Here is a 72,089-nt window from a genome sequence, read left to right on the forward strand (position 1 = left end):
ACAACTTACATTTGCAATCATAACAAATTGTTTCCTAGGTTTTAGACGAAGTTGACCGAAAATTATACCTCAAAAAGGGAAAAATTGTAATATATTGAGACTACTTGATATATTTTAAAATATTTTAACCATAAAGATTTATTTATTCTAATTGCTTTATATAATATATAGATATATGCATAGTTAACATTGAAATAGTTTATTTAATATAGATATATTTTTTATTTTTATTTTTATTTTTTATATGTATGAAACTATCCATATTAAAATATTTTTCTATTATAATTATATTTTAAAATACATTTCAACATTACTTAAAATTGAACATTGAAATACTTATAATGAAAATATGCTCTGTCTCTATGTGTATATATATAGAGTTTAACATAGACATCAAAATATTTTATTTATGATATTGAAAGTAAAAGTAAAATATTTTTACTACATTTTCTTCATATTAAATTGTAATATTAAAAACAAACTAAGAAAACACAATAAAAATGAGATTATTGATTTTTTATAATATTTTTAGTTAAAACCAACCAAACATATATATTCATTTATTTATATTATAAACACATTTTTGTTGGTTTATAATATAGTTGAACAAAACCTAAATGGCATAGAATACTCCTGCTAAACTAAAGAATGCAATACTCAATAAAATTATATATATAATTTTATTCATAAAAAGTAACAAATTTTTTATTATATCAAATTATTATTTATTACTCAGTAAGAATTTATATACCATTTTACATTACACGTAATTTCGTAAATAAATAAAATAATATTTTCATTACTTAACCTGACGTCTTCGCGGAGAGAACATGTGAAATTCAAAACTTACCTGTAATCATACTTTGATAATTTCATTGTATCATTTGAGCTCGAATGAAAATGTTATAATTTATTAATTCAATAGACTCTATTTAATTGGATACCTATTTTTATTAGAGTTAAAAATTAAAGAAACAGTTCACCATATGGATAAATTAATGTGACCATAAATGTTGAAAGATTTATTGAAGTTGAATGGGGTGAGCCATGCCACCATATGTATCTATCAACTTGACGTTGAAAGATTTGATGAGATGGAGTGGAAGGGTGCGGAATCGGATAAAATCAATTGCTTTCATTCTGCTTTTTTTGCATTTACTATTTTGGGCTGAATGATAACAACCATTTGGAAGGTGCGGATAACATCAAATGCTTTTCAGTTCGCTTTCATTCTGCTCTTTTTGCATTTACTATTTTGGGCTGAATGAAAACAATCATTTCAATCCAAGGGCTGATTTTGAATTGAATTGCATGTTGCTGGATAATGTTGGATTGTGGGAAAAAGCAAACTTGAGTTATGCACATTGTGGAAAAAGCAAACGTAACGGCTTAAGATGATGGGAAAAGCGGTCCACTGGTATTTTGCATTACTTATATATAATATATGTCGGAGTGAGGCTCTCCACCTCTTGGTTTTTCTCTGTGCCCTCTGCGTGCTTCTTGTATCTCTTTCTCGGGTAGTAGTGTTCTGTACTGGGCATTGTCGTGTTTGTCTCTGTATTATGTTTGTACTTTTGTTGTTCTGTGATGGATGTGTTAAGTCGTTTGTCTCTGTATGGAAGTTTGTATTTTTGTCGTTCTGTGATATGTGTTGTCTGTGTATGTGAGCCCTAAGAGAGGGAAAAAAACCCTAGCAGCAGAGCGCGGCCATTGAGATATATGAATGTCTATAGCCATGGGCGAGGATGGAGACTCTTTCCATGAGCAAACATTATAGGAATATATCCGAAGGTGTGTATTGGGGTTTCTCTAATCGTAATTTTTGCTCTTGAATTTAACTTTCAATTTCTGAATTCCTGAAGTTAAATTTTAATCACAGCAGTCACCGAGTGGAATCTACCAAATGATGATCCAACAAACCCTGGGATGCGAATGGAACAATGCAAGGTACACATTTAGTTTCTTATTTGATAAAGTACTAATGATTTTAGGAGAAGAAATGAACGAATGGATGAAGATATGTGTATAAACTTTTATTACAGTTTCTTATTTGATAAAGTAATAATGAAATTAGGAAAAGAAATGAACCAATGAATGACGATATGTTTATAAACTTTTATTGCAATTTCTTATTAGATAAAGTACTAATGAAAGTAGGAGAAGAAATTAACGAATAAATGGATATATATGTGTATAAAATTTTATTACAGTCGGTTGTAAATATATGTTTTATTATGCCTCTGCCCAGCTCTCAAGTGGCACCTCGACAATAATCCTTTTCTATCATCTTGACCCTCACAGCCTACAGCTTAAAGCACTTGCAGCTAGGAGTGATTAAACCGTGTTAAGCATTTGATGATATCACTGATTAAATTTGCCGAATGATTGAACCCACATCTCTCCCTGCAATTCTTGTAACATTAATATGCCAATAGTTGGAGTTGCAAGGTAATTGTGGAGGGGTCATCTACTTTCTGTCAGGACTCCCGATAAACAAAATCTCGAGTTAGGGTAAACGAAATCTTGAGCTTGTAGTTAGGGTAAATGAAATCTACGTTAGCTACTAGGACTGCGCTCCAATAAAACGGTAGGAAGATAGGTAACCTGGGGGGTTGTCCTGTGCCGCAGCTAGTGGCTACCTAGCGGGTAAGCTGTCCGGACCATCCCTCTTGCTAGCTACCCTAGATTTCGTTTCCCCTAACTACAAGCCCAATATTTCGTTTACCATAACTCTAGATTTTATTTATCGGGACTCCTCACAGAAAGCAGATGGCACCTCCACGATTACCTTGCAACTCCAACTATCTACATATTAATGTTACAAGAATTGCAGGGAGAGATGCGAGTTCAATCATTCGGCAGGTTTAATCAGTGAAATCATCAAATGCTTAACACAATTTAATCAGTTCTAGCTGCAAGTGCTTTAAGCTGTAGGCCGTGAGGGTCAAGATGGTAGAAAAGGATCGTTGTCCGGGTGCCGCATGAGAGAACTGGGCAGAGACATAATAAAAGATATATATACACATAAAAGTTTATAAACATAGTGTCATTCATTGGTTCATTTCTTCCCCTAATTTCAGAAGTACTTTATCAAATAAGAAATTGTAATAAATAGTTTATACACATATCTTCATCCATTCATTCATTTCTTCTCCTAAAATCATGAGTACTTTATCAAATAAGAAACTATGCAGTAAAATGTATAATGTTTACCTTGCATTGTTTGAAGCATAAAATACAATGTTTAGCGCGCAGACCAGTGCAAAATACATAACAGCTAGTTGTTCCATCGCCTCCCAGGGTTTTGCTGGGTCATCATTTCGTAGATTCCACTCGGTGACTCCCTGCGATTAAAATTTAACTTCAGGAATTCAGAAATTGAAAGTTAAATTCAAGAGGAAAAAATTATGATTAGAGAAACCCCAATACACACCGTCGGATACGTTACTATAACGTTTGCTCATGGAAGGCCACTCCATACTCGCCCATGGCTATAGGCATTCACACATCTTCGATGGCCAGGCTCCGCTGCTAGGGTTTTTTTCCACTCTCGGGGCTCACATACACATACATAACACATATCACAGAACGACAAAAATACAAACATCCATACAGAGACAAACGAATTAACACATCCATGACAGAACAACAAAAATATAAACACAATACAGAGACAAACACAACAATGAACGATTCTGCCCGAGAAAGAGATACAAGAAGCACACAGAGGGCAGAGAGAAAAAACAAGAGGTGAAGAGCCTCACTCCGACATATATTATATATAAGTAATGCAAAATACCATTGGATCCGCTTTTCCCATCATCTTTAAGCCGTTACGTTTGCTTTTTTGACGATGTGCATAAAAGATTGCTTTTTCCCACGATTTGATGAAGCATCCAACATTATCCAGCAACATGGAATTCAATTCAAAATCAGCCCTTGGATTGAAATGGTTGTTATCTTTCAGCTAAAAATAATAAATGAAAAAAAGCAGAATGAAAGCCCACTGGAAAGCAATTGATGTTATTGGCATCATTCCATTCCATTCCATGTCATTATACATACATATGGTGGCATCGCTCACCCCATTCAATTTCAATAAATCTTTCAACATTTATGGTCACATTAATTTATCCATATCATGAATTGTTTCTTTAATTTTTAACTCTAACTTTAATAAAAAGAGGTATTCAATTAAATAGACTATTGAATTAAATATGTTGTTTTTCACTGGAGCTCAAATGATATAATTAATTTTACCAAAGTATGATTATAAGTTTTGAGTTTCACCGATTCTCCCCGCGAAGACATCATGTTAATTAATGAAAATATTATTTTATTTATTTACGAAATTACGTCTAATCTAATAATGGTATATAATTTTTTTAGTGAAGTAAATAATAATATGATATAATAAAAATTTTGTTATTTTTCATTAAAAAAATTATATATATATATATATATATTATTTTAATTTTATTGAGTGTTGAATTTGATTTCTTGGTATGACAGTGATATGTGATTTTGTTTAGATTTGAGTTGGCAGTGTCTTTTAAAAAATAAAATATACTATAAACAAAAAATGTAGTTTATAATATAAACAAATGAATATACATATTTGGTTATTTTTAATTAAAACATCATAAAAAAATCAATAACCTTACTTTCATTGTGCTCTTTTGGTTTGTTTTTAATATTATAACCTAATATGTACAAAATGTAGTAAAAATATTTCACTTTTACTCTCAATGCCATAAATAAAATATTTGGATGTCTATGTTAAGCTATATATACACACACATAGATACATGATATTTTCATTATAAATATTTCAATATTCAACATTACTTAATATTGACATGTACTCAAAAATATAAAAATAATAGAAAAACATTCTACATTTTAATATGGATAGTGAGGTAATAAAAAATGTCTATATTAAGTAAACTATTTCAATGTCAACTATGCATATATCTATATATTATATAAAGCAATATCTATATATTTCAGAGGTATAATTTTCAGTCAAGTTTGTCTAAAACCTAGGCAACAATTCGTTATAATTGCAAATGTAAGTTGTATACAATCCAAAAGCCCAACCAAACTTTCAATCCCTTGTATCATTTATGCATTCAAAAATGTAATTTACACAATTATATATATGTATATATATAATTTATAGAGGTGCAAACCTTCTTTCAAGTTAAATAGGGCTAAGGGGGATCTTCATAGATGCGTAGCTTAGATGGATGTATATTGCTTTTAATAAATTATTTTTTTTAAATATTAGTAATAATTTTGTTCATTGGAGCAGTTCAATTGATGATTGGGGTGATATGAAATCATGTAAACTAAGAGATTTAAGGTTCAATCCCTAGAAGAAAACATCTCTACATTTTAAAAAAATATTAGTAATAAATTTGTTCATTGGAGCAGTTCAATTGATGATTGGGGTGATATGAAATCATGTAAATTAAGAGATTTAAGGTTCAATCCCCAAAAGAAAACATCTCTACAGAGAGGAGAAGAAAACATCGATCACATATGATGTAGATACAAAATAGACCCAATTATAGATTCATCATATATATATTTATTTTTAAATAAAATATTTTATTTTATTTTTCCAAGGAAAAATCGTAATCTTCCATTAATTTGAAAAATTACATATAGTCGATGCCAGTGGCATATGCATAACTGCCGGCGAAGGCCAATTCAAGTATCTGTCAAAAAATAATAAGTTTTGGCCAAAGCCATACCAAGAAAGAGTTGTACATATTCACCTCACAGGGTGTTCATCGTGACTAGCATACACATAATTTTAAAAACATAAATATATAGATATAATGATATTGTGTATCAACAGTAGGAAAACCCATCCAAAATTAGGTCCTGCCTGCTTGAGGATATGCTCTGTCTATGTATGGCCAATGGTAACACTGATATTGATTTGCTCCGAGTTGTTCCTGAATCATTCACAAGCCTCTGGGGTGTGTCGAGGCCTCCTTGGATAATTTGTCAGCTGCCTTGTTATGTTCCTTATAAATGTGTTGACAGGTGATAGAGTTAAATTGTGCCTTGAAAACCATAAACTCATCCAAAATGTTCCCAAGTCTATGAACATGACAGTGATTTATATTGTTGAACCAGCTTATGATGATTTTGGAGTCTCCAAAAATCTGTAGATTAATGCATACACATAATTTTAAAAACATAAATATATACATATGATGATACTGTGTATCAACAGTAGAAAAAACCATCCAAAATTAGGCCTTGTCCGCCTGAGGATATGCTCTGTCTATGTATGGCCGATGGTAACACTGATATTGATCTGCTCCGAGTTGTTCCTGAATCATCCACAAGCCTCTGGGGTGTGCCGAGGCCTCCTTGGATAATTTGTCAGCTGCCTCGTTATGTTCCTTATAAATGTGTTGACAAGTGATAGAGTTAAATTGTGCCTTGAAAACCATAAACTCATCCAAAATGTTCCTAAGTGTATGAACAGGACAGTTATTTATATTTTTGAACCAGTTTATGATGATTTTGGAGTCTCCAAAAATCTGTAGATTAATGCATGAGTGTGTCGGTGCAAAATGCAGTAGATGCCTGAGAGTAATCAATTTTGCAACGCTGTTTGTTGCCTCCCCCAATCCGAGCTGTATTCGGAAATGGTGTTGTTCAGTTAGGTATAGTAGGATACCCCCCCCCCCCCCCACATCCTTGAGATTGGGCTACTCCATCGAAGTATGCCCACAGGATGGATCGATCTATAGTCTCAAAGGTATGAGACCATATTGTAGTAGGTTGGGACTCCTCGAGGATTTCATTGTAGGCGGCAATGATCTTAGTTGTTATGAGTGGCCATCATGTTGGTGTTCCTTAAAAAATGATACCATTCCTTGTCAGCTAGATCGTCCAACATATGAGAAGAGGTAAGCACCAAGTCTTGTTGTCCTGTTGCTCATCAATCCAGTTGTTCCATGCTTCAGGGATCAAGAGGTCGTACCATCTTCCCTGCTTGGAGAGGATATGTAAAACTTGTTGCCATAGTTGTACATTCATTGGGCAGAATAAAAATAGGTGTTCATTAGACTCCTCCGCCTGAGTACAGAGGACGCATCAATGCGGCCCATAGTGATATCTACGCATAAGATTTTTTTCGGTAGGTGTCTTGTTGTTGAGCACATTCCACATAAAGAGTCTAGCTCATGGAGGCGCTTTGAGCTTCTAGATCTTTTGCCACCAGTCTAGAAGAACAGGTGGTTTGCGGTCTGAGAGGAGGTTTGGGTAACCTGCTTTGGGTGAGTATCTCCTGTGTTCTGTCAGGGTCCGTATGAGCTCGTCAGGGCTCTCCTTAATTAGTACATAAGCTTCATTAAGGGAATTAATATATCCTTCCCATCTCTGATGCCAGTGATCGGGAATGCCCAGGTGTCGAGCAGATAACCATGCTTGTTCAAAAATGGAGTTGTTCTCCATGTCTGCTATCTGGCCGATCACCTTAATGTGCCTCTGGTTCAAGAAGTGTATGAGCCTTGGAGGTAGCTGATGGATGTTGCCCCCACCGGTCCACAGATCCAGGCCTATTCAAGCCATATTGCCTTCATTGATTTTCCAAGCAAGACCCGCTCTGATGTTGGGCATAGAATGAAGTATAGCTTTCCAAACAATAGAAATCCCTGTGCGAGGCCAGGTTGGAATCCAGTCCATGAGATGTTGTGGCCAGATATATTTGTGATATGTGACTTCAGTCCAGAGATTCTATGAAATGAGCAAGGACCATCCCATCTTGGCTGTTAATGCATGAGAAAAAACAAAGAGGTCTTTTAAACCCCAACCACCCCATTTCTTAGGTAGAGCGATAAGCTTCCATCCTACCCATGCATAAGGCTTGCCCTCTTTATATCCATTCCAAAGGAATCTGCAACAAATCTTCTGTATGCAATCAAGAATTCTTTTAGGGATCCAAGCCAATGTCATCCAGTATACAGGGGTGGCTTTCAAGACAAATTCTATGAGGACAAGGCGACCTGATCTTGAGAGGAAACGACGATTCCAGTTTTTCAACCTCTTCTCAATTTCAATTACAAGTCAAATCCAATCCGCAATTCGATAGCAATGGAGATTGAGCCAGAACCCCAGGTATTTGAGGCCATCCTCCATGTGATGCTATTGGAACGAAAAAATTGATGAGCAATTCTGGCTTCATGGGGGGAAGTATAGGAGAGGGTGATGGTGAATTTGGAGTGATTTGCTTCCATGCCGGTGGCCATAGCAAAGAGACTGAGGATGTCATGGAAAGTAGATGAGTCCTGCTGGCTGCCATCTAGGAAAATGAGGACATCATCAACAAAAAGTAGATGGGTGAGGTAGCAGAGATCATTCATTTTCAGCCCATGTAATCATCCATCCCTCTTTGCTATTGCAATGAGTCTGCTGAGGCCCTCCATTACAATCAAGAAGAGTAGAGGGGAAAGAGGGCATCCTTGCCGAAGGCCTCTCTCAGCATGAAAAAAATGTGAAGCAGAGCCATTAATGAGGACACTGAAGGATGTCGAGTTGATGCAGCACATGATCCAGTTGATGAAGGGAGGGGGAAAGCCCAGATGGGTGAGAATCATTTTGATATAAAGCCAGCTGACCCTATCAAAAGCTTTGGAAAGATCAATTTTGAGAATGGCTCCTTTAATCTTTTTGTGCATGATAGAATGGAGGGCTTCTTGAGCGGTTCCAACAGCTTCATGAATTTGTCTGTTCTGAAGGAAAGCAAATTGTTCAGAGGAGATGTGGCGAGACATAATGGGTCGGAGCCGATTTGCAATAATCTTGGCTATGATTTTGTACAAGCAGTTACAGAGGGAGATAGGGCGAAAATCATTGAAGGATGCGGGGAGTCGGATTTAGGGATCAAGGCAATGAATGTGGAGTTAATGGCCTCATACATACACCCAGAAGTTATGCATTCTTCCACCACCTTAAGCAGATCAAGTCCAATGAGTTCATAGAAGGCAAGGAAGAATTCGATAGTCCATCCATCTGAACCTGGACTCTTGTCTTTCTTGAACCATTTCAACATTCCTTCTAGCTCCGCCTATGTGACTGGGGAAATGAGATCCTCGGTCGAATCCAAATCCACAAATCTGGGGAAGTGTCCTACAATTTGGACAATTTCCACAATGGTTGCCTCTCGGGGGGCCATCAAGAGGTGTCTTAAGTGTGTATTCCCCAAGTGAGGGAGTTTTTTGAAGGTAGTTTCCATGCTTCCATCTTCCATGGGCATATTCCAAATAGTATTGGAGATTTTCCTTCCTTTCACATTATTTTGGAAGAACTTTGTGTTCTCATCCCCAGCTTGTAACCAGATTGCATGGCTTCGGAGTCGCCAGGTTTCTTCCTGATCCTTCAGTATTTTGGCTTTCTGATTTTCCAGTTTGATTAGATGGGTCGTGGCATCAGCAGATGCGAAACCTCTGTTCTGGTCGTCCAGAAGACATACCAGAGATTGCTCAACTTCAGCGAGGGTATTGTCACCCCTCTTGGTTTTCTTCTTGGCCCATTTAACAAAGAGCTTTTTGAGCACTAAGAGGTTGGAGCAAAATACTTTTGCCCAAGTTCTGCCTCTGGATGGCAGATGAAGTCGCCAAAAATCATTAACCATTTGGATGTAGGATGGGTCCTTTAACCAGGTGGAATTGAATTTGAATGGTGCCCCTGGTTTTTTTTGGGGACCCGAGATCTCCATAAATATGGGGGAGTGGTCTGAAATACCGCCAGATCCCACCCATTGTCTGTAAAGGGATAGCTTTTGAATCAGAGAGTCCTTGATCAGGAATCTGTCCAGTCTCCTAGCCAATGCAGCTGCACCCACTCTCTGATTTCTCCAAGTAGGAAGAGGTTTGATCATAGGAATGTCCGTCAGATGATGTTGATCCAACAACATCTCCATAGTTTCAGTGAGCATGTCCACTTGTGCATTGGTCCCCCAGGATTCTCCGTATCCAATGGAGAAATTTAGGTCACCTCCGATGATGAGATTTTCTGAGGATGTGATCGATAGATTGAGAAATTGATTCCAAAAGGCCTCTCTATTGTGACATGGTCCATATACATTGATAATGTGGAGGTCCATCCCCAACTCAGATGAGAAAATATCCATACCAATGAAACCCCCCCCCCGCAGGAGGCCCTTAGGTTTATGGTGTGGGGGTTATAACCCAAGGACAATTCGCCTGATCGCCCTATTACATCTAGGGATTGAAAGATCCAGCCAAGCTTCAGAGAGTCGAGAGTGCGGGGGGTAAGGTCAGCGTCTCCCAAGGTTTCTTGTAAGAAAATGATCTCAATAGACTCGGATTCAAAGAGTCTTATGAGGGCTAGTTTTTTGGGCGAGCTAGCCATGCCCCTATAGTTGAAAGAGAGCCACTTCATGGGGGTAGTTGTGCATGGGTGTTCAAAGCTCTAAGTACCCGGTCAAGAGAGGATTGTTTGCCAGAGGCAACTTCCACCCCAACAATCAGAATAGCTTTAGATAGATGTGATTTTCTGCCATGATTGGATTTGTGGGGGGGAGGAGACGAGATCAGGCCCAGTCTAGAGGGGGATTTTCCATCCTCATTTGACGATAGACGAAACCTAAGGTTGTAGGGATGGGGTGGATCAGAGGGGAGAGATAGGGTGCAAGAGGGGTCGGGATGGAGGTCGGGGTGGGGGGTGGGGGGGAGGATGGGGGGTTGGTGGATAAAACTGGTAAGTGAGGGATAAGGGGATAGGGGATGGTGGAGAGGGTGCCATCCGAGGGAGATTTAGAATGCACATGCGATGCAGAATATGCAGGTGAAGAATTAAAAGCAAAGATCGGAGAAGGAGGAGTACCCGAGGAGCGAGCAGCCTCTGCAGCAGCCCGTGATCTGGTCATCAGCAAGGAGGGAGGGCATGGACCGCTGGATGCAGCCTGATTGGTTGGTGGTTCCATTCCAATCGTTGTCGCAACAGCTGATGGAGTCGAGCTCGCGATGGGTGCAGTGGTATTCTTTGTGGCGCCTTCTGTTCCCATAGGAGGGTCCGTGGCCTTACGCACCAGAGGGCATTCCTTGAATAAGTGTCCCACTTTGTGGCACCTTTGACATTTGAAAGGGATGCCTTCGTAATCCAGGATTTTTATTCTGGTGAAATGCCGCCATTGAAGAGTGATTTTCTCCTCCAGTCCTTCTCTCGTGTCCAGGTGCACCAGGATGCGGGCTAATGTTCTATTCCTGGATTGAATGTAGGACTTGTCATAATCCAAATATGTGTCCAAGGAGTTCCCAATGTGGACGAAGATGTCTTCATACCAATATTTCAGGGGGAGGCCAGGTAATCTGACCCATAGCGACTTGGCCCCAATCTGTTCTCGCTTAGGGTCGAAGAGTAGGCTCCAACGTTTCAACAAGGCTCAGGACATTCGATATGCCAATATCGAGAGAGTGCCAAGGTGGTGTATTCCTCCAAAGAGAAGTGTAGCACAAACCAGCCACGGGGTAGCGTTTGTACTTCGAGGAGGTCCTTGAAAGTATTGCCCGAGATTTCTTTAACCCAACAGTTGAGGCATTCCGTAGTGTAGGCTCGGCCTCTATCCCTACCCACCAGAACTTTTCCGGCCATGTTAACCACCTCGCCCATATTGAGGCCTTCTCCGAATTTGAGGGTGAAGTCCTTCCTGGAGGCCTTCACACACTTTGTCTTCCTTTTTCCGGATCTAGGCATTGTTGGGTGGTCCAGTAGAGGGTTAGATGTACCCTGGGTCTCTTGCTAAGGGCACTGTGCATTGTGACAAACCTTAGTGACCGAGGTTTCGAAGCACAAGAAGGTAAAGCCGAGGATGCTACCACCTCTGTGGTGGATGGGATACCAGGTTCTGGGGGTTGCTACACGAGCACATCTGGAGGGACAGTCCCAGATGGGGAGGAGAGGTGAGATGCGTGGAAGTAATCACTAGGAGGCGAGGGTTCGAAAGGCAGAGAGGAGGGCGAGCACATAGCGAGCAGGTGGAGGGTCGCAGGTGAGAGCGGCGGGCAATCTAGTTCCGAAGAATCGATGGAGAGGTTAGCAAAATGGAGGCTGGAGGCGGAAGTTCCCGGTAAGGTAACCATAGGGGGCGAGTCGGTGCGATAAGAGGCGGATAGGTTACGGTGAATGGTTAGGGCCGGCGTAGGGTTAGGTCGCCGAAAGATTTGTTGGTCAGGGTTAGGGTCAACAGAGTAGTCGACCGCATCGTGTTCCATATCCTCCATGCTGCAGCGAGATTGGGGCGACCGTAACCGACGGGGTTAGTAGCGGGCGTGAAACGGAGGCAACAGCTAGCAGAGAGTGACAACAAACCCTAGGAACGGTACCAACAGTAACAGAGGGTAAAAAAACACAGTTGCCCGTAGTCGGGGCTCAAAACGGTCTCCGTCTCCTCCATCGTGTCGTCAAGATCCAAATAAAATATTTTATTATATCTTAATAATATATATATATATATATATATATATATATATTTTAATATTTTTTTTCATTATATCTATTTTTAGATAAAATTATATATATATATATATATATATATATATATATATATATATATATATATATCCAAAAAAAATTAAGCATGTTATATGACAATTTAATAGGATATATACAACATTTAATTATATATTTATATTAAAATGTGTTTTTAAATAAATAAATAAAAAGGTGTATAACTTTTGTTATCATTCATTTAAAAAAAATTAATAACAAATAAATATTTCAAAATTGATTATTAATAAAATATTATAATAAAGAAAAGTTAATATTTTTTATGCGAGGCACATATAATTATAATATCAATAATATTTTATTTAATAATTTTGTTTTTATCTCTATTTTTATTTATTTTTAATAATTTTGTCTTAATCTCTATTTTTATATAAAAATATGCAAAAAAAAATTAAGCATATTATATACACAATTTAACTTGATATATATAAAATTTAGCTTAGATATATTTTATATGTTTATGTTAAAATGTGTTTTTAAATATAAAGATGTAACATTCATCGAAACCAAAAAAAATAAAAATTACTACCTTTGCTTGCTAAGGTCATATACATACATATTTACTATACCTCGCAACAATATAATTATTTACCCTAATTAACATCTACCATTCACATTTGTTCGAAGGAAACATAATTAAACTTTGATATGTTAGTCATACTTACTGTCAAGGTTATATATATATATATATATGCTCAATCTCTACATATGGATTGTTGGTCAGTTGACCTCTTAACATGAGTATGAGTATGGTATGTAAGGCATGTTATAACCTTTATGATTGAAAAATTAATCGAATTCTCATGACATCGTTCGATCATATTCCATTTGGCTATGTGACAACGTTGGAAAGAGTGTGTTTAGATCTACGATCCTTGATGGTTAGGGTTTTCATTGATAGTTGAATGGAAAGGAGGTAGTTACAGGATAACCACCCTCTCACTCTTGCGCCTTCGTCAACTCATTCGATCCTTGCCTGAGAATGGCTTTGGGTGGTGACACAACTTTGGCTAGATTCCAGACCATTCTTTCTGACGATGTTCACTTGTAAATAATTCTTTCTGCAGTGATTTTTGTTTCAACATTTTGTTTTCTTGTTCCTCAAACAAATTAATTATGGCCTTCTCTATTTGTGAAGATTTCAAGCTAAATGCGAGGGTTCTTAAGGTAGTGGTGCCATGGCTATTTTTCCAAAACTCCTCTCAAAGATTCCAGAGATTGATTATGTCAGACCCATCTTAAGGATTTACTTTTGCAACAGGTGTTTACACTTGTCTATTGATTTCATTATTTTTAGGTTTTAATCTTTAATATTTAGGGAAAACACTAATAGTTTAGAGTGGTAAGTATGCCATTGCTAATAGGAAAGAAGTTACAACTTCAAGTAAAACCATCTCTTATTATGAGTTAAATTCTTTTCAATTCAATGGGTTATATGTCATCCTTAACTTTCTCTTTGCTTGCTCGCTTCAGGTGAGGCTCGTCCATCCACGACCTTCAGCGGTTCGTTAGGGTTTTTAAAGTTTTAACCATGTTCCTCTCTAACAATCTTACCCTCATTTTCTACAAGTGTCAAGGACCAGGGTTTCGTAGCTTTTCTATTATCAAGGGTTTACTTTTATGTTTTTAGTTTTATGGGGTTACAAGGTTTTAAGTTTATGTATATATTTTCTTGTGTTCAATTTGTAAGGCCCGTGGCACATACTTCTTTTGGAAGTTATATGCAGTATCTAATTTGTCGTAAATATTTACTATAATGTTTAAAATTATTATTGGTTGATTATGAATGAACTCTGGAATGGTTAATTGTTTGTCAAGGATTTCCTAACGAAAAGGGTCTTTGTTTATTACAGTAATTCTCGATGTCCATGATCAATCTTGTCTACATAATGGTATCATTTATTCTAATTGGGTGTGATTTGATTCGTCATAGTTATGAGTTTGCTTGTATAACTTATTCATACATACAGATGTACAGGCAAAAGGAATGATATGTGTAGAGTACTTCATAAGTAATAAATTCAGAGTTCTTGTCTTTCATTTTCTGAGGACCCGTATATATATATATATTATTAGAAGTTTTTTGTGCTTCATTACCAATCTTTATATGGGTATAGACATATATGGGATTTGATGTTGAACTAGTATATTTCAACCTGGCCAAGGAACTAATCCTAACCTCTCCACAACACTCATGATGTTTCTATAGTCTTACTTTTAGCAAAAGGCTTCACCACACCAAGTTACTTTCATAGTACACACAGACGGCATGAGATAGGGACTGTTCCTGGGCTTTTGACTCCATCAACTTGGCCCGAGTACTAACCCAAAACTCTTCAAGGTTATGCCATATGCCTCTAGTATTAATTTTCCCTCTTTTTTTTCACGTATGGCCTTATCAATGATTTCTAGAGTTGTTGATGAGAAAAGATATATGTTTTGTCCCCAAATTTGTCCCACATGGAACTTCAATCAGTTTATGCCCCTTGACAAATGCTTGCACACAACTTGTAAGTCAAATATTGTCTATTGACCCCCCCTCCAGTACAACATCAGGCTCACCATGTTCCCACATATTATCCATGTGCCTCAACATTTTGTTTGAAGTTTAACCTACGACACAAAAAGAAAATTTAAAAATAAAATAAAAGTTATCCATCTCATGAAAAAATTAAAAAGTGTTCATTAAAAATTAAAAAAGACCATATGCATGCATGTTGCCATGCTAAAACACACTGATAGATTCATGGAATGCATGGTTTGAAGGGTTGAATTAGTTGATTCATTTAACAACTGAAGGAAAATGCCCCATATTAAAACCATCATAGTTAAGGTTTTTGATTGACATTAAAACACCAAGCATTAAAACCTTCACAGGAAAATGCACAACACTTTGGGTTTTAATATATTGAATGTTAATGGTTTGCAACTTTTTGTGGGTTGGACACAAATAAATCTAATCCAACACTCATTTGAAACCTTGATCCGCCAATAAACGTGGCCACTTGAGGCAATTTTATTAATGAAAAAGGAAGTATTTTACATAAGAGAGTTCTCATGATCTATCACCCACTATGACCCTCCATACCCTTCAAATAGAGATTATGAACCAATAGAATGGTAAGCCACATATCAATAGTCATTATTATCAAGGAGAATATGAGCCATTGGATCACGATATGTGTAAAACACATCGTTTCCATCAGATTACAAAGAAACTAATGCATAGTAAAGAAACACAGTTTTACCTAATAGATGCATTAGACAAAGCTGAATTTAACTAACTTCTAAGTATATAAATATCCTAACAAGGAGGAACTGCAAGAGCTACTTAATGCAAATTTCATATATCCTATCTTTGATGGTATGTTAGTTTCACCTCTAGTTATTGTGCCAATGAAGAACAATAAATGACAGGTATGTCTTGGTTAATGGAAACTAAATAAATCCGCCCTCAAGGATTATTTTCCTATACCCTTCATTGACCAAGTACTTGATACCCTGAAGAAAAAATAAATAAATAAATAAAAATAAAAAATAAAAAAATATTTTCATTTGTTGATGGGTTCAATGGGTATAACCAAATTCACGTTGCCACTGAATACCAAGAAAAGACCACCTTTATATGCCCTTGGGGAACATATTCATATCGAGTGCTCCCCTTGGATGGTGCAATTCTTTTGCCACTTTCCAAAGGGTTGTGTTAGGAATATTCTCCGACCTAAGCAACAATTGTGTCAAAATCAATAGTGGATGAATTTATAGTGTACAGGGATAACTTAGATAATTTGAAAAAGGTACTTGTTAGCTGTCAAGGGACAAACCTTTCCCTCAGTCACAAGAAATGTAAAATTTTGTTAACTAAAGGGATCATCCTAAGTCATCATATATCACCTAGAAGGATTGGGTTGGATCTTGCCAAAACCGAAGTTATTTGAAATCTTCTAATTCCAACAACTAAGAAATTTGTTCATAACTTTTTGGGATATGATGGATATAGAGATTTACTCATAATTTTGCTAAAATGGCATCACATTTATTCCAGTTACTAAAAACTTCAACCAAATTTCATTGTATCAACAAATTTTAGATCACGTTTGAAAAATTAGAAGAAAAATTATCAAATGCTCATGTCATAAGAAGCACAAATTGGTCTCTACCTTTTCACATATCTTTGAATTACTTTGATACAACAAATGGGACTATATTAGGTAGAACAAGGAACAAAAGTTTTATCTTGTATATTTAGTTAGTAAGAATATCATTCCTATAGAGAAAAATTGCCTAGTCACTAATAAAGAATTCCTTGTTGTAGTCCATTCTATTAATAGATCCCACTATTGCATTACAATATTGATTGTTTTATTTAGGCTCTAAACAAAGGGACTATTATTCCATAGATTTTGGCTTAGGATTTACTAGACAATGGGCAAAATGAATGCAAAGAGTTTCCTAGATCATCTAGCAATTAACCTCTTACATGGAATGGAAATTGTTGAAAATAGCAACAAGAAATGTTAAAAATAGAAGTGCTAAAGATAGCATTGCTATAAATAGCAGTTTGGGTACCAGTGCTAGATTGGGCAACAGGGAATGAAAAATGGAAGTGCTAAAAATAGAATTGCTATTTTTAGCATTTCAAGATGGATTCCTATTTTAGTCAGTCTCTAGACTAAAAATAGGAAGTAAAATTCGAATTTGAACTTAACAGCGATTTGAAAATAAATAAATTAATTCATCTTGAGTTAATTAGTTGTGAAAAATCAAACATGAAGTCTATGTGAGGACATGCAACAGTTTCTCTATTAATTGAGGAATTTATCCATCAGTTAAAGAGATAAGGATGAGTTCTAATTTGAGTAGTAATTAGTTGGCTCAGTTCACTGAGTCAAGTCCAGTTATATTTGATTTAAACAAGTTGTTTAAATTAATGTGAGTTCAGATAGTTAATTCTTGCATACAACTGCTGCACTTCAGATAACTAAATATTCTCTCATAAATAACTCATGCATGTCAGTTCAGAGAAAGACCCAGTTGAGATGAGAGGAGGGACAATGTACTATCAGTTGGATGGATTTTTCCTATAAAGGAAAATCATCCAAGAAGAAGGATTAAGGTTCCTTGAGGATTGTGCAGTTTTACAGGGTGTGAGATCAGTGTGAGAGATAAGTGTTACACTTGGTAACAGGAGGATCACCCAGGAAAAACTGCGCAAGGAAATAGGAGTCTTGGAGGGTAGAGGAGAAGGCTTAGGAGAAGTCTTGATTCCCTATGAGCATCCAGGAGGATTGCACTAAACGCTGGCTACTTGTGAGAGCTAAGGTTTTGCGTAATCTTGATATATTTCTACCTTCATCTGTGAGGATTGTACTGAGAGCTGGCTAGCTGTGTGAGGGCTAAGGCTTTGTATAAATCCTATGTATGATAATACAGAGAATGGGGTTTTAGGCTGAGGCTTTCCTTGGGTAGATTCTTCTGTGTTATGTGTGATTGATTTCTCCATATCAGTTATATGTGTTCTTATTGATGTTGCTCATGTTCGATTAAGCTTCCACTAAATTGGTTGTAGAAGTAGATCAAGTATTTTTCTTTAGTATATTGCATTATCAGGCGATCTACAAGTGAGAATTTCTACATGGTATCAAAGCTAGCTGATTTGTTGAAAAATTCTACATGGTATCAGAGCTAGCTGATCTGTAGAAAAATTCTACATGGTATTAGAGCAAAGGTGATCAAAGAAGAGAACAATATACTGAGAGGAGATTTCAATGTTTTGAGTTTTGGGCCGAGAGTTTGTAGAGCAAATCTGAAAATTTCTGTACAAAATTTTAGAAACAAATAGCAGATCTAAATTCCTTACGGAAAAATACCCAAATTAAAAATAAAATAAAAAATTAGTTGAATCGGAGTTCGGATGAGATATATATCGTTTATTTAAAATCAACGCTTTTTCTAGAAAATTTTGTGACGGCGAGAAATATGAAACAGATTGGTGTGCCAACCAAGACCCTGTATGCACTTGAGGTACAAGATGCATGCAAAGCCTTGAGGAGCAAGGCAAAGGTTATATACTTGGTGGTTGAGAGGGAGAGTAAATTACCTCTCAACATGCAGCGCCAGAAGAAGTCTCAGACGATTGTGGAGGAGCCACAATTGGTGAAGCAGCTTCAGGAGGTTGTGGAGCAGCCACAACTGGGGAAGCCGAGAGGAGAGAGAGTGGAGGCATCCACTCATCTAGAGACCTCTAGTAGGGGGAAACTTCGAGCCAGGTGGGCAGAGGGATCACATGCAACCATACCTCTAGGTATGGAGGTGGGGCGATGTGGAATGATCGTCCCAAAGAGGAGGGGTGGGATCCTCGAGGTACCCAACCTCTTTGATTCAAATTTGCTATAGGAGCCCCAACGAGGAGTAGCAGGACTGACTGATTGGGTAGAGACAGATACGGATGGAGCAACAGGGAGAGCTACAGTGCAGGAGTCCCAGGACTGTGTAGAGCTAGCACGCTGCAACAATGCGAGAGGCACAAGAGTGTTGCACCAGTGCAGGGTAACACAGAGAGGTGTGCAACGGTGCAAGATGCATGGAGTGTTGCAGCAACTCAGAGGTCAGAGAGGGAGCACTTGTCAGTAGCAGGTAGAACTTCAACATCAGATTATGTTTCTAGCCCCACAGAGAGGTCAGTTGGGAGTTTTTTTTTTTGTTCCGAGAGTTGCTCGAGCAACCACACTTGGTAGATGTGTTGCATGCAGAATATTCCAAAAGTAAAGGATCCGGTTCGAGAGGAAGTCTTTCTTGTTGAGAGGGAGTGTTGAAAATAGCAACAAGAAATGCTAAAAATAGAAGTTCTAAAAATAGCACTGCTATAAATAGCAGTTTGGGTACCAGTGCTAGTGGGCAATAGGGAATGAAAAATAGAATTGCTATTTTTAGCAGTTCAATATGGATTCCTATTTTAATCAGTCCCTAGACTAAAAATAGGAAGTAAAATTCAAATTTGAACTTAGCAGTTGTTTGAAAATAAATAAATTAATTCATCTTGAGTTAATTAGTTGTGAAAAATCAAACAAGAAGTCTATGTGAGAACATGCAACAGTTTCTCTATTAATTGAGGAATTTATCCATTAGTTAAAAAGATGAGGATGAGTTCTAATTTGAGTAGTAATTAGTTGGCTCAATTAACTGAGTCAAGTCCAGTTATATTTGATTTAAACAGTTTGTTTAAATTAATGTGCGTTCAATTAGTTAATTCTTGCATGCATGTAACTACTGCACTATAGATAACTGAATATTCTCTCATAAATAACTCATGGATGTCAGTTCAGAGAAAGACCCAGTTGAAATCAGAGGAGGGACAGTGTACTATCAGTTGGATGGATTTTTCCTATAAAGGAAAATCATCCAAGCAGAAGGATTAAGGTTCCTTGAGGATTGTGCACTTTTACAGGGTGTGAGATCAGTGTGAGAGATAAGTGTTACACTTGGTAACAAGAGGATCACCCAGGAAAAATTACGCAAGGAAATAGGAGGCTTGGAGGGCAGAGGAGAAGGCTTAGGAGAAGTCTTGATTGCCTGTGAGCATCCAGGAGGATTGCACTGAGAGCTGGCTAGCTGTGAGAGCTAAGGCTTTGTGTAATTCTGATCTATTTCCACCTTCATCTGTGAGGATTGTACTGAGGGCTGGCTAGCTGTGTGAGAGCTAAGGCTTTGTATAAATCCTATGTATGATAATACAAAGAGTGGGGTTTTAGGCTGAGGCTTTCCCTAGGTAAATTCTTCTATGTTATGTGTGATTGATTTCTCCATATTAGTTATATGTGTTCTTATTGATGTTGCTCATGTTTGATTAAGCTTCCGTTAAATTTGTTGTAGAAGTAGATCAAGTATTTTTCTTTAGTATATTGCATTATCGGGTGATCTACAGGTGGGAATTTATACATGGTATCAGAGCTAGCTGATTTGTAGAAAAATTCTACATGGTATCAGAGCTAGTTCATCTGTAGAAAAATTCTACAGAAATAACTAAGTCATGTATGTACCTTATACCCTACACATGTTGATGAAGATAGCAGACTTGTTGCAGTAGCTGGAAACTTTGCTCTTTACCAGAGATCCCACTCCAACTCTTTAGTCATAATACCTACACACATACACAACCAAACAAAGATGATGTTTTCCCTTTCTAATAGGAAAATTAGACTACAAAACAAATCTAATCATGTCAAAAATGAACATAATCTCATAGCCATGAAAATGTAGATATGGAAATAAACTTTATGTTCATATAATATAGCATTAAAATAATTAGATATACCTTCCAATGTTTAGTTCTCCTTCAATCCCTTGTTCCTTAGTCTCCCTTATCTCACTCATAAACTAATCTCATTCATGTAGCAAGTGGGGGCCTAGTCTAGTGGTATTTTTGCAACATAAAGTTCTCATGCGGTCTTCTCCTCCTTTCTTCACCCTTGTGAGAATCTCATTATAAAAACCATTTTTAGATCTAGGAAGATGTATTTGGAAACTTGAGCCATGAGAAGTTAGGCTTAATTCCACATGAATTGGGTGGATATAATTCATGGATATACTTGTTGGCGTGTGAACCAAGCAATTAGAGTTCATGCAAAAGTTTCATGCTCAATTATAAGATTTTCCAAACTCACTGAAGACCTTCTTCTCAATTATGAAATAATTATTATTTCATAATTATGAAATGATGAGAAAGTACTTATGAAAAAAATCCTCAATTATGTAATTTCATCCCCATTACATCTTAATAACTTCCTTGTAAGACCCATATGAAAAAAACAAGGGTGAAAGGATATGTCTTTTATCTAGCAACTCAAGTAAGTTGAACTAGGGTCTCTCTCACTTAAATGAAGTGGCATTATGTTTATAACATATTCCCCTTAATGCATGAGGTCAAAAGATAAAATGATGGCAAAAATGCATTACAATAAAAAAGTATGGAAGGAGTTGGTATCAAGGGGTCAGAGCAGATAAACTCTGACAAATGAAGTCTTATGAAATGAAACACTCGGATCTAAAAGATACAAATGTAACATCCCTAGTGAAAAGTTCATGTAATAAAAGTTAATAAAGGTAAAATAAGAGCACGATTAGGGCACACTTATTTCAAATTGAATGTTGGACAAATATAACCTAGTGGGCATCACTGGATGTGTGTTTTGGCTAAGGAAAATTGGTAAAGGCTAAGGCAAAGGCATTTTTGGCACATTTATTTATGAAAATAAAGGAAATTAGGAAAAAAGGGAGGTAAAAGGTCAGAGGTTGCACGTGAGGAGAAAATGATGGAAAATGAAGAAATTAGAGGCCTCATGCCTAATAAGGCTTCAAAGGATCAGTTCATGGCTTTTGTCAAGTTCAAGTTTGGAGCACTCTCATTATTTTCTCTCTCTCACTCTCTTGGTGACTTATAGTTTTCTTGGAACATTCTAGTTTCGAGCAAAGGAAAGGGAAGGCAAGGAAACGAAAGGAAAAGCAAGCAAGGAACAAGGAAAGGAAAGCAGGATCAAACAGCTTCAGCGGGAATACTTGTAGGTAACCTTTTGCATGTGTGATTTACTAGATGGTTTGGACATGCATGGATTTGCATGTTGGTGTATGGTTCTCTTGTTGTCGATGGCATGGTCATGTCGGATTATGACAAGTGGTTTTCAGTCTAGCCTAGCCTTTTTCTGGATGCCATGGTATGCTGGGATGTTTATTTTGGTTTTGGAACTTTGGAATTGCCGGATGGATTTCGAAATCCGAGGCGGAGGTGGTCTCAAGGTTCATTCCCAAAGGCCTAGGAATCCCTTTACCAGTTTTGGCGGGGTACACGGTAAATCCTGAGGGAGCAGTGTCAATTTAGGGCCTAGTGATTCGAGTTTGGATTGCGGTAAAACTTGAGAGACAAGGAGACAGAAAAATACTCAAGGATAGTGATGGATTCTAGATGGCATTCCAAGTTTTGTTCAGTTGTGATTGGAGCACCAGTTTTGGTGTGATCACAGTTGGATGAGGGTGGAGGTGGTTTAACCTCTAGATTCCCTTTATTGTTCTTGGATTGGTTGTTCTATGAGATCCCACATTCATGATTGGAATATGGCACGGGGGTGACTAGTTGAAAGAGAGATTTGGTTCAACCATGTCTATGGTCAGGTGGTACGTGGAAGTCTCAACATGGTCTGATTTTCCTATGATTAATAAAAGCTAAGTTCCTTTACTTTTGCATTGATTTATATGTGGATTTAATGGTTGTCATATCTCTGATATTTATATGGTTTTATGTTGATTATAAGCATGGTTGAATCACTGGTTCATGTCATGGTTATTTCATCTATTTACTTGTAACTATTAAATGGATTGATGCAAGACCTAGTGGATGAGATAGTAGTTCAATAGAGAAGGAGGTGATCCTTCTCGTTATGTTTCATAAGTTGTTTCGATCATTTATGCTCTGTCTTGTATCCTAGACCTATGGGTTGCATTGATGCCAAGTGTTTGACATAATGTCAGTCCCGGTTGGGGATGCTCAGGCCTAGTACACAGGGTGATTTTTTATTAATCAGCATGGTTATCATGTTTTTAATGATCTCTGAAAGTTACAACAAGTTCTAGGCAGAGGCCAAGATTTTGGGCCAGAAAAATGGCTCAAATATCAGGGTCGTTGGCACAGAACTGGAAATTCTGGACCCACAGGCAGGCCTATGAGAGCAACTTTAGGTTGTTGGTTGCTCCCTTGCCCATAGCATGAGAGCGACTAAGGCCTAAGAGCTACAGAATAGCAGTGGGACCCAAGGACAGGCGGTCTCAGCAGATGACTTGCCTCCTGAGGGGTCTGTTGATGATGTTGGATGATTGTATGTGATGTTCTGTCGGTTCCACTTCCTTAAGATTACATAGGAGGTCGAATCTGATTGTAGTAAAATTTCTCCTGATGTTTATCCCGATTGGCATGGTTACTTTGGGGAGACCTGGGAGGGGGTGTTATAGATTGGTATCAAAGCATGGTTACACTCTCTTTGGGTCAAATCTAGTGCTACAGATATGGGTGAATGTGTTGGTCATGCATGCATGTCAGTTGTGTGTGTGGCTCTTACACTTGTGTTCCATGTGCTTGTTGCACTACATCATATTGATCATGGTAGTAGTAAGGTTATCATGAGGAACTTGATGTCGATTTTATGGAATGAATCGCCATGAGTATATGAATGTTCATACAATTATATACAACTTGATTACATCCTTGTACGTTGGGTTGCATTCTTGGTTATTTGATTGCATGCATCAGTCTTGTAGGTTGATTATAAGAATTGATTGCTTATGCTCAACTACATGTGGTTACGCGTATGTGTAGTTGATTAGGCATTTCATATGCAGGTGGATAGTTGCATGAGGCAATGTGTATATTGGAGTATTGATTTTTGTCATGCATGAGGTCATAGCATGCATTATTGATATGGCATTGCATTGATGACTATACCCTAGTTAGTATGATGGTTATGCGTAAATTCACTTATTGATATATGTCTATATGTTATTATGGTTATGTTGTACATGCATCACGCTAATTTGATTATCTTGCAAACAAGGTATCCTCCCCAAGTATGCTGAGGTACATTGATTTATGGTGATTTGGTTTCGCTGACATAGTATGCCTTGCAGGAAAGAGATCACATGGCTAGAAGGGTGGTAGACTACATAGAATCTCCCTATGCATCAAATGGGCAGCGTGGTGTGGGGCACTCTTCTAACTTAGTAGACACCTTAAGAAGCCTAAAGGAAGAAATAATGAGTTTCAAAGCAGACAATGATAAAATCATGCAGGGACAAGAGAAACAAGCAGAGGTGAATGTGATATTTCTCCAGAGTTTGTCAGATTTGCAGCGACAGGGACCTCTTTGGATCAACCATGGACATGAGGATAAAACTAATGGAGCATATGGCAGCAGGTCTCATAGTAGACACAGGTCAAATAGATATGACACTATCAGAGATGGCAGGTTGTTGGACACTCCAGATAGGAGAGGTACTGGACACGGTTATTACTATAGTTATGGTTTTTATAGACATCATGATCATCATCATTATCATCCGTACAAGAGGAATGATGGGGGATATTTGTCAGGTGAGTTCAAAAAGGAAAAGCCACCTACTTTTGATGGAGAGATGAAGAAATCACAGGATGCAGAAGCTTGTTTTCTTGGCATGCGAAAATTCTTAAGATTGCATGGTTACTCAGAAAATATGAAAGCAAGGATAACCCTTTTCAGTCTCAAAGGTAAAGTGGATATTTGGTGGGGAGACATGAAGAATGTCAAGGACATACATTAGGATGAGTTCACTTGGCATGCGTTTGAAAGGCTCTTCAAGAAGAAGTACTTATCTGAGAGGTATTATGATGACAGAGCTAAGGAGTTTTATGAGTTCTGGATTGGTTCTATGATAGATGACGAGTATACTAGCATATTTTTGGAGCTATTGAGATATGTGTCTTACATTAGAGAGGATAAGGCCAAGGTTTAGAGATTCATTAGTGGATTTGCAGTTGCATACAGAGATTGTATTGAGTTCGATGAGCCTAGAGTGTTGGAGAAGGCCATCTGAAAATTGAAGCATTTTTATGAGCAGTGGAAGCACAAAGTTGAGCCTAAACATGACTTGAAAAGAAATGACAAAGCTAAAGGAAAATGACCACCAAAGAGAGGAAGACCTCAAGATAGAAGTGAGAAAAAGAATGCAGTTCCATACAAGAAATTCAATACAACATAGAAGGAACATGAAGAGAAGCAGGCTAGAGGCAGTGGTAAGGAACCATTACAATGTTGGATATGTGGTAAGGATCATTGTAAGATAGATTGTCTGCAATATTAGAGTTGTGGTAGACCCCATATCTGCAATGCAAAGGAGGCGCATACAATTGGTGATGTTGGTCATAGCATTTCTCGGATTTATGCAGTTGTGGACAGTAGGGAGGCAGATCATCGATCATTGAGATGGACGGTAAGCTTTGTGATCAAGTTGTTTCTATTTTGATTAATCCTGGATCTAACTATAGTTATATTAATCCCAACCTGGTGGATAAGTGTGGTTTGAGAAAATAAGTGCATACAGAATCTTGGTTGGTACAATTGGTTACTGGTACAAAGAAGTGAGTTCACCATTAGGTAAGAGCTTGTCCATTTGAGTTAAATGGTCTTCCTACAACAGCACATTTCAATGTATTTCCATTGGGATCATATATTATGCTTTTGAGTATGGATTGGCTATACCTTCACAGAACCAAAGTGGATTTTTTGAACAAGGCCATTGAGTGTGTGAATGATAGTTGGGAAAAGAGGACCTTGCAGGGAAATAAGAAGCCTACATCAATGAGGATGGTTACCACTATGCAAGCTAAGTGTATTTGCAGAAAAGGTTGTGTGATGTTTTTAGTACACATTTCTAGTGACAAGGGTAAGGAGGTTGAGGATGTTGATGTGTTGAGCAAGTACCCAGTATGGCAGCAGTTTTGGGATGTATTTCCTGAGGACATTTCAAAGTTGCCACCTCACAGTGAGGTAGAATTTTCTATTGAGTTAGTGAAAGGGGCGGCTCCAGCATCGGAAGCACCTTACAACATGAGCACACCTGAGTTGGTAGAGTTGAAGTTGCAGCTAAAGGAAATGTTGTACAAAGGATACATCAGACCCAGTGTATCACCTTGGGGCACACCAGTGTTGTTCGTAAAGAATAAAGATGGTACTCTCAGATTGTACATTGATTATAGGCAGCTGAATAAGATAACGATCAAGAACATGTACCCTTTTCCGATGATTGATGATTTGTTTGATCATATAAAGGGAGCAACAATGTTCTCTAAGATCGACTTGAGATCAGGATACCATCATGTATGCATCAAGGAAGAGGATATCTTCAAGACTATGTTCAGGACCAGGTATGGGCATTATGATTTTGTTGTTGTTCCATTTGGCTTAACTAATGCTCTAGCTACATTCATGTGTTTGATGAATAGTGTGTTGCATCCTTATTTAGATAAGTTTTTTATTGTATTCAATGATGACATACTGGGATATTCTAAGAATGAGGAGGAACATGTCGAACATTTAGCAACAGTGTTGAGATTGCTAAGAAAGCAACATTTGTATGCTAAACTCAGCAAGTGCAACTTCTTTCAGACTCAGGTACACTACTTGGGACATGTTGTCTCCAAGGAAGGCATAGCAGTAGATCCAGAAAAGATAAGGGCCATCATGGAATGGGAAGCTCTTAAGAATGTAGATGAGGTGATATCATTTATGGGATTGGCAAGTTACTACAGAATGTTTATCAGGAACTTCTCACACATTGCATACCCTATCACATCATTGCAGCGGAAATGTAAGAAGTTTGAATGGAAGGTGGAATGTGAAGATAGTTTTGAGCAACTTAAGCAACTGTTGATACATACACCAATGCTAAAGATTGCGGATCCTGACCAGGAGTTTGTTGTGTGTACAGATGCTTACAACTCGGTGGAGTTCTCATGCAAGAAGGACAGGTAGTGTGTTATGAGTCACGAAAATTGAATGATCATGACCAGAACTACCTGATGCATGATCTTGAGCTAACATCGATTATACATGCATTGAAGATTTGGAGGCATTATCTTCTAGGCAAGAGGTTTACATTGATGAGCGATCACAGTGGGTTGACGTATTTGTTTGAACAGCTGAATTTAAATGTTAGGCAAGCTAGATGGTTGGCTACCCTTAATGAGTTTGAATTCGATATCAGATACATCATAGGGAAGCAGAACCGGGTTGCAGATGCTCTTAGCAAGAAGGTACAAGTAAATCTTATAGTAGTTATAAGCTCTTATGGGACAGAGTTACAGTATGGGATTTTGCAGGGAGGATAGCAGGATGACAAATACATGGAGATTATGCACAGGTTACAATAGAGCTCAGGTACAGGTACAGGTGATCGGGATGTAGACTATCATCTCACGAAAGATGGATTGGTGAGGTTTTGAGACAGGATCTATGTGCCAAATCGCATTGAGCTTAAGAAGCTTATCTTGAGGGAGTTTCATGTGAAACCATATTCGGGTCATCTAGGATATCATAAGACATTGACAGCGGTAAAGAAGTTCTACGATTTGTCGAAGCTAAAGAAAGAAGTGGCTAAGTTCGTGGCTAGATGCTTATATTGTCAGCAAGTAAAGGCGGAGTGCAAGCATCCAAGAGGTCTACTATAGCCTATAGCGATTTCAGAATGGAAATGGGAGGTCATTTCCATGGATTTCATCACAGGCCTTCCGACGACAGTGAAACATCATGATTCTATTATGGTCATGGTTGACAGATTGAGCAAGGTAGCTCACTTCATTCCGGTAAAGACTACATATTCAGCTACTGAGGTAGCACAGGTGTTCATCAGAGAAATAGTGAGAATACATGGTGTTCCAAAGGAGATTGTGTCAGACAAGGATGAAAAGTTAGCTTCCAAGTTTTGGAAGGAGCTATTTGCACGTTTGGGTACAGAGTTGGCCTTCAACACAGCGTATCATCCGCAGACAGATGGTCTAACAGAGAGGGTCAACAAGATCTTGGAAGATATGATGAGGATGTACATGATGCACCAACAAAGGAAATGAAAAGCGTATCTACAATTGGTGGATTTCGCATACAATAATGGTTATGAGGAGTCATTGAGGATGATCCTTTTCGAGGCATTGTATGGGCGAAGTTGTAACACTCCCATCAGCTAGAGTGATCCAATGAACAGGGTACTTATTGGACCAGACATGTTGGCGTACATGGAGCAGGAAAAGGAGGTTATTGTTGGAGCGGCTACAACCACCCTCCAAAATTTTACCTTTGCTTCGTTTTGGAGCCTCCCTACCAACCATCCTCAGCAGTGTGTCTTGCATCATCAAGCATAAAGGCTTCAGTTGTTTCTCAATGTTTTTTCATCATGTGCATGTCAGTTTGCTTCACTCCCCTCATAGGTTGTCTTTCCAGACTTAGACCATGTGTTGGCCAAGCAGCTCCCCCCAAAAATTGCACAAATTAACTAGCCAGCCTGCTGAGCTCAAGAATTGCAGAAAATTGCGCAATTCTGGAGGGGAATGAGCCTTCCCTTCATAAAGTGCACAAATCATCCTGGCAACCTGCTAGGTTTTAGAATTGCGCAGAGAAGTCAGGCAGTCTTCCTCCAGAAAACTAAAATCTGACTCAGTATTGTTGCTCAGCCCAAAATTGCACAATCCATCTGCGACAACTAGCCTAGCTCAACCTAGGAATTGCGCAAATTTTCATCCCAAGCTCGCAAACCAATGCATGTGCCTTCAGGTTGACCGGTTCCCTCCAGGACCGAGCAAAATTGATTTGCATGCATGGACTACTTTTCTCAAGGCAGCATGCAAAGGTATCCCTAGATTTAGGGACTTATTTTTAGCAATTGAGAGTTACATGAAAGGCTCATTTTAGAAACCTTCCGCCAAGTGTTGCTTTTCCTAGATTTGTGGCATGCGCGTCATAACCTCGATTTTATCAAAACTTATTAACCGGACGCTACAGAGCTCTTTCCTCACATCTCTCTTGCAGCGCTAACATCCCACATCGCATCTAGGAGTTGTAGGCACATTGAACTTAGTTGTTTTGGGGTAAGCCTACTTTCCATGTTTTGCACTGCGTTTCTATCGCTTTTTGTGTTTCGGCTTGTGTGACTGTTGTCTACTTGATTTCAGTGAGCGCTTGTTGTCGCTTTGATGTATGTTAGCTTGCAGAAGCACTGTTTTAGCTTTTGTTCGCATCTCACTGTTGTCGCATGCATGACACTATTTTTGAACCGGTGGTCGTCGTTGCGGCGACTCGTTTCACAGACATGCATGCTTTACCGTTTTCTGAATCCTGCACTTCTTATTTGCATGCATGATCATTCACTCTTGTTTACACTCAATATCACCATGCATTCAGACTTCTCATGTTTTCAGTCGCCCATCGGCGGGTCTGCACTACCTTAGCCCGGACCTTGCCTTTCCCGGCTAGCATTGTGAATTTCTAGAAGTGAAGGCTCTGCCTTCCCTCTAGAAATTGCACAAGTCTAGCCAAACATTAACCTCCAAGCTTGCATTGTGCAATTCTAGGAGGAAATGATTTGCTGGCCCCAGAATCTGCGCAATGAAGTTCGCTGGTTTGCATGTCACAACTGACTGAAATTGCGCATTTCACAGTTTCAGTCCTCAGCAAGCTAGGCTGAACTGTGCATTGCGCAATTCCAACAATCAGCTAGCCTCTTGACAGCCCAGACTGTGCCTTGTGCAATTTTTGCAGTCAATCTCCCAGCCTCCCTGTGAAAATTGTGCAATATTCACAGACAATCACACGAGTATGTTGCATGTCAATCCTCCAGTTTGTTTTGGTTTTCGACTGACAGATTGCGTGTCATGAGTGTTGCTATGTTTCCAAGTATCATAGGTGTTCGTCTACCTCTCAGCAGCACAGGTACAATGGCTTCCAGAAGAGCAGAATCGATGACACTGTTCAGAACACAATTGAGGATGCATTCAATCAAGTGTCTATGAACTTATATATCTATGAAGACATCAAGTTGTTCATGGAGAATGATATCAAGATGCAATGGTAGCAGTGTCACAGCGAGCAGCACCATCAACAACAACAGAAGGTAGCACACCTGTACATGAAGAATGCAAGAGGAAGGTTGTTGACAGCACAAAGGCGGAGCAAAGCTGCAAGTTCAAAGTAGATCCACTTGTGATGAAGACAACTTTGGAGATTGAGGCTATAAGGTGACGGCGTGACACAAAGATCACATGAAGGCAAAGAGAGAAACAGAAAAGGAGTTGCATGTGCTGAAGCAGCAACTCAAGGAAGAACAACAGTAGTACAAATTAGAGAAGGGTTGCAACATGAACATGTACAATAGGGGGCGCGACATGCACGGACTCATGAAACTGAGCCGGTAGAAGTTATAGATCCATTCAGCAGCCGACATGGAGTAGACAAGGTGAGCAGTGTTGTCTATCGCATGCAAGGGTATTCAAGAGCATGGATGTCATTGTGCACACACATGCGATCCCACCCATTTGGCATACTCACCGAGGCGAAGACAAGAAGCAAGTCCGACTGGAGCTGAACATGTATATTGACAATTTGATGTGCATGGTCACCAACAAACACTCCGAGATTAGCATAGACACTATGCATTAGTATGTTGTTGGTTTAGCTGCACTCAAGACGATGATGCGCATGTTATCAGATGAGTTGGCTAAAGGAGCCATATTAGTGTACTGGGATGCAACAAAGGCAAGAGTTCGCTTTCAGCAAGATGTCACCATTTTGCGCATAGACACCATCACAAACGACCAAGCTTGGCATCAGTTCACCGCTGTTGACCATCAAAAGGATGTTGAAGAGTTGGTCTTACCACAATGTTCTGAGTGTTAGTGATGTCTTGCATGACTTGCTCAAGCCATTTGGTCTCACATGGGTACATGTCCAAATTGTATGTAATGACTTGTCAAGTCGAAGTTCAAGTGTCGATAGTTGAATGTAACAGTCATAGAGTAGTTGAAGAGTCATGATGGTAGATGAACAGTCACAAAGGGGAATGTCAAGGGTCACCCCACCCTTTGCTATAAATAGTCCCTCATAACTCATTTTAGAGACGTTTGGTCAGCCAAGCTTCCAATAGGAGTATCTTAGAGAAAGCTTGGACAATATTGTAACGAGCCTTGGCTTCTCCACTGTGTATACCTAGTATATCTCTTTGGAGGAGCAGGCGGCACTGACTATAACGTTCCGTTGTCAGAACTAGTCGTTGGTCATGGTTGTATTGTGTGACTGGAACTTTCACTTCTTAGTATAATAGAGCCAGCACGTTTCATGCATATGTCGTATTGTATTTTAGTTATCTTGTTTACTCTAAATGATATATGTATATGTTTGCTTACACGTGTGTATAGACTCTTTTTGTATATGTATGTACGAATCTTACTGAAATGTGTTGTTGGTTTAACCATCACTTTGGATTGCTAGCTTACTTGCCTTCCATTTTGTGATGCATCTTTTCTTGCGTGTTCCCTTCTTAACTCCATGGTTTCACAGGTTTCCAAGGGGTTCACTCACTTCACCCTTCGCGTGTTAGAACTGTTCATGCACCTTCCTTGACTTGCTGCATATGTCACACCCTTGCTACCAACAGGGACATATTACTTGCCTCTGCGCAAAACTGTGGTCAAGGCAATACCGTATGACCCACTGCTGGGACTCCTACACCAAACAGTCTGAGGTCTAGTTGGGACTTCTTACCGGGGAGATCCCCTGCATGTTGGCGGGTCTAGCACCGTCAACATTTCTGCATGTTCATCTTATTTTGAACATTTCCACATTTATCGTGGATTATGTTACACCCATCCATCCACGATGTCTTTTGCATGCCGAACCTCTCAACATCATGAGGGAGTTTTTTGATCTCTTGTCCGAATTCACGTATGATGGTGAAGGTGAGGTAGCCTGGCCTGAGTACTTAGAAGACTTCTATGTATTCCTTGAGAATGCAGATGAGTTCCATGCAAAAAAGGTTAGTTTGTTGCTTTCATACACACTTCGTGAATCCCCACAATGGTGGTGCTGACGTCTGCCTCCTGGAAATGTGCACTCACTTAACCAGTTCTGTGATCTCATTGAATCTATTTTCCATCATTTTGATCCAGAGCCTCTTGACAAAAAACCGTTACAACAACGGAAGGCCCCGCATGAATTGCCTATGGATTTTGGCAGGGATTCCGTGATTTGCAGTTTGAAGCTCCGAAAAGCTAGATGAAATTTCCATATCTTTAGGACAGATTCGAATATTTTCTTAACAAATCAATCAATCCCAAGAAGAAGTTCAAGTGCATGCCCCGCTCAGCATACTTTGGTGATGGAGTTGTGCAATCATGGTCATTGTCACAAGTGACTATCCGATGTCCCCTCATCAAACAACTTCACCATCGCAAAGTGATGCGGGAGAGCATGCACACACATATGTTCAACCATCACATCATGTCGACATCGCTCCTTCCGATTTTAGTGCAAGCTTCGCTGTGAATCCATTGGGTTATCACATGAATTTTGTACCTCAACCTCCATCTTCTTATTCGGATGATCCTTTGGATGAAACTATCTTGTGTTCTTCCATTCCGGACTCTACACTTCTTGTGAACGAGGATCAATCCATCGACGGATTTGGTGTTGCACAACCAACATGCACTGTCATTCATGAAGAGTATGACTGGGAGCTTGAACATCCACCGGATGTAGAGGACCATCCCTGTCTATTCATTCCTTCGTTTTTTCGTGACATCCTTGGTGATCCTGCCATCCCTGATTTTTCATGTGTATCTCTGTCCACAAATGCACCTATTGTTGATCATTCGCAGGACACACTGTATGTCAGCCCATCATCTGAAAACAAAGGCGACCAGTCATTCATTGAACATCCACTTTATTTTTCATTTTATTTTTCCAGAAACACAGAGGGTGAACATCCTTGCTTCTCATCTACCCCTCTGTGTGATTCATCAAATCATGAGGATGTCAACAAACATCCTGAATTTTCTGATCTTGAGTGTCATGATCTCTCTACTTCTTCATCCAATCACAATATTGATTCAATTGTTGTTGATTTGTCTAAGACAGTGGCCTACGATGATCTATCCGTCGACGAAGTCAAAACCCCCCAAACTGTCAAGGCACTTCAGCCCGAGTTGATGGTTATGTCAAGCCCTCGCTGTCCTGAGGTTGGTTTCACTTCCGATCAGGAAATTGTTGAAACACTCGAGGCTCCTCATCACTCATCTATATGCATTGAAGATCAATCTCACAGAGAGATTATGCTTCCTCCATTCGAACTACACGATCCCATCGCTCATGCATTGGAGGAATCTTACACAACAAGCACACTTATGCAACGTAAGTGGTCTACCTTTCTCGCGTTTGCTTTCATGTCACAATCATTTCCACTCACCTTGTCTAGGGTAGGAACATCATTGGTTACTACATTCCATCCCTGAACCTGGGTTGGGTCCACTTGGCCCTATGTGGTCCCACTCAATAAAGATTATTTGTCAAGGACCATTTGGGAATTCAAGTTTCCCAAGGATTATAGGGATTGAGAACCTAGTTTATAAGCCTAGCCTTTCTCCCTTAACCCTCCAATCATCACCCCTTACCCCTGGTGGACCAAGTCCCTTCCTTAAATAGAAACTGAGTTCCATTCTTCACTCCATCCTTGGGAAAGGGCTTTCAAGGTCACTTCTCACCTATCCATTGACATATACCTTACAAGTGATCCCTACACTACCGGGACTCCTCCCATCGGTGAAAGTTCATAAAGAGTAGGGAGACTTAGTTGTGATGACAATGGGTTAAGCCTCCACTGTTGCCCTTAACCTAGCAGTTGCCCTCTTAAGAACCCCTTTAGGCCCCCTTGCTGGTTTGTGTGGTAACAGGGACTTTGTAATGGCCCACCCTTACATAATAGGCTTTCTTACTGCTCAAACTAGCAGGGGACCTAAAGGGTATCCCTAAAGGGAAAATGTTAGGCAAAGGGCAACAAATGGAAACTTAGCCTGTTGTCACCTCAAATAAGGCTCCCTACTATTTACGGACTTTCACCGATGGGAGGAGACTCAGTATGTATGGAATCACCAATGAAGGATAAGTCAGTGGATATAAGGGGCTTGTTCACCACTACGTGTCAATGACCCATAGCAGTACACCCCCCTTTTTCAAAAAAGGGATAGTGCCTGATCGATATGTTCATGCCGTACAACTATCATCATCAACCTAACTTCCAATATGTTATGTAAACCCATTCTACATGTGTATAATGTAAATAATCCCAGTAGACCCCTGTCACGTATGTAACAACCTAGGTAAACCTATCTTTCAAGTGATGATCTCCATTCTAGGAGGTTTTTCGTCTCACCGATTCATTTTTGAATAATCGGCAAAGTTTTCCCCTTTAGTCTTACCCCAATTCTGGACTGGATTTTGTCGCTAGGATCTTAGGCAAGTCCTAGTCTTCTAGATCGAGTCTATGTAAAAGTGATTTGGGAATAATCCTAACTATTTGGTTAAGTTATTTTATTACAAATTGCTTGATCTGCTGGATTATATTTGTTTCGTAGAAATGGGTAGTCTGTGAGGGTCTATTACAAATGGGTTTTCCCCCTTATGATGTAAAAAATATGAAAATAATGATGTAAAGTGTCTTGAGGGTTGGAAAAATAATTTATTCCCTCATAGGTTAATTAGTTAAATTTTCTGGCCAAAAATTAATTTAAATCATAAGCCAGAAATTTAATTAATTTTAGGTCCTAGGTGAATTTAAATTCTTCAAAGGCAAAATTCGTCAGTCTTCAAAAAATAAATTTTAAAAGATCTCGCAACTAGGTTAAATTAATTATTTTGATAAATTTTAAGCCTTTGAACCTTGGCGTTAAGTCAAAATTAACTCAAAAAATTAATTTTTGAGTTAATTAAAATGCATTTAATTGAAAAAATCGAATTTCCTCAAGAATTAAATATTTCGACATATGAGATTTAAAGAAATTTAATATTCATTAATGGTCGAGATTGCTTTGACAAGGGTCACTCGAACTAGCCGTTGGAGGATTATCTTTAAATAGGAAGTCATTTGTCAGTTGATGGATTCGACCTTTGAGTCGTGTGCTTAGCAAGAAGCTCTTGTGTAATCTTTTTCTGGATAATAAAGAAAGACTTTGGGTTAAGTTCTTTTGGTGTTAATCTTCATGGGAATACTGTAAGATGTGTTGTTTTCATGCATAATTTTTTCTAAATCCATCGATAATAGCTTTTAAAGAGTGAATTGAGTACAAGTATCTTGCTCAGTTGCTAGGGTTTGAACAATAATCTAAATTTTGAACGTAATAGCAGGTATCTCTATTTGTCTAATTTTTATTATTATTTTCTCGCTTTATTTTTAATGGTTGGATCAAGTTTTGCAAGGAAATCTTGATTTTAGATCCTCGGGCGATAGGGGAAGCTTTCAGTTGGACCAACCAACTCCTGATTCGTGTTTTCTGAAGAGCCTAGCTAAATTGCCTCCAAGTTTATCATAAGATTTTATTGGTGATACACGAAGGGTTTTGAGTTAGCATCTCCTTTAAAATTTAAAAATTTAATTCTTTGTGTGGCATAATGGTAGATCTAGCTAATTATAGCCTACAGTTTGTAAATTTTGTAATTATTTTTCTAACATGGGTTTTTCTCGGTTTAATTTTATATTAGTGTATATATTGTTGGGGGTTTTCATGTTGTCGTGCAACTATAGATCTAAGGAAGAAATTTGTGTAGAGTCCAAATCTAGGCCCTGGAGGGTAAGATCTGGATCTTTGGGGTTTATCAACATAATTTTCCAGGGATATTATTCAAATTTTTTGCAATCCAAGGGTTTAAAATTTCTTGGATCTGGAAATTTTCATAAGGGTTTCAGGGATAAATCTAAAGCAAAGGAACACATCATTTTAAATAAATAAAAATCTAAAAATTTTTAAGTTTCTCGCTACCATTTCTTTGTTGATTGGTTTTTTTCGATCTACTGCCTGGGTTTTTGGGTTCGCAGAAAATTTTAATTTTTTTTAAGAAAACCCTTTTGCAACTCCATTGTTGCCATCTCTCTGCTCGCAGTGCTTCCTACCCCTGCTCAGCTCCAACGGCCCTCCTTCTACCGTTGTTATTCCATTTCCCATTCAATGCCTGCAAAACACTGCTCGAAAATCAGCTACCAAAGCAACCCTTCCATTGTTGTGGTCCAAGATTGTGTTTTTCTTTTTTTGTTGCAGCCTTTATCCCCTGCAAAAAATGATGCTCCATCTCCATTCGAATCCCCTCGTTCTGCTATACCGCTACTGCAAGCCCGATTGCCTCATCCTCTTTATCTGTTGCTCTTCTGTGCGCCCTCGTATTCTGCATTGCAGCTCCCTCTCTTTCTAACCCGTGGCTCCTCCTTCCCTTCCGCGGTCTACTTATCCGCCTACAAAACCCTTCTCTGCACCCTCCTCATCCTCTTCTCCACTGCCTTGCAGCCATATCCATCCCTCCGTCGACCTGCGTGCTGCCATCCCTCGAGCTCGAAGCTCTTTTCACTATCACACCTGCACACACACAAACATCCATTCGATTTCCTTTATTTCCTTTTTTTTATGATCTGATATTTCGTTTTAGGGTTAGCTTCACATTAATTTGATTTTTTTTGTTGATTTTTCAATTTGCTTATTTTTTGTTTTGTTTTTATTTTTGTTTTACATTTTTTATTATAAAGTTATGACTTTGACTTAGATTTGTGTTTGGATTTTTTTTACAATTAAAAAAATATTTTAAAAACATATATGAAAAAAAAATATGTTTGTTGACTTTAGAATGGCTAAGGAATTAAATCAAAAGAGGAATCTAAGCTTTTACATTTAAGAATTTTTTTATTTTCGTCGTAGTGATTTCTCTATTGTCAGGTGCGATTAATGTTTTAAAATCATTGACTATTGGAAAATGATAAATTATTCTAGATCTAGGTTATTAATGAAAAACATTTTAAATATGGAATCATAACTTAGCATTTAAATTTCATAATTTTTCATGGGATTTAATTGCTAGAATATCTTGTGTGATAAGGTTTTGGGTGTTCACATAGAATCATTCATGATCGTCACTATTCGTCACATTTATAAATTACTCTGGATAACTTGTTTTTATTTAATCAATGGTTAATTGAGTATAAAGAAACTAGTCTATAATCATTTTTATCTTGTGGTTGTCTTTTATTTGATTAAGATTTAGCCATTTCGGTTAATCAAGACTTGTTTACATTCATCAAGTTGTTCATCTTTAAGTCTCCTAGAGTCTGTGTTCCACATGCTACCCTCATTCATTCACCCTAGGAACTACCCCCCTTAACTTGTCTAGGAGAGAGTCTAAACAGAGTAAGGATTAGAGTGACAACCCTTACTCTAAGTGTTGTCGCGGTGCCTAGACACTTTGTGCAATAACAAGACCCAAATAAACCCTTTCCTAGAAGAGTATGAAATATGGAGTTTTCTTCCTTAGTAAGGAAGGTACTATGTCTTGTAGGGAAAGGAAGAGAGGATTTGAAGGTTAGGTTTACGAGATAAGACTTGTGAAGGAGTTCCCCAATCATTAAAATTCTTTTTAGAATTGGTATCCCAAATGGTTCTTGAATAATGATCTTTCAAAGGAGCGGGACTACACGGGGCCGAGTGGACCCAATCTATTGTATGAGGAAGATATGTAGCAACCAATGGCAGGGCAAGATTTGATCTCGGAGAAAGGGCTTGTCTTTTCTCCCAACTCCATCGTCGAAATGGCTTCAAAATTGCAGGAAATCTTGAGGAAAGGCCATTGCAAGAGACCCTAGGAGATCAAACTTTTTGGATGACTAGCTTGTCGGGAAATTGATGTCCTAGGTACCCCAATATGGCTAGACTCGGAAGGAGGTGAAAGAACATGATTTTTGGTGACACCCTTGGTAGATCAGTGCCTTAATCTTTGTGAGAATGGATTCTATGATGAATATGAGTACGATTTCTTGGTTCCCAGTCAAGGGGAACTCAAGATCACTTCGCTAGCCTTATAGCTCAAGAAGAAGCAACCTTGCTTCTTTTATACTTCGATGTGCAAAAGGAATGACTTATCAAGGTCAAATTCTTTGATAGAATTACCCCTAGGAGATTTCTCTCATATTACATGGCCCATACATTGAGAAATGCTATAAGAGAGACAAATTTCACAATTTTAAGCACTAAATGCATGCAACAATTAGCCCTAGAACAACGAAAATCCCAGTGCAACATATATGACAAAACTAAACAAGAATAACATAAAAAATAATGCACTTACATGTAACAGAGTATATCGAACCATTCACAATTGACAAGAGAAAATAGACCAATATCCACACATCAAAACTCATCGGGCGCCCTACGACATGTATTATTTATCATTTGACCTCTTGAGAGGCTTATTATTTTATTGGTGAGCTAGTTTGGTGGGCTTGTCACCAAAAGTTAGGTGATTAGCACATTATTTTATTTTTGGGGCTATGTAGGCCTAGGAGACTAATTTGAACACCTCATTAGTGTATATATACAAGTGAGATGAGTTCATTTGCTCATCATCATTTTGGATTAGATCTTTTCTCTCTATTGAGAATTTCACATTTTTTCTAGTGGATGAATTGGAGCTTTAGGGAGATCTTGTAGCAAAAGGGGTAGTGAGAATCTGGGAGAAGGACTTTCCAGAGAATACTAATGGAGAGGCGGAGAGCGCTTGTTGAGAAGCAGTGCAGAAGTCGGAAGAGCTAACGCAGAAAAGTTATCTGTCAAACAAAATCCAGAACTGTCGGAACTACAGAGAACTATCAAAACTATCGGGAGAGCTGAAACAAAGGGAAGAGAATGTGACACAGGGCTAACACAAAGCCTGCACACAAATAGCTGAGGTTAGCCAATGTTGTGTTGGATCAGTGTGAATTTTATCGGGTGAAGTGAGGTAAAAATCACTCAGATTTTCCGCCAATATTTTCTCTGCAAAGGATTGCTAGATGAGCATCCTAGATTTGTATTCAGATATTTCTCCTGCATAATAATAAACCCTCAACATTGTTGCACCAGTTTTCCCACATTAGGTTTTTCCTGGGACTATTGTGTCCAAAAATAAGTGTGTCCTATGTATCTTGTTCTTTGCTCTGTTTTCTATTTCATGAGATCAAATATTTAATTAGTGTAGGCTACAGAAGTAATTTGCTTCAGTATTCAGCAGTGTTGATAATATCAATATCAGCAAAATATTGGCGAGGGTCTAGAAAATATCTTATCGGCAAAATATCGAAAAATATCGGCAAGCATAAAAAAATGCATAATATATTCAGATTTTTCAGATTGTCAAACATACAAAGCAATAACAACATGAAACAAACACATTGGCATATAAATATGAAGAAAGCACTGATATATATGATGTCAAGTAGAAATGATACATCAAAGGCAATACCAAATCCTACTGATCCCTGGTAATTGTCTAATAGAGGACTCGAATTTGGAGAACCAATTCAAAATAACATCACATATATAAAAGTAGCTCATCATCATGAATTATATGTAGCAAAACAAATAAAACTAGCCGCTATCTATCTGAAATCATTGCCTTCTCCCCCTTTTATGAGAAAACATGATGGGGTGTTTGCTAGGCCTGCCCCTAGTAGTAGAAGGCCCTGGCGCTGCCTCTGCACCTGATGCAAGAGCATATAGGCCGAGCCAGCAATGTGATGGTGTGGTCACATGTTGTGGCTAATGAAAGTTTGGAGGAAGACTTGGTTGTTTAATTTTATTAATTTCAAAGTATGTAAATAGTTAATTGTGCCTAATTCTGAACAGAATTGGGAATAAAATGGCAAGTGATCCTCTCTGCGTGGAGATCAAGCTAATTAGATATATTGATTAGCTAGAGTAGGATTTGATTTCTTAAAATATAGTGAATTCCCTCATTTGGGGAAGGAAACTGTTAGATAGAACATATATGTAATTTTCTTTCTTTTCTGGAAGAAGGGAGAAACAGAGAGAGAGGATTCACGAGAGAATTGTAAGCCTATGGGCAGATTAGGAACAGAGGCCACTAATTGAAGAATCAAGCCAAAGAGGAAGGATTCAGGAGAGCAGAATAGTGTGTGGATTGTAATTGAAACATAGGTCTTTTAATTTGTGTAATTGGCCAAGGCGAGACTCGTAATCGTTTTATGTTGAATGAATGATATTGTTGTGTTTATGATTGATTATTAGGCCTGTGGAAACCCTTGTATGCTTTCAGATTCTTTGTATTCAGACTGGGTGAGTATCACTTTGCTTTGTTATGTTTAATGCCTAAATCGTATGATTGATAGAAGTCGTGGCTTTATTTTAAATATCATTGTTTGATGCGGGTCGGCGAAGTCTTTTTGCATAGTTTTGGTCCCGCAAACGAAAAACCCAGTTTACACTAAAAATGAGCGCAAAACATAGTCGGATTTGGAATCTGGACTTGAACCATTTATAGACGTGGCTCTATACTTTATCGGGTTCGTTAGACTGATATCAAATCAGCGCTTTAGAGCAAAAGGAGGCTGGCAAGTGAACTTGCGACTTGCGCTCAACCAACTCAATCGTGGCCGTTAGATCGTGATCAACCATGCAGTTGGATTGCGGAACGTGGTTTTGTAACAGTGCATGGTAATTCGGGTGGCTCGAGAGCCATAAGCTGTATTTAATGATAGTCACCCGATCCCATTCAACCTTCGACACGTAGTAGCAAGGGTGAATAGGGAAACCGCTTTATCGGGCAGTTAATCCTCGTTTTTATTGTCCGCCCGAAATAGGTTGTGGGCCGTCGGATTGCTACACGTAGATCGACAGTGGAGAATTGGTGACAGTTTAAATATTCGGAAGCAATGCTAACCATTGGATCTGAGATGAATCAGACGGCGGAGATCAGCCAATCGGAGATGGGAGATATGGAATGGTAGCGGGAAAGCAATGGACCAAAAGGATGGATCCGCCGATAATTATGGTTGCATATGTATAAAATTTGAGTTCCGGTTAGAGAGTTTGGAGCAGGGTTTTGTTTGATTTTCCCGTGTTTCTGTGTATTCATATATTTTCGATAAAAAGTGTTGCCTGGTGTTTTTTATAACTAGAGCGCATATTAATGCTCTCGATAGTATTGTGGAGTCCCGATAGTTTAAGTGGACCCGGTTATTAAATAAACATCTGATAATGTGTTGTGGTTCGTCTTTAAAGACAAAAGTTTACATTAACACTTCCGATATGTATATGTGGGCATGGAGCTTTAAAGGTTTATAAGGGTGAATTAATCCCGAAGGTGTTTAGGGTGTGGCAGCCATATCATTGCATCAGCACCTAATGTCAAATAATGAGTGCTAGGCATGGAGTTGTGCTCTCCTATATCTATAGCATATGGTGTTGATGATGATGCTCCCACAATGTCCTCCTCTTCCTCGTGCTGCTCCTCCTCCGAGTCCTCTGCCTCTTGTTGCCCCTGTTCTAATGGATCATTTGGCTCTAACCATGAAGGTGAATCCTCCAAGATGGTCTTCTTAGACTCCACCCTCCACTGAGACAATACATCAATATTGTCTAAGGAAATGGCATTTGGATCCATTGGTGCTTCTATTTGCTTCACTCGAAGTCGAATATTGTAATGCACATATACTAAATCATTGAGACATGCGAACTCCAACCTGTAAGAGTGTCAAAAAACTAATGAGTCTTGATTCTTGACTCTTGACACTTGAAGGTCATAAATTAAAAATTAAAAATTACAATAAGTGTAATTGCTCAACTGAACGCTGGAGCTCAAAGTTATACCTGTTGCGCTTTTTTGTGTGTATTTTCTCAAATACGCTCCAATTGCGCTCACACCGTGAAGAGCTACATGTTTGACTCAAGATTCTTATGGCCAATTTCTGCAAATTTGTTGGCCTTGCACCATAGCTTTGCCACCAAATATCTACAACAAAATAAAGAAATAAAAAATTCAAAAACTTAAAACATAATTAAACTTTCAAATAAAAGTTACATAATTGAATTTTAAAAATCTAGAATTATAAGTAAGGAAATTCTAAACTAAAAATTCTAATTTCTAATGAGTGATGACTTGTAACTTACTTGGCATGAAGAGGGTCATTTCCCTAATGGCATCGTCAAAGCCAAATAGGCCAACACAATCCCGATAAAACTGTATCTCGCGATTAATTTTGCTACGAAGCTCAGGATCATGCACCATCCTATGAATACAGGAATGGAGCCCTTCCATCACCTCGCCATCAAAATCAAAGCTGCATTTGTATGAAAATTCGGGGTTGAAGAAGAGTGTTGTTACATGAATGGATTGATGAAGCATCCTTGTCCACCGACTACCAATCACATCCCTTAACATCATATGCCTATCAAGGCCAGCAGAACCCTTGTCTGCATAATAAGAACGAATGGTCTCCTTGGCCCTATCCATGGCCTCATACAAATAAGCCATCACATGCTTCTCCCCGTCTACCAATCTCATAACCTGTACTATAGGTTCACTAACTGAGCATGCTTCTTCTACTCCCTGCCAAAACATGTCAGAGTACACCATTTTTGCAATGGCTCTCTTGTCATGTCTCCTACTGTATCTACAATTACACCACTCATCAAAAACAAAAATTTTCTTCAACTCGAACTGACATCGAAGCAAAGACTGAAGAGTAAAAAATTTTGTGGCAAAATGTGTGATTGCAGGACGCCGCAACTCCTTGTTTCTAGTGAACCTCCTCATGAAGCTAAGAACAAAAGCATGGTTATAAATAAACTTGGGGACGCTCCTAGCAATATCAACCACCTCCTTGATGAAGGAGAGTTTCCCCATATCCTCAAGCAACAAATTGATACAATGTGTTGCACACAGAGTCCAAAACAATGTGCAATGCCTCTCCATAAGCATCTTGTCGGCAGACACATAATTAGTTGCATTGTCTATTATGACTTGCACCACATTCTGCACACCAATCTCCCGAATGAACCCATCTAACAATTCACATATCTTTGTTGCATATTTGATATGTGCTGATGTATCCACTGATTTAATAAACATGGTACCTTTTGGACAATGTACCAAGAAATTTAGAAGGGTCCTACCCTTCCTATTTGTCCAGCATCAGACATCACTGTGCATCCAGAAACTTCCCATGTTTTTTTCAACTCCGCGAATCTAGAGTTGATGTCCTACTTTTCTACTGGAAGAATTGACCCCCACAACTCCTCATATGTAGCACTTTTGTACCTTGGGCCCACAATAGCAATAGCATCACACATTGGCTGCCAAAATGGAAACGTTTTGGTGATGCTGAGAAGTAAGTCGCTCCAGAAAAGACACCTCCCCATGACTCTATCTGCTTCTTGCTTCTCCTTTTTTTTAACAATTGATTTTATGCGAGGTTGTGCTCCGTGTCCTGTTCGTGGAACAAAAGATGATGACTTCGCACTAGCAGTGGTAGGTGATGCTATTGAGCCCCTCCCACTACCCTCAGCATCAAAATCAGAAGAAGATATCCCAAAAGATCTACCTACATGTTCAACCTTGTTTCTTTCTACCTCTTCCTTCTTTCTGTCTTTTTCATCAATTGCATCAAGAGCTTTTTGTATAAGCACCAGACTAGAAACTGTAAAAATCCCAACATCATGTCCAGTGACTCTAGCTAGATGGTAATTCAATCGCGTAACCCCTCCTATCATCCTGGTCCCACATAATTTGCATGATACATATGCCCGATTTGTCCCACCATTAGGCTCCCCATACTCCCAAAATGGGTCCAAGGCTTTTTCCATATTTGAATTTTGTAGTGAGCTAACTCAAACCTAGGGCACCAAAAAAAAAATTGGAATTGATAAGTAAAAACCACCTCATTTTACAAAATATTTTTTTTGCTACATTATTTGCAATGTGAATTCAATGTAAAATCATAAATGACAATAAGAGTATGCATTTGAAATTTAAAAAAAAAAATGGAGTTTGTTGTCCAAATATGGAGAAAACCCTTGCATTTGGTCATGGGCATGAAAATCATAGAAAAAACTTATATATATATATATGTGTGTGTGTGGGTGTGTGTGTGTGTGTGTTTGTAGGCAAATAGGCAAGCAAGAATCACCCTAAATCTATCAAAAAAATCATTAACATAGGGGTTTATTAGAACATACCTGTTAATGGAAGAAATGAAGATTGTCTCATTGTTCTTCAATCTTTGATCAAAAAAATATTCGTTCTTGGTAGCGATAATGGCTATTCAACCCTCAAATCCTCCTTGACAGCAAGCACAATGCTCTCCCCTTCCTTCTGCAGCAATCAGAAAACAAGAATGAGGAAAAAAATAATATTTTGGCCATTTCTAGCCACGGCAGCGAGTTTTTTCTCACACCATCGATATTTTGGGTTATAGCGCGATATTTTTCTGAAATATCGCCGATATTTCAGAAATATCGTGATATTTTCGGGGAGACAAAATATCGCGATATTTGCGAATATCAATGATATTGTCATCACTGGTATTGAGAAGAATAACTTGATGAATGTAATTTAAAAATAAAGTAGGTGAAGCAGATTCAGATTTGTTGCAGTAGGGGTTCCTTCAGTGTAGGAATTTGCACATGGTATCAGTGTAGAAAATCTATGATAGGTTAACCCGAAAATGCAATATAAATCAAAGCAGAATACTATAACCTACTTCTACTATCAATTTGCGGAAGCTTAAAGATCGAGCTGAACAATATAACCAGAAGAAGAAGAATCAATGGCAGACCCCACACTATTGTATTATCATACATGATGGAACTACATAGGAATTATACAAATCCTTAGCTCTCACAGCTAGCCAGCTCTCAGTACAATCCTCACAGATGCTCACAGGCAATCTTGGATTCTCTCTAGCCTTCCTCTTTACCCTCCAAGCTCCTATTTCCTTGCGTTGTTCCTTGTGGATGATTAGCCTATTACCAAGTGGAAAAACAAGCCTTCAAAACTGTGCAATCCTCAAGGATGAATCCTTGACTACATGCATGAGTTTTCTCCATGAGAAAACACATGCAACTAATAGTACACTGTCCTTGAACATTAATCTCAACTAGGTCTTTCTCAAAATAGACATGCATGAGTTTCTGATGAGGGAATCTTCAGTTAACTGGAGTAACACTAGTTGAGTGCATTAATGCATCAACTGACTATTAACTCACTATTAGTTCCACAAATAGTTTGAAACTAATTTAACTAGACTTAACTCAATAAACTGAGTTAACTAATTACAACTCAAATATAACTCAATCTTATCTCCTTAATTTAAGGGATAACTCTTACATGACTTCAGAAAGACTTCTAACTTGAATTTCTCCAACTAATTAATTTAAAATAAATTAATTAATTATTTCCAAGTAACTGTTAAGACTAAATTCGATTTTAATTCAAAATTTAATTCAAGGACAAATTAAATTGGAATATTCTTGTTGCCATATTTCAACACTCCCTCTCAACAAAAAAGAGATTATCTGCCACCGCGATCCTATCTCTATGGAACTCGAATTTACACTTTGACAATGCCTTTGTAAAAATGCTAGCATCTTTCTCCTCTGTCGAAATATACTGCAGCAACATGATCCTCCTCATGACACAGTCTCTGAGATGATGATACTGGATGTCGATGCGCTTGGACCTATCATGAAATACTGGATTCTCAGAGAGTTTGATACAACTCTGATTATCACAATAGATCACGGTTGGATCCATCCTCTGATCAAGAAAACCAACTAGGATTTTCCGCATCCAGATGGCCTCACATGCTGCCTGACTTGCAGCCATGTATTCTACCTCTACCGGGCTGAGTGCAACCGACCTCTTTTTCCTGTGGTACCAAGAAACTGCCGCTAACCCAAGGTTGAAAATCCCTCCTGATATGCTCTTCCGATCTGATGGACTCCCTGCCCAATATGCATCAGTGAAGCCCTGTAGCTTCACTCTCTCTGTTCGTCTGTACCATAATCCATACTGAGATGTGCTTCTGAGGTATATCAATACATGCTTTGATGCCTTCCAAAACATCTTGGTAGGCTGAACCATCACTTCAATCAACTGGTTCACCGCATAGCACAAATATGGTCATGTGTTCATTAAGTACATTAGTGAACCCACAAGCTGCCTGTACATATTAGCCTCTACCACTTCTCTTCAAGTAGCAATCTCCTTCCTCTAGTTACCTGCTAGAGGAGTCTGCATGGGTTTGCACTTCTCCATGTGGAATCTCCTAAGTATCTCATTGGCATACTTGCCCTGAGACACAAACAACTCCCCATCCTTCTGCCACACTTCCATGCCAAGGAAGTAATGCATGAGACCCATTTCTTTCATCTCGAATTATCTTGCAAAGTCCTCCTTGCAAGACACGATCAACTGATCATCACCAGTCAATATGAGATCATAAACATAAAGTACGATGATCAAAAATGTACCTTTCACCACGATGTGGTATAAGTTCGCATCTGCTTCATTCTTTGTGAAGCCTAACCCGGTGAAGTAGTTGTCTATCCTGGTGTACCAAGCACAAGGTGCTTGCTTCAGCCCGTACAACGCTCTCTTGAGTCGGCACACATGCGACTCACGATTGAAGGTCTCAAAACCTTCTGGCTGCTCTATGTACATCTCTTCCTCAATCTGGCCATTGAGGAATGCAGTCTTCACATCCATCTGATGGATCTTCCAACCCATTTGTGTTGATAGTGCCAACATAGATATGATAGATGAGTACCTTGCGGCATGAGAAAAAGTCTCATTATAGTCAATCCCCTCAACCTGTGAAAAGCCACGGGCAACAAATCTTGCCTTATTCTTCTCCACACTACCATCAACAGCTTGCTTTACCTTGTAAAGCCAACAGGAACTCACAACTAACTTGTTCTCCACTCTCGGAACCACGTCCCAAACACTGTTACAAACTATGGAGTCATACTCCACCATAGCATCAACCCAAATCAGCTGTTGCACTATTTCCTCAAAGGAAGATGGTTCGGTCTCAACACATTCCCCTGCAAGGGTCGTGTATCCAGTGTACCTCTCAGGTGACCTCCTCTGTCTACGCTGAGAAGATGGTGCTCCCACATTCTCTCTCGCATCCTCCAACAATCTATCAGCTTCTCTTGTGCACTTTTGTCCATCTCTGGAAGACTATGTTTGAGTGGATGTCTCCACTCCTGGAACCTCTGCATGCGGCTGCTCTACATCAGTCTGAGGCTCCTCATCCTTAGCAACCAACAATTACTCCACAGCTTGTAGTTGGAGCTCCCTCTCAAGTGAAACTCGCATGACCTTCTGCTCATCAAACTTGAGATCTCTGCGAACCACTGTTCTCCCACTGGTAGGCAAGTACACCCGATAGTTGTGAGGTGTATCAGTGTACCCCACAAATATTCCCAACTCTGTTGTCTGCTCAAGCTTCTTCCGTGCATCCCTTGTCACATGGCAATATATCGATGAGTCAAAGATCCTAAAGTGACCCACATCTAGTCTCTTACCAGAGAAAGCTTCCTCTGGTGTCTTCATACCAAGTATGCGATGCGGGCTTCTATTCTGCAAATAGACCACTGTGTTGAATGCCTCAGCCCACAAGTGAAGTGGTAGGCCTTAGTCATGTAGCATTGCCTGTGTTGCCCCTACAATCGTTCTGTTCTTCCTCTCGGCCATGCCATTCTGCTGTGGGTTATGAGGTGCAGTCAACTCTCGTTTAATTCCTTCCACTGCACAGAAGTCCTTAAACTCTTGAGAGACATATTCTCCAACGTTGTCGCTTCTCAAGGCCTTGATCTTCTTCCCTGACTCTTTCTCGACCAAAGCTTTGAACTCACAAAACTTTGTGAAAGTTTGATCCTTCTTCTGCATGAAATAAATCTAGCATTTACGAGAATAGTCATTAATGAAAATCACATAATACCTTTGCTTCGTTGTTGATGTTGTCGAGAATGGTCCACACAAATCAGTATGAAACCACTCTAAGATAGCCTCTACTCGACTGTCTCGATCATGAAAGGAAGACTTGATGTACTTTCCCAAGGTACAATCTTTGCATGTGTCAACTTGCTCAAGTTTATCTTTGGGAAGTCCTGTAGATATCTGTTGCATTGTCTTCAAAGCCCCATGATGCAAATGGCCCAACCGCCTGTGCCACAACTCGCCAATGTCTTGGCTTTGCACCAATTCTGCTTTCGTACTCAATGCTGCATAATCATCTACCTCTAGTTTATAGAGATTCTTCATCCGAATCCCTATCCTCTTGTTTTGACCCATGGCTATGTGTCTTAGGAATGGCTTTCCTTTACTGAAGACAACATCGTAGCTTTTGTCCTCCAATATCGTGACCGATACCAAGTTCTTCTTTAGTCTTGGCACATACATCACATCTGTCAAGGTGAGAGGAGCTCCATGCTCCCTCTTAAAAGCAGTCGTGCCCACTCCTGAAACACGATAGCTTCTGTCGTCACCCATCTCTATGCACATCTTGAGGTCTTTCTCCTCCAAGGCACTGAATAAATTTTTATCGCCGGTCATGTGGAATGAGGCTCCATTGTCGAGATACCAGACACAACCCATCATCAATGACACCATGCATGCGATGTGGGTAAAGTCCTTTTCGAATTGAGAGGCTAATGCCTCACCTTCCGATCCTTCCGAGGATCCCTTCTTGGACTTCTTTGATGAGCAATTAGTCGCATAATATCCCATATTGTGACAATTAAAGCATCTTACTTTAGACATGTCACCCTTCTTCCCTCCATGAGAAGAATTTGATTTGAATTGGGAAGCCTTCCCCTTCCCTTTCCTTGCATTACTTGCTAAGGCCAGATTTTCTTCATCATCATTCTTGGATGAAGAACCATCTCGTGTGCTCCTCTTGATCTCCTCCTGCATAAGATCTGACCACAGTCGTTCCCAATCCGACAATTTCTCCTTTCCATTCACAGAGTCCTGGTAGCTATTCCAACTCTTTGGAAGGCCAAGGAGAGCGAGACTAACCATATCATCATCAACAATACTTATTCCCACATTGTCAAGCTCATCTCTGCAGGTGGTGAGCTTGTTCAGATATGTGGAAATAGTATCGCCCTTCTCCATCTTGATTCTTCAAAGCTTATTCTTGAGTTCCAATTTCCTCTGGTCGCTATTGTTCTGGTAGAGGTCCTTCAATGTCTTCCACATTGAAAATGGAGTATCCTTCCCATGGAAACTCGAAACAAAATGGTCTCGAACTCCCTCAAGGATAATCCATGTCGCCTTCGCCACACACTTCTTCCACTCAGCGAACTCTTGTGCATTAGTTGAAGCTGGCTTTGGGATTTCTTGATCAATGAATTCCTTCAAGCCATTGTCTTCTAATACAACCTCCATTCTATCTTTCCATGCTATGTAATTCAAGCTACCTTTCAAGGCATACTCGAGTCTCAAGCCATAGAACGCCATTGGCCAACCTTGAAGTATGATATGAATTCGATTTGCACCTGCAACCCTGAACTTCAAACTTCGAATTCTCTTCTCAGTAAACTATTCACAGCTCCGATACCATGTAGAAAATTTGTGATAGGTTAACCCAATAATGCAATATAAATCAAAACAGAATATTATAACCTACTTCTACTATCAATTTGCGGAAGCTTAAAAATCGAGCTGAACAATATAACCAAAAGGAGAAGAATCAATGGCACAATACACATGAAAATACTTTGGGGAAAGTCTCAGATAAAAACCCCACACTATTGCATTATCATACATGGTGGAAATACATAGGAATTATACAAAGCCTTAGCTCTCACAGCTAGCCAGCTCTCAGTAGAATCCTCACAGATGCTCACAAGCAATCTTGGCTTCTCTCGAGCCTTTGTCTCTGCCCTCCAAGCTCCTATTTCCTTATGTTGTTCCTTGTGGATGATTAAAATATTACCAAGTGGAAAAACAAGCCTTCAAAACTGTTCAATCCTCAAGGATGAATCCTTGACTGCATGCATGAGTTTTCTCCATGAGAAAACACATGCAACTGATAGTACACTATCCTTGAATATTAATCTCAACTGGGTCTTTCTAAGAATAGACATGCATGAGTTTCTGATGAGGGAATATTCAGTTAACTGGAGTAGCACTAGTTGAGTGCATTCATGCATCAACTCACTGTTAACTCACTATTAGTTCCTCAAATAGTTTGGAACTAATTTAACTAGACTTAACTCAGTAAATTGAGTTAACTAATTACAACTCAAATATAACTCAATCTTATCTCCTTAATTTAAGGAATAACTCTTGCATGACTTCAAAACGACTTCTAACTTGAATTTCTCCAACTAATTAATTTAAAATAAATTATTTATTTATTTCCAAGTAGTTGCTAAGACTAAATTCGATTTTAATTCACAATTTAATTCAAGGACAAATTAAATTGGAATATTCTTGTTGCCATATTTCAACAATCAGAGCATTGATTTTGAAACAAAAAGAGCAGATCCAGTGTTGATTAGTGAGGCCAAAAGCCGCACTTAGCAACAATTCGAATCCCCTTGAAGAGATTGTGCAATCCTTGCTGGGAAGCAAATCCGAGGAAATCTCTCTCTGAGTGAGACGATAGAGGTACAATTTCTAGTTCGTGATTTTACAAAGGCAGAGGGAGTGACACAGAGCCTCATTGCAATGCTTGAAGGGCGCAGTTTCTGTCGGGGAAGAAATCCGTTGGAAAAGAACGAAGACACGTAGAAGGGGAATTTTCTCCTCAAAGAACTTTCCGCCAGAAAGTTTGAATTTCTCACATGCTGAGCAGTGATAAGCAGTGACTAGAGGAGTCAGTTCTACAGTCGAGTGAGATGGCATCGCATGGGCTCAGAGATCAAGACAGGTTGGACGGAGCCTCCAACTACGTCATATGGAAGACCAGAATCTTAGTTGATCTAGAGGAATATGATCTCGACGCCTATGTCAAGAGCGTTATAGTTGTCCTGTAGACAACGATCAAAAGAAGAAGTACAAAGCCAAGCAAGAGAAGGCAAAGAGGCTCATTCTTGATGGAGTTCGAGATCATGTGGTCTCACACTTGCAGGGCAAGGATACAGCCCAAGAGATGTGGGAAGCCTTGTCTTATTTGTACGAAGGCTCTTCCAAACAACGGAAGATGTATTTAGAGCAGAAGTTACAGCGGACCTTGATGCAAAAAGGAGAAGGGGTGAACCTTTATCTTCAACGTCTTTAGGACACTAGAGACCAGCTTGCTGCAATGGGGTCCACTCCTCAACCAACAGCGATGGTGAGGATAGCCCTGAATGGAGTCTCGGATGAATGGCAAGTTTTTGTCCAAAGCACATTGGGTAGAGAAAAACTACCTTCATGGGAGGAGATGTGGGCGGCTCTTCAACAGAAGGAGTTAAGGAGGGACCTGGTGAAGGTCAACCTCAATGGCAGCAGTGGGAGTGGCACAAAGATGACGAAGGAGGAGAACGCAGCTCTGCATCGAAGGGACAACAAAAGTCGAAGCGAAAGAAGGACATTTCGAAGGTGAAATGTTTCAGTTGTGGCGAGATGGGCCACTATGCATCCCAGTGTCCTTTGAAGAAAAAGGACAAGGATGAGAAACATGATCCTAAGGCTGCTTCAACAAAGATTGACGAGGATGTGTTTGACATGAATGCCCATGCATCTCCAAGCGGGAGATGGGGCGATATTGAGTTGTACTCGAGAGGACTACATGTGGGCAGGATCCTTGAGGAGTCCACCTCTTTGATAAATTCCTTGCTACATGAGCCCGAGATTAAGCAGTATCGAGATGGACTTAATGTCAAATGATGAAGTGGATTGTTTGGAGGATAGATGCAATGGCTTGGGACCATAGGCTGATAAGCGCTGAGCAAGGTTGGCAACAGTGCAGTCGGCACAGTGCATAAGTCAACAATAGCACAGAAGATTCAGAGGGTCAAAATCAGCAGCAGTCAAATTCCAACATTCATTGTGTTATGTTGAACACCATTAAGCTCAACTAATTTTGGATGTTTTTCAGTTGCTTCACTCAACAACTGAGTTGCAATACAGATGCAGTTTTAACAGTGGCAGTGCTAGCAGATGCAGCATTTGAGAGGAAGTTGTAGTACAGATGCAGCAGTGGCAGTGGCACTATCATGGGTAGCAATACAGTAGCACCAGAAGCACAGTGTTGGTGGTAGCAATAGTGCAGAAAGGAGGTGCTTTAGAAACAGAGCAGCATGCAAGTGAACATTGTTGCTAGAGCACTTTCCTCACTAAGAGGGAGTGTTAGTTTTTGGTAGCATCAAAAGTGCTCTAGCCTTGAAAATTGGTGGAGAGACTAAGGCACATGAATCTAAACTTAGGGAAATTAAAATAATTAATATTTTTAATAAAGTTCCTAAGTCTAAACTTAGGGAAATTAAAATATTAATGGGTATTAATCAAAATATGGATGAGAATGATCTAGATGGCGAATCAAGTCATATTTTAATCTTAGTCGTTGATTAGAAACTTAATCTCGGTCCTTGAAGACTCAACAAGAAAAGTATAAAATGGAGGCTTCGGGTTCATTTGGAAACACACACAGAGAAATTGAGGGAATCGATTTTCTGAGGTGAGAACTTCTTAGGAGGAAAATCAATTGGGGAGATCTTGCAGCAGAGGGGCAGTGAGAATCCGGGAGAAGGAATTTCCAAGAATACTAACAGAGACGCAGACAGAGCTTGTAGAGAGGCAACACAAAAGCTGGGAGAGCTGATGCAGAAAAGTTGCCTGTTACTCAGAATCCGAAACAACCGAACTGTCGGGAATGCCGGAACTGTCGGAACAGCCGGAGGAGCTGACGCAAAGGGCAGAGAAGGTGACATACGGCTGATGCAGAGCCTGCATAGAAATGGTCGGGGTTAGCCAGTCTTGTGCCGGATCAGCCGGAATTCTTCCAGGTGAAGTGAGGTAAAACTCACTCAGATTTTGTGCTAGTATTTTCTTTGTAAAGGATTACTAGATGAGCATCCTAGATTTGTATTTAGATATTTCTCCTGCATAATAATAAACCCTCAGAATTGTTGCACCGTTTTTTCGCATTGGGTTTTTCCGGGGACTATTGTGTCCAAAAATAAGTGTGTCCTATGTATCTTGTTCTTTGCTTTGTTTTCTGTTTCATGAGATCAAATATTTAATTAGTGTAGGTTGCATAAGTAATTTGCTTTAGTATTCAGAAGAATAACTTGATGAATGTAACTTAAAAATCAAGTAGGTGAAGTAGATTTAGATTTGCTGCAGTAGGGGTTCCTTCAAAGTAGGAATTTTCACAAACTGGCCACTAGTGATGAATGAAACTCCCAAAAAGAATGTGTGTGCTCAATCATGTGGTCAACCATCACATCAACTTGGGCTTCCTGTATCAATTCCACTCGTGTCAATTGGACCTAGATACTAGATTGATGTATTCCTGTCTAAAATATATCGGTCTCCATGTTCCATGGGTGCATAATCAAAAACATTTGCGTCATACCTCTTTGCAAGTACTAGTTCAATTAGGTGCTCTTCGTGCTCAACTATCACAAGAAGCTCCTCTACCAAATCATGTGTGCCCCTAACATCCTCTGGTGCGATGGTTGTCATAGTTAGTTGGTTGTTTGTTATGGAGGATGAAGAACGCACAAAATTGAACCCCATACCAATGTTGTTCACCCTGCAACTTCAATTCTTAGAGGGCCATCTGAGTGCTCTTTAGAGATTATTGGGAAATCTCAAGCTTATGAGTAAGCCTGTCAACTTTCTTCTCTTTCCCTACTAATGCATCATGATATTCCTCAGCAAGCACAAGTAGGTGATCTTTGTCTGAAAGGAGGTGTAGGTAGTTGGATTTCATCTCTACCAATGCCTTCCTAAGAGTTTGAAAATCTGCCACCACTAGTCACTGTGATTCTCCAACAAGAATCTACCACCACTGCCTATGTATCATCAAAATGCCTCAAGGAAGCAACAATCATATCTTCACCGACCTTCAATTGCACTGCCAAATGATGGGAGCCATGGTGACCATCATCATGCTTCCCAAAATCATCATCCTCTATGTCTCCCTCCATGCCTAACTCCTAATAAATTGTATCAACCTCCAAATTTTTACCGTGATTAGGTGCCAACTCACCTGAATCATCATAATCACCTTTACTAAGTGATTGGGGAACCTTATCATATGTAGTCTCATCCTGTCCATCATAGTTACTAGTGTTATCAACCTCATAGGATGGTTCTAATGGAGTACTATATGCTTTTATTTTTTCAACCTCACTGCACACATTCCCAACATGAATCGGTGCATGCACTTATGAGAAGTCATTATTTTCTTTAAATTTAAGCTCTTTTTTTCTTCCCAATTTATAAGGTGGCTTAAACCATTCAAGATGCTCTAATAATGTTGTTAGGTTCATTTGATATCTCTGCATAACTTTCAAAAGTTCCCCTATGAGTTCTTAACTTGTCTTCATCATTCCAAGGTGTAGTGGGTTCTTTGTCTTGATGGCTTTGGAACTCATCAAACCAATATCAAAAGTTTCCCCTCAAACCCTCATCTATTCAAGAACATGCTGTGATACCACTTTAATATTCCAGCTAGGGAATGCCCAAAATTTTCCACTCAATTTTCCGAGTTTCACTTGGCTTTTCTTTGAGGTCTTTTGTCAAATAATTAAATTCATACTGCTGTAGGTACATGTTTGCGAGTTTCATGTAACATGAGTGAATACAGTGAAATAAAACATCCACCAATTTCATTCCAACCATGTCATACATTTCATATAAATCAGACAACAACAAAATCATTGATATTCATCACTTTCATTTAAATGAAGAGCATACTTGCCATTAATATTAAATCAGAGCAACTTACATTTTGAGATGATTATTCTATTTCTTTTTATTAGAGATAATATTAATGATTGCACTTGCAAAATGGAGGATAACAGCTGGAAAATTGCCCAGCTGATAGGTAGCTTGTTAATTCTGCTATCTGGAGATTACACTTCAAAAATTGATCCAACAATTTGACCTCAAGAGAAGTCTGCTACAACGTCATTGCTCCATCTTCGGGAGATGACGAATAAGCCTAAGATGACTTCTATTCACAAGGAATTTGCTAAGATAACAATGTATCTTAAAACCCTGTTTGGAATGATGACAAATGGCTGCCCCTGTGTGCAGAAGTTCTGGAATAATTTCTAAAGGAATCTGGCTGAGCGGATGTTCTCAAGTAAGACCTAACTCGGCCTCTCAAGATTTGGCACAATAACTCCGCCCAACTACCTGAGAATGCACTCCAAATTCAGCCACAATAATGTTACTTTGTCCTCTTGTGATCTGAGATAACAATCCTGTCAGCCTCCTTTAATGATTAAAACCTAGCTATTTTTTACAACAAAAAAAACTTGAGTTTGATAAGCTCAAACCTTGAGATAAACCCTGATAATTAATGTTGAGAGAATCAATGATAAACAGGTCAACTTGACCCCTTTTGATTGTTGGATAATTAAACTTCAAAAAAGTTTGTCGACAATACGTTAATCTCAACCTTCTCAGAGGGACTGTCACAACTTTTGAAGAATAGCTATTTCATACCACGATCTTCCTTAGAAAATTAGATGTTTCGGCCTGCTTGGAGAATTTAGAAATGACAGAACATGGGTAGGGAATATGGCTCAAGAAACCCGCACGACTTTGAAACCAAGAAGATGACTTTTGAAGGATAGCTATTTCAGACCACGATCTTAATCAGAAAATTAGATGTTTCGGCCTGCTTGGAGAATCTGGAAATGACAGAACATGGGTAGGAAATATGGCTCAAGAAACCCACACGGCTTTGCAACCAAGATGTATTTCGACCTTCTTCAATTCAAATAGTTCGGCCTCCTTGAAAATAATTCGAACACTCCTCTTCTGCTTGAGATTTGAATGATCTTGGCCTTTACCTTGGAAAACTTTTCCTTGGAGAGATGCACCACGAACCGCTGCAAATATCCAAGATGCGATGCTGAAGAGCGCCTTCAACTTATAATATCTAAATACTAACGAGGGTGGAAAGAAAGATCCACCGAAGCCATAGTAAGTATAATCTATGGAAATCCATAAACCAACTAGGGTGGGAAAAGAGAAATACTAACAAGGCTGGTAAGAAAGATCCACCCCAGCCATGGTAAGGATTTGGATGGAAAGCCTTGATCCGAAACTCACTCTTCAATAGCAATGAGAAATGATAAAATGGAATAAATGTTTAGAAAATGATAAGATCCACCCCAGCCATGGTAAGGATTTGGATGGAAAGCCTTGATCCGAAACTCACTCTTCAATAGCAATGAGAAATGATAAAATGGAATAAATGTTTAGAAAATGATCCCCAACTTCTTTTTATGAGTTTTCCATAAGCTTTTATACTCTTTTTTATTTTATTTTTATTGGTGGGCCACTTTCCACCAAGTGACTTTTCGCTGCTTTTTTAAATAAAATATTATTTGTCACCATTTTTAAGAAAATAATATTTGCCACCATTTTCTAATAAAATAATTCTTTCCTCTATTTTTCCAATAGTACTTTTACCCTTTTTATTAATTATAATTAACCTTTTATATAATGTCAACAAAATTGTGCAAACTCCCTAGTAATTTCCGCACTCACAAAAATCAGGGATATTATGCACAATTAAGATATATTATTGGTAAGCACAACAATCTCATTCTCAATATGCTCCTAAAGGTTGGCCTCTTCTAATAGCATTTGTAACTTGCATTTCCAAGGTGTAAATTGGAAGCATCTCCAAACCTATCACGCTCTAAATCAAGAGTAATTATCCCTAGAAATCTGAATCAACCCCAAGCAAAACCAATTAAGAAATAAATAAAAATTCTCACACAAAATAACCTATAATAGGTTAAGCCTTCCCCTAGGTACAAAATGACCAAAATACTTAACTCCCTCTCCATCAAGAGAGTTATCTCAATCAAATATGTGGTGATGCCATGTTGACATTTCAAGAATCACTCACTCAATGCAAATTTAAAAATTTCAGCATAACCTTGAGTTTCTCCAAATATATTTCATGTGAACATTAGTCTATGGTTTGAATCTAAAATATAAATTACAGCTATATATATTTCACCTTTGTCCAAAATGATCCCGTGACTACGCAATATAAGTGGATAAAATCCCACCCCCAAGTCTTTCAACTTTTTCATCAGCCCAATGGGTTAGCTCAGGCGGTTGTGTTGTGAATTACAAGAAAGAGGTCACAAGGTCAAGTCGCTAAGTTGACTAGCTCTATGGTATGATTGGGCCTCACTCGATGTCCCCACTAGGTTAGGTTGTCAAAAACTACAACCAACTAATTTTCCCTGATTAGCATCCTTAAAACGAGGGAAAGTACCAAAGGATTTCCTCAAGATGTGTATTCCATCAAAAACAATTGGGTGACCTCATAGGAGAAAATTTCTCATATATTTGTCTTCAGTGAAAAACCCCTAACAACCACTAGTGAAACCGGTATATTGTACCATTTCATCTCTGCTCCCTAAGTCCAGCATATGTTTCCTCACCCTCCCATCGAGAGCATATCTTTGAAGGTGGGCAATCTAATCCTAAAGGTGCATTTTTCATTGTGCAATTAGGTGATTGTGCTTGCTTTTTGTTGGGAACTTTGGGCATGAATTATTGAGCGACTTTGAAAGAGGAAGTGTTTTGACTATAGCCTTGTTCCCTCACCTTAAATGGGGGGTTAATTCTCAACCCTAGTCTCGTGGGATCTCTGTTATTGGCTTATGGCTTTAGGAAGGGTACTACTTGGGAAACCTCGATTTTGGTAGCGTGGTCTTGTTTTCTCATATCACATTTTTCACTCCCCTCGCACATTACATGCCATATTTCATCAACTTCCCTCTCTAGGTTCACATAATATTTGGGTCCACAAGGTGCTGGTACACCCCTTCCCCTTGTCCACATCTTTGGGTCGGGCTTGGAAATGTTCCCCCTGAGGTTAAGGCAACTAAAAGAATGTTAAAATTGTAGCATGGCCACAATCAAGAAACAAAAGAAAAAGATATTATAAAATGCAAAAGATGGTCAGGGCATTAAAATAGCACATGGGAAAAAACCAAACATGAGCTCTACCCCTTCATTATGGACATCACATTAGTTCCTAGGTCCCCATGAGTGCCCCCACATCATTGAGGAATCCATGCACATCCCAACCCCTCGTGGGAAATGAACCACCCCACCTTAAGGGGGTAATAATTACTTATATCATACACATAATGCTCCCATCTCCTGGAGCCTCGAGCAGTGATACAAAAAAAAATCAAGAAAAGGCAAAACACAAATGAACACATTTCATTAAAATTGGAAATATTTTATTACAAGCACATGATTAAAATTTAGCTTTTTGGTTATTTTGAAATTTTAGATCCACTATTTAATTCCAAATTTAATTAAATATGTGTTAATGAAGAAGGGTGGAAAAACAAAGGTTGGGGTAACTCATGTATCCATGATTGCTTCCTCCTAAATCCATACACCTAAATATGTGGACATCCTTCATCATTACCATCCCCTTTTAACCCATGGCATTTGGCTTTGAGACCCCTCTATCCCTATCCACCTCATCATTATCCAGATGACCCCCTATCAATTGAAGGAAGTATCTTGGACCTGTCTTTCTGATTAGGAGCTCCGAACACCAAATAGGATTGTTTATTAACCACTCCTACCTAGGTAGTAACACTATTACAAGCTTAAAGCCCTAAATTTGGAAGGGAATTCCATTATGAAGTCTCAATTTTCCCTTGATTAACAAGCTTGGTTCACTTATATGCACTAATGAATTATTGTACCTAATGATGAGCAAGCACATTGGATCTTATATGTAGTTGGCAGGTGGTTTCATCATGGGCTAGAAAACTTAACTGGGGTCCAAGCCCAACAGAGTATCATATTGACACCCCTAGGGGATGTGTTGAGAGCCATGGAACTCCATCATGTGTTAGAGCATCATTTCATGCCATGAGCACCTTAAGTATTTTGTTCGATGCCCCACATTATTCACAAGAAGATGCACTTGAAACAATGTACCCCATCCGACTTAACATGATCATGGCCGTTGATCCAAAGCTCGAAGGAGGTTTATCTCACCTTTGAGACTTGGGAGGGCATATTGTAGAAATTTTGAATAATATGACACATATTCAATGGAGATTATCCTTATCATGTACTATTGCGGAATACATACACAATACATAAGCTCCTCTACATTGATCATCAATTTACAGAAGCAGAAACATTCACAAGCGCACATAGAAGCATCAATCAAACTCATTAACACAGTATGTATCCCGGGGAAAGCATCTCGCTAAAAACCCCAACTATCTGTATATTATATTGATTGAATCATGTAACATTACAAAGTGCAATACTCCTCACAAGTATCCAGCACTATCTCCACCTATTACACACAATACAACTCAGATCTGATCTCCAAATCTCCTTTGCTGCTTTGCCTGCCTCCACTGCACAATCCTGCTGAGAATGAATGAGAATGGTTTACCAAACTCGTATTTAACCTCCAAAGAGTCACTCACACTGGGAAAGACGTGTGCAGAGGCTATAGTACTTGGTATTGGCCAATTCATTGGCATACTCAATCCCTTTGATTGTGCAAATCCTCATGCACAACTATAGTCACAACTAGTAGCAATCTGATCCCCTAACACCTGTCCCTGCTGAACTGAACATGCACTGACATGCAACTGAGTTAACTAATGTATTCTATAGTTGCATTATGAGTTAATAACTTGTGAATTAATTAATAACTAATTCACCCAACTCATCTCTAGTCTATTGATTAGTTAGACTAAATACAACTAGTTTAACAAAGTTAAATTGAACACAACTCCATTAACTCCACAATCAACTCCACCAAACTCAACTGATTGAGTTCTAACTGAATTCATGCATGAAACAACTCAATTGACCCACAAAGAAAGCGTACTTCCTTCTGACAGCTGCATGTGCCACATCTGTAGCTCAAACTGAAGTGCTCCAAGAGAATAAGGTCAAGTTTATAGTCCAAATATTATTATGAGACAATAATATTTGACTTTTCTATTTTTGACAGCCAGTCTAAAAATAGACTTTGATCACTCCTGCTATGATCACTCCTGCTGTGATCACTCCCGCTGTGATCACTCCTACTGTGATCATCCCTGCTATGGTCACTCCTGCTGTGATCATCCAAAATAGAACTTGCGCCAAAAATAGCCTGCGGGCCCACTTAGTGAAGACGACTCCTTTCCACTAAGCTCCATCATCTTGTTGCATCTTCAACAAGCATTTCTTGTTGCACACTTTTCAACACTCCCTCTCAACAAGAAAGGCTTCCTCTCAAACCCGATCCTGTAACTCTGGAATGTTCTCCATGCAACACATATGGCTGGTCCACTTGCTCTGTCATCAAAATCTCTGACTGATATTGCCTCTGTCGATTGAAAACTCTGCATCTCTGTGCTCTTCAGTATCTGACTACTCTAGCCTCTGTCACATTGATCTCTGACTGCATCCGTGCTGCTGCTGGTTCTATTTCCCATCATTACATCCGCACTGCACCTCCCAACTGACCTCCCTGTTGGGCTAGAAACACCCTATGATGTTGAAGCTCTACTTGCTGCTGACAAGTGCTTCCTCTCTGACATCTGTGCTACTGCGACATCTCCATGCATCTCGCACCATTGCACACCTCTCTGTGCCACCCAGCATTGTGCAAAACACTTGTGCCTCTCGCATTGTTGCAGCCTGCTCGCTATGCGTTGTCCTGGGATTCCTTGCACTGTCGCTCTCTCTGCCGCTCCATCCGCATCTGTCTCTACCCAATTAGTCAGTTCCTGCTACTCCACATCAGGGCTCCCGTAGCAAGGTCTCATCAAAGAGGTTGGGTATCTCAAGGATCCTGCCCCTCCTCCTTGGGACAATCACTCTATATCTCCCCACCTCCTACCTGGAGGTATGGCTGCATGTGATCCCTCAGCCCACTTGGCTTGAAGTTTCCCCCTACTGGAGGTCTCTGCATGAGTAGATTTCTCTACTCGATCTCCTCGCAGCTTCCCTTGTTGTGGCTCCTCCACAACCTCCTGAAGCTATTGCACCAATCGTGGCTCCTCCACAATCGTCTGAGACTTCTTCTGGCTTTGCATGTTGAAAGGTAACATACCTTCCCTCTCAACCACCAAGTCTCCATCAATTGCCTCGCTGCTCAAGGCTTTGCATGCATCTTAAACCTCAAGAGCATACAGGTTCTTGACCCGTGAACCCTCCTCATGACAACGAAAGCATCGCACTTTCGATTTGTCAACCTTCTTCCCACCACTGGAAGAACTGGATTCGGAAAAAGAACCCTTCTCCTTCCCCTTCTTCACCTTACTTGCTAAGGCACAGTTCTCCTCATCATGCATAGATGAAGAACTGTCTCTGGTGCACCGTCTAATCTCCTCTTGCACAAGATCCGACCAAGGTCTCTCCCATCCTGGCAATTTCTCCTTTCCATTCACCGAGTCCTGGTAGCTATGCCAACTCTTAGGAAGGTCAAGGAGTGATAGACTCACAATCCTCATCCGACAGTCACCCCCACACTTCCCAGCTCATCCCGGCATTGGGTGAACTTCGTTAGATACTAGGGCATACTGTCTCCATTCTCACACTTAATGTTTCTGAGTTTCACCCTTGCTTTGGAATTAAATTCGAATTCCACCAGCTCAAAACTCAACCGCTTCCGATCTAGAATTCGTGAGAACAAAGTATTTCTTGTACAGAGATCGACTGTATGGGCATTCACTGGATATCTCACCTTCCAAAAGAATGATGAATCCAGAGGCTACCTGGCCTGATCACAGACTCTGCCTGAAGAAATAAAATGTAAACACTTTCTGAATAATAGATCCGATGATCAATCCTCGCTTGACATCCTGTAAAAATCTCTTCTACAAATCAAACAGCTCTGATACCATGTCGAAATTTTGAATAATATGACACATATTCAATGGAGATTATCCTGATCATGTACTATTGCGGCATACATACACAATACATAAGCTTCTCTACGTTGATCATCAATTTACAGAAGCAGAAACATTCACAGGCGCACATAGAAGCATCAATCAAACTCATTAACACAGTATGTATCCCGGGGAAAGCATCTCGCTAAAAACCCCAACTATCTGTATATTATATTGATTGAATCGTGTAACATTACAAAGTACAATACTCCTCACAAGTATCCAACACTATCTCCACCTGTTACACACAATACAGCTCAGATCTGATCTCCAAATCTCCTCCGCTGCTTTGCCTGCCTCCACTGCACAATCCTGCTGAGAATGAATGAGAATGGTTTACCAAACTCATATTTAACCTCCAAAGAGTCACTCACACTGGGAAAGACGTGAGCAGAGGCTACAATACTTGGTATTGGCCAATTCATTGGCATACTCAATCCCTTTGATTGTGCAAATCCTCATGCACAACTATAGTCACAACTAATAGCAATTTGATCCTCTAACACTTGTCCCTGCTGAACTGAACATGCACTGACATGCAACTGAGTTAACTGATGTATTCTATAGTTGCATTATGAGTTAATAACTTGTGAATTAATTAATAACTAATTCACCCAACTCATCTCTAGTCCATTGATCAGTTAGACTAAATACAACTAGTTTAACAAAGTTAAACTGAACACAACTCCATTAACTCCACAATCAACTCCACCAAACTCAACTGATTGAGTTCTAACTGAATTCATGCATGAAACAACTCAATTGACCCACAAAGAAAGCGTACTTCCTTCTGACAGCTGCATGTGCCACATCTGTAGCTCAAACTGAAGTGCTCCAAGAGAGTAAGATCAAGTTTATAATCCAAATATTATTATGAGACAATGATATTTGACTTTTTTATTTTTGACAGCCAGTCTAAAAATAGACTTTGATCACTCCTGCTGTGATCACTCCCGCTGTAATCACTCTTGCTGTGGTCACTCCTGCTGTGATCATCCCTGCTGTGGTCACTCCTACTGTGATCATCCCTGCTGTGGTCACTCCTGCTGTGATCATCCAAAAATAGAACTTGCGCCAAAAATAGCCTGCGGGCCCACTTAGTGAAGGCGACTCCTTTCCACTAAGCTCCATCATCTTGTTGCATCTTCAACAAGCATTTCTTGTTGCACACTTTTCAACACATACACTATCATGAGAGGCCTCATTTGGAGAATTTTACAGGCATTTCTTTAATCTAGTACCCCATGAGACCAACATTTGTGACCCAAACCCACTTTGGGGCCCCACATGATGACTTGCATGGAAAATTCATTAGAGAACTTTTGAGGTCTAAAATGGGCGTCCTAAGAAAAATGTACAACCAAAATAAACTTTATAAGAACTAATAGGATTCAAGACGATGATGTCAACCATGGGGGATGATTCACCATTTTTGGGGTAAAAAAGTAAAAAGATTAAAAATAATAAAATAATAAAACTACTTCTTCAACGTGTATTTTCAACTTATCTTCCAAAGGTTTTATTCAAATTTCAAGCAAGTGTACTCGTTGGATGCAAAATTTAATTCCTCATCCAAAGAGTACCCATGTTGCATACTTTCGATGGACCCTTCTACACGAAAAATTAAAAATACATGAAAAAACGTGATTGCAATCACGTTTTTCATGTATTTCTCGTATTTTGTGTAGCAAGGTCCATCGAAAGTATGCAACATGGGTACTCCTTGGATGAGGAATCTAATTATGCATCCAATGAGTGTTCCCGCTAGAAATTTGAGTAAAGCCATAGGGAGATAAGTTGAAAATACGAGTTGAAAATGTAGTTTTTTCTTTTTTCCCTCTAAAATTTGATGATGTAATCTAATCTTATTTTATTATTTCCACTATTATTTTATAATTTCCTTAGGAAGCCCATTTTAGACCTCAAAATTCCCGTAATGAGGGGTCATGCCCTAATTCATCTCTATTGGGGCCCTCTCTCATCATGGCACTTAGAGGACTCAACATGGCCCTCCAACAACCCTGCATCATCATGATGTGATCAAATCAGCATGCATATGGATGGCTAATCCATAACTTGTGATAGCTAGTTGGTTGTCTTGTGACCAAGACTTAATTTTGGGGGATGATTAGGCTAATTTGATTTATAGAGACTCATATAAATAGCAGTGAGCTCATTTATGAGAACTCACACTTTTTCTTTGGAAGCTATTGGAGTATCATGGATGCACTATGATATTTGGAGCTGATTTTTGATCTTGTCTTGGAGCTACTTCTTGAATATGGATGGATATATTGCATGATTATCTTGTAAGATATTTTTTTGATAAAATCTTTCTCTTAAAAACGTCTAATGATGTAATTGCTACAACTAATGTAAATGTTATTGTATCCTATTTTTCTTGAAGAATTGTTTTTGGAATCTATTTGGTTGGCTCTTGCATATGTTACTTGTGATATAACATGCAATGAATGTTCCTAGTGATGAAATGTTATTTCTCATCATGAAACTCCATATTCTAATAGTAGGTAATTGTTGAAGGTTGGTAGCTAGAGCATCAACTTTTGACCTCTTTGAGGGAAAATTTGGCCAATCCAACGCATATAGGACTCCATAGCCCAAAGGACTAGGCACTAGTCTAAGGATTTTGGTGATCAAACTCCTCTTTATCCATATTTGCTCGTCCTAAATTTTGGTCCTCTAAAGGTGGGGGTTAATCTAGAGCTTGCAGTGAAATTTTATGGAGGTGATTTTTCGGGAATATATAATGATCCTAAACATGAATGTAAGTGATATACAAAGCATGCAAACAATCCAGCAATCAGAAAAACGAAATATACATTAAGCACCCATGGAAACACCGGAAATAGAGAACTGCTGAGCCATTTTATTACTTCTTCAAGAGCAAAATATAATAGTAAAATAGAATAGCGCACTTGGGCTTGTCTCAATGGACACGCTTGACAAAACTCAGGTGAGAAAACGTTGAACTGAAGGCTGCTACAACTGCTACACCAAACTGAACTGCGCTGCCCCAAGAAACGGTTATGTCTGTTGACTTCGAAGGGCTAGAATCGTTGCTTCCCGTGCTCTGAAAATTATGAGATTTTAGCTCCTTGCTCCTTGGCCTAAACCCAAAAAAACCCACGAAGGAATTGGCCAAATGTTGACCTCGAAATTTTGGCCCAAATTCCCCTTAGCTCCCCTGTTTGACCCCTTAGATCTACCCAAAAATTCTATGAAATCAGGAGTATGACCTTTGCCCAAAACCCAAAAATTGTTTCGCTTAGTTCCAACCTTCAAAAATTGACCTTTCACAGCTTAACCCTCCTCCAATTTAAAATTTTTGTTACTATGATTGATCTTGTCAATATCTGCTCTCCCAACTCCAGCAATTCTCCTCAAATGGACCTCCAATTGATCTCCTACTTCTCCCGACCAGCTCCAACTCTACAATTCCTTCCTCCAAGCCCCACGTGAGCCTAGTGGTGGCTCTCTGCGCAGGCCCCGGGTAATTGTAAATCGAACTACTGGGATCCTACCTCTGTTGGCTCCAAAACTCACAAGAAAGGCGACCCTTTGTTGCTCTCCCAATCCTCTAACTCTCCCAAAAAATGATTGATCACTGATAGCTCCAAACTCCCCTTGCGTATTCTCCAACTAGCCAGAAATACGCACTCCCTGTTGTGGCTAAATGGTAGTTTTGTACACACTCCCGAAACTCTTGAAATACTTATGGAACTGCTTCTCTAGGGCGGGCACGGATGGTCCCTCGAAGTAGAGGTTGAATCTCCCGCTTGAGAGATTCATGGCTAAACAGTCGGTTGACTCAGCTAAACAGTAGAGCGAACAATCAAGTATTTTTTATTGCAACGCGTAAGAATGAATCCAAATGATAAATCTCTCCTCCTTTTATCTTTGTGGACCTTCCTTGCCTCATGTGGGCCCCTCCATCCAGAGCTCCGAATTCCCTCCAAACCATTCGAATGGACTAGTTTGAATTCCCATGTGGGTGGCCCCCACCTTCCACTGGTAACCAAATTAAGTCGAATTTCCTCCTAAGTCCCTAAGTTGAAAATGTCAGGTTCTTTCCCTTGGCCAAAATTGTGCAAAAATGTGTAGAAACATCATGTTACAAATGTGTTTGAGAAGGGACATGACAGTCCTCCCATCCCAAATGTTGCTTGCCCTCAAGCAACCTCAAAGATGGGTGCTCCAATATGTGCTCACTCTCCTAGGTGGCATCCTCATCCGGCAAGCTCCTCCAATGCATCAAAAATCCTCTGTCCTCAAGCAATGCATAAGCAAGCATCCTCTCTAACTATTGCTCCCCACTGTCACTGCAAAATGTGCCAGGGTCCCAGATGTGCCACTGGATCATGCCTGACCTCTGCACTATCCTAATATAAAAGAATCCTTCAATATCAGGATCCCAGGCAATCCTATCCAACATGAAGCTCCCCTCGCTCCATTCACTATCCTACTCAGTGAAAGTACCAGAAGTCCCTTGCTCCATCAATGAATCGCTAAAGCCTAATGGAAGATTTGTATGATCTCCCCCTGCAGTCACCGACACATCCCTAAGGGTTATTGAGCTGTGAAGAGTTGTGATGCCCCAGTTCTTTGCTAGTCCTAGAGTGGTACCACCATGCTGACACAGTGCTACTCTGACTATGTCATACTCCCCATCATGCACAGTCAATATCCTCCTCTCCTGGAACTCGATGGTGGAGTAATGAAAGAGGCGAGACACATCCTGCCTGGGCATCTCCATGGCACCAAGGCCTACCCATCCAAATCTAACTCCGAACCTGTACAACAACAGAGAATGTCTGTATCCCCATATGATGAAACCCTCTATGAACCCCCATGTGTCATCCCATGAGTGAACTATATCACCTTTTGCCACGACTCCACTCATCACAAATGATCTGTCGATCAACTGAATCCCTGCATCCCGTAGCCAAACCTGTTGCAGCATAGCCCTGTCAACAGATGGAATCCCTCTGGCCCTCATCTCTAGTCCCTGCATGTGATCACTATATAGGCTCCATATATCGCGGGCTAATCTGATGCATGCTAATCTGCCCTATGCCTGCCATTGTGTAGTACAGATGATCGTTGGGAGCCACATGTGCCAAAGAGATAGCCCCTGAATGAAACCAAAAGATGGGTATCTGATACTCGTAATCGACTCAGGGTATGTGGACCGCTCCTTTCCCTGCTAACAATCTCCCTTGGGTCTGCCATCCACCTTCTCAATAATGTGCCAAAACAATGTCTGGAGGTCGGACACATAGTGGAAAGTTTCCTCAATCGTACACGGTATCCTCTACTCATGCATGGTCCTGAAATTCCTTGTGGAAAGAGTGACACATGTCTCCCTCGTGACCTGCTCCCCAGGCATAGGCTCACTGAGGAAAGATATTCCACTCGTGCAGATGATCAGCTCATCCCCCAACCTGTGGTTGTCAACTCGTGCACCGACCCAATGCCACCACTGAGAAGTCTCTCCCCTAGTGCGTTTAGTGTCATCCCAATATCTCGGGTGCGCTCCCTATCCCCAATTTCTCGCGCCCAGAGTGTCAAAGGGCAACAACCAAGTCGTTTGTGCCTGTAAGTGATGTATAAGAGGGACAGGCATGTCAGTGCCCATGGATACCATCGAGTATCGCTCATCTGTGTCCCCGTCGATCCTAGGTGAGGTACACCCAAAGGTATGCCCGGTCATCCAAGTGGATATTGGTGGCCACATGCCAAGTCCACTTGGACCCCCACCATTGTTTCTTTCATCTATTTAGTTTCCTTAATTGTAGCACAATTTACTATTTTTAGCAATTTTTTTGGGTCCTGAACTTTCGGAGCCGTTTTGAGGCCCTAAATGACGTTTTCTGGGAAAACTACATGGACCCATTTTTCTCTCCCCAAAGTTGTAGTTCTCGAATAGATCTTTCTAGCGAGATATTGTCTACGTCAAACGAAGATCGTATGCCAAAGTTACGACCCCGAGAAGTTGATGTACCAATTTACCCAAACAAGGCCCACAGTTTTGCGTTTCATCTTCTAGGGTTAGGTTTTTGGATGTTTAGGGCTTTCCATTGTTTCTCAATAATAAATAGACCTTCAAGCCTTATTGTAACACAGTTCAGAGGCATGTAGCCGCCACATCTCTTCTCAGAGATAAGCTACCATCGCCCTAGCTAGTTTATTTCCATTGCTGTTTGTAAGCATATTTCAATGTTTTACATTAATGAAATGAATTATTATTTCCGTTGCATCTCTGTGTTTATGGTTATCTATGTAATTTGTTGTGTTCCTGTTTAAATCTAGATCAGTGGTATCAAAGCGGTCTACTTTTTCTCTATTTTTCTTTGCATGTCCCAAACGAGGTCAAGATATAAGGAGTTAGGACTTGAACTAGTCGAACCTTTGCAAGATTAGCCTCACAAACCCGACGACCTCCCATAGTGGATGAAAAGAAAGATGAGGGGGCAGGAGATCCTATCCAAATCTTGCTCGAAGAAGCCCGCCAGAGACAAAGGAACGCAATGATGGACAACTTTGCCCAGATCCTTCAACGGCTACCCAGGGGCGACGCATCAGCTTCCAACAGCTACTCTGGAAACGCCACACCGTTTAAGGTACAACTTTATTTTGAAATCCCCATATTCGAGGGTTAGATAGATGCAGATGTCGTCGATAAATGGTTAAATCTGTTAGAGGGTTATTTTTCTGTTCATGATTTTTCTAGTCGGGAAAAGATTATTTTTGTTCTTCTCAAAGCAGCCCCCACGTCAAGGACTGGTGGGAAACCTACTGTGTGCAGAAGGATGAAAGTACAGGCCCACTATTTTCAGCCGCACCCACATGGGATTCATTTTGGGATTCCATCAAGGAGCAGTACCACCCTGTCGGAAGCTATGAGGATCAATACATAAAGTGGACCACACTGTGGCAAGGAAGGGACCAAGATGTGTCAGAGTTTACCAATATTTTCCATACCCTTCGCACAAAGTTGGGTGTTAAGGATTCAAAGCAACATTTGGTACTCAAATACCACGACTGCCTGCACAAGTACATCCAGGAAGAAATAGAATTCCTGAACATCCCCTAGTTCAGCACGACATACTGATATGCCATCAAGGTCGAACAAAAGTTTAAACAGAAGAAGTGAGACTTTGGATCTGCGAATCCGAAGCAAGGGAAAGGTGCCCCAAAACCGCAGAACAAAGGACAAAGCCAAGGCGGGGCCGCCCAAGACAACCCGCCAAAGCTGCAAGCAAAGATTAGCGACGTGAAGCCGAAAAAGGACACGAGAAAGTGGTGTGAGTTCCATTGGAGCTCCACTCACAACACAAGTTAGTGTCGAGCTAAGCAGTCACTGGTGGTTGAGCTAAAGGTTTCAGAATCAGATGCATGTTTCGACTCTGAGTCAGAACCCGACAAGGAGAATGACAAAGGGAAGAAGATTATCGATGCGGAGCCCAACACCACCATTGCCACCACGAAGATCCAGAAGGAGGAACCCGAAGATCCAGAGGAGGAGCGTCTCTTCCACTCCCAGATGTGGGTAAAGGGCTCCCCACTACAGTTTATTGTCGACAGCGGGAGCCAAAAGAACCTCATTTCGACAGAGGTCGTGAAGCGGCTGGGCTTACTGACCACAACACATCCACAACCGTACACCATCGAGTGGCTTCACCAAGGACGAGATCTTCGCATGAGCCAACAGTGTCACCTTCCATACAACATCAAGCCCTTCATGAATGAGGTATTGTGTGACATTGCACCCTTGGAAGTTTGTGATGTATTATTAGGACAACCATACTTGTGGAAGCGACATGCTATGTATGAATCAAGGCCCCATGCTGTTATTGTTCTTTAGGAAATAAGTTGTATAGGATACTGGAGGTAGCATTGCCTACCGCCATCTCTTTGGTTACTGCAAAACAATGCAGTAAGCTCATTTCCAAAACCGGGAAATTTGTTTTCCTGATGATACGCCCTCAAGGAAAGAAGAAGATGGTGGCCACAACCTCCAGACAGGGCCTCTCCGCACGACGACTACAGATGGACAAGGTCGCGGAGGAGTATGAGGACATCTTCACCTCCACCGCAAGGGTTCCTCTGCACTGTCAGGTCAAGAACTCCATCGATCTGACCCCAGGTGCGTCGCTCCCCGATGGACCAATCTATCGGTGCTCTGTTATGGAGAATGATGAAATAAGGAGGCAAATTCAGGAGCTGCTGCAGAAAGGTCATATTCGTCCGAGTTCATCACCCTGTGGGAGCCTGATCATGTTGGTACAGAAGAAGGATGGGACTTAGAGACTCTGTATTGACTATCGGGCGCTAGACAAGATCACTATCCGTAATAGGTACCCGATCCCACAGATTGATGACCTCCTGGACCAACTGAAGGGGGTACAATATTTCAGCAAGATCGATTTGAAGTCAAGATATCACCATGTACCAATCGAACCGTCCGATGTGTGGAAAACTACCTTCAAAGCCAAAGAGGGCCTTTTCAAATAGTTTGTTATGCCTTTCGGATTGACGAATGCTCTTGCACCCTTCATGAGGCTAATGGATGACATATTGCGACCATTCACCAACTCATTTGTAGTGGTATACTTGGATGAAATCCTGATCTTCAGCCAGAGTTGGGAAGAGCACCTCCACCACATCCGACAGGTTCTCCAAACACTACGGTGACACAAGTTATGTGCCAATTTGGAGAAATGCAATTTTGGCATGACCGAGGTTCAGTATCTGGGATACATTATTGATGAACATGGGGTGCATGTGGATCCAGCCAAGATCCAAGTCATTCGGGATTGGCCATCTCCAACCACTATGACAGAGCTCCGCAGCTTTCTAGGTCTTGCCAACTTCTACCGCAGGTTCGTGTTGGGATTTTCTTATATCACTTGACCCTTGAGTAAAGTCACCAAGGGAGGAGCGAAAGAAAAATTCTTTTGGTCTGAACCTCAACAAAAGGCATTCACAGAGTTGAAATATCACCTCTGCACGACACTAGTGCTCACATTACCAAACTTGCAACAACTATTTGAGGTCGAGACAGATGCCTCTAACTATGTTATTGGGGCAGTCCTTACTCAACACAGGCATCCAGTGGCATATCACAGTGAGACACTTTCAGACACAGTCCGAAGGTATCCCACTTATAACAAAGAGATGTATTCCATTGTGCAGGCCTGCCGACAATGGAAGCATTACATTTTGGGGAAGGAAATGATCATCCACATAGACCACCGACCCCTGCAGTTCATACAGACCCAAGAGAAATTGCAGAATGATCGCCATCAAAAGTGGTCCACATACCTGCAACAATTCCATTTGAATATCAAGTATAAGAAGGGCAACACCAATAATGTTGCAGATTGCCTCAGTCAACCACCGATCATGGCGTTAACCACCGTGCTCAACTCTTGTGGGACAAGACTTCTAATTGGCCACTTCTCTACAAAAGCGGCCCAGAATTCGGCCACACATACTAGACACTCTTGGAGGGTCAACATGTTCCAGATTTTCACCTCCAGGATGCCCTGTTATGCCATTTGGGTCACCTTTGTGTTCCTTCAAGCAAGCGTGCCAAGATGATTTGGGAAGCACACTATAGTCGGGCTATTGGGCATTTCGTGGTCAAGAAAACAGTGGCAGTACTGCAAAAATATTTTATTGGCCAAATCTTCAACAGGATGTCGGGAAGTACATCAGATCGTGCACTGCCTGCGTCATTGCGAAACCGACCATCAAGAAGCAAGACCTCTATACCCCG

This window comes from Pinus tabuliformis, chromosome 1_1, assembly GCF_031772625.1.
Source record: "Pinus tabuliformis cultivar Carrire ecotype Pingquan chromosome 1_1, CPIR1, whole genome shotgun sequence".
In the NCBI taxonomy this organism is placed as follows: Eukaryota; Viridiplantae; Streptophyta; class Pinopsida; order Pinales; family Pinaceae; genus Pinus; species Pinus tabuliformis.